This window comes from Nicotiana tomentosiformis, chromosome 2, assembly GCF_000390325.3.
Source record: "Nicotiana tomentosiformis chromosome 2, ASM39032v3, whole genome shotgun sequence".
Classification (NCBI taxonomy): Eukaryota; Viridiplantae; Streptophyta; class Magnoliopsida; order Solanales; family Solanaceae; genus Nicotiana; species Nicotiana tomentosiformis.
The window spans coordinates 115,440,509-115,512,597 of NC_090813.1; the positions used below are offsets into that span (position 1 = coordinate 115,440,509).

A 72,089-nucleotide genomic window follows, 5' to 3' on the forward strand; every position below is an offset into this window, starting at 1 on the left:
GATCAGACTCCATGATCGGACTCCATGATCGAGGTCATCCTGGACATATCTGTAAGTTATAAAAACATGGAGGCTTCGTCCATTTTGCCATTTTTAACAACTTGGAGCTTGAGCATAAGCGATATTTGATATATTTTCAAGGAAAAACATTGGGGTAAGTGATTCTAACTCGGATTTGGTCAATATACACAAATATATCATTGTTTTCACCATTTAATTAGTGTTTTGAGATTGAAATTTGGAAAATTTTAGAAAAACTCATAGAAACGAAAATTTAAGATTTGGAGGTCGAGTTGTTATCGGATTTTGGTAAAATTGGTATGGGTGGACTCGTAATTGAATGGGTTGTCGGATTTTGTAAGTTTCGCCGGATTCCGATATGTGGGTCCCACGGGAAAATTTTGAGCTAATTTCGGATTTTATAAAAGCGTAATATTTTCTTATGAAATTGATTACTATAATTTTTGTTGACTGTATCGAATTAATTATGACTAGATACAAGTCGATCGGAGTCAGAAATTCGAGGAAAAAGCATAATACTTAGTTAAATTGGAGCAAGTCGAGGTAAGTGACTTGTCTAACCTTGTTTGGGAAAAGTTTTCCCTAGAATTAATATGAATGTGATTATTAAAATATGTTGAAAGTCGTGTACACGAGGTGACGAGTGTGTACACGGGATAAATGTGAAAGATTATATTTTTAAATTGTGTAGATCGTTGTTGCGCATTTATTAAATTATTTTATCTTGTTATATTCTTCATCAATGATATGAGATATATACTTCAAATTTGTTCGACCTTTTCCTACTAATTGTTTTACATGTTTAGTAGAAACTTGGTTTCTTTTATTTTGTACATTATTTGAAGATTGATTTTTTTAAAATTAAATATTATTAATATGAAGTATTTGACATTTTTAAACTTGATATTGAAGCAACGTAGTAAAGATTTTGAAATATTATTTTCCTAAATTATTTACTCCTGAATATTTTTTATACTAATTTTGAGGGAGCCGTGGGCTCTTTATTGTGGAAAAATATTATTGTTGAATTATTTTTGGTAAGTTAAATTATTTGAGAACTTGTGGTGCAAATTGTGATATATTGTCATATTGATACGCATGCGGTGGTATAAGGTCTGGGTGTTGAAACGCATGCGGTGAGATAAGGGTGGCTAGATATGCGTGGCTAGTAGGGAAACTACTAGAAGTCATGCGGTGTGATAAGGGTGGCTAAAACACGGGATGCTATTTCGGGAAAAAATATTTTCTTTAAATAAATTGTGAAGGCTCCCGCGATGATATAAGAAAATGAGATATTGTGAATTTATTTATGATTTGGGACTACGAGGCGGTACCTCGGGAGTGCCCTTGTTGATATTAATTTATGGCCATAGTTGCTTTCGATTAATTGTTGTGATTTTCATAAAGTTGAAGGAAATTCTGTTTTGATTCCACGAGATATTATTTGAAATTATTTGATGTCATTAGATGTGATACACTATTTGATTCATTTCCAATGTCATTTTATTTTACTACATTGATAAACATTTTACCATGCCATTATTATATTCCAGTAGGGCCTCACCTGACCTCGTCACTACTCTACCGAGGTTAGGCTTGGCACTTACTGGGTACCGCTGTGGTGTACTCATACTACGCTTCTGCACATCTTTTTGTGCAGATCCAGGTACATTTTACCAGCCTAGACGTCAGTGAGTTACTTGCGCACGGAGACTTCGAGGTATATCTGCCAGCGTCCGCAGACTTCGGAGTCCCCTTCTATCATTTTATGTTGCTTCCTTATATTTTATTTAGACCTTGACATATAGAGACATTGAGAATAAATTCTTAGAAGCTTGTGACTTATTTTTACCGGGTTTTGGGAGTTGAAATTGTTTGAATTGTAGTTTATTTATTTCAAATATTTATTATTATTCCGCATTGATAGGCTTACCTAGTCTTAGAGACTAGGTGCCATCACGACATCCTACGGAGGGAATTTGGGGTCGTGACAAGTTGGTATCAAAGAACTAGGTTCATAGGTGTCATGAGTCACAAGCAGGTTTAGTAGAGTCTTGCAGATCGGTACGGAGACGTCTGTACTTATCTTCGAGAGGCTATGGAACTGTTAGGAAATATTCACTTCTTTGACTCCTTATCGTGCGGCATTGATTTAGCTTGAAAGATATATCTTATATTCCTTTGTATCCACTCGTGTATGATATTGCGCACTCAATATCAGTTGTGCGTCGACGGTTCTTGATGCCGCAGATGGACTACTAGGGAGCCAGAGATGCTCAAACATTGCCTTAACGTGTGGTTCCGACTGAAGATGTGGGTGTATTGAGAGATCACCTAGTGAATCATGTGCGGGGTGCAACGGACATTGGCGTCTGGTTGATTTATACGAGCTATGAAGGTTATTATTATAGATCATCGGACATTGTGACCTATGACTTCACGCCGTCCACTACCAATGGGTGGATTGCGGGGTCATGTATTATATCAGTTTTGGCCTAAAATGTATATATGTGGTACTGAAAGGTTCCCTAAAATTTACACATGTTTAAAACCTAAGATTTTGTAGAGGATAAGGTTGGGACTTGAGGTATGTCCGCCTCCATAATAATCATGTACTTCAGTACCAAAGGAGTTATAGAAACAACTCTAAATTTCCAGAAGGTCTACTCAGCGTGGACGTCACGGTTGCGGATTTTTGGGTGCTTCAGAGGAAGTACACTTGTTGACGAGAGTCTGGATTATGTGGTTCGTGACAAGATTTGTCTGTATGGAGCTCTACTTTTGTGATCGTTGTATATAAATAGGGGTAAGGGTTACCCCAAAGAAGAATCAAAGAGTATGTTAAGAAATGGGTCAGCTCAACAGTGTTGAGTCAACATAACAAAAGAAGAAATTTGCTTGGGAGAGATAATTCTCCACCAGTGTTCGTGGTAAGCCTATAAAGAGGGCAGACCAGCCAATGTAACACCGCCCACTTGGCTCAGGCAGTCGTCCAGCCCAGTCCACACATCGGATTACTCGGGGTACTCTAGTAAGTTCTTTTAATGCACCACCGACATGAGTTCATATAATGGTTATTCCAGTTATCTGGCACAAACTCAATATGAGCAGCCTAACCCGCAAAAAGGTTATTATGAATACGGTAATACTGGAACATCAGGAGAAAAATTTCCTAAACTTGGGAGAGACTAATTTCATCAAAGCACTCAGGCTACGTGTCTCATTGCAGTTACTACACTACCCACACGACCAGTTAGGGGTGAAGGACAGACGGGTAAAAAGCGTCCTAGAGGTGGAGACCCAGCCGTTGTTATATTTGTTTTATGGTATGGCGAAGGTCGCTACATCAGATGGTGTCATTACAGGTACGACCTCGATTTAATATAAATGAATAATTTCCTTAAGTTGATTCGGTTCTCAATATTGAAACGAGTCTTCCTATTGTGCTCCACTTATGAGTGAGCTTCATAATTCTATAATCTACTTATGTGTTTACCCTTGTTGGGAGATTTTATGGAGATAACTACGCCTATCATTTCGTGTTGGTCACTAATAAGAGCTGCGAGGCTAAATGTGGCTTTCTGTTACTCATTTTGGCAAATTTTGATGTAAATTCCAAATAATTAATTGCAAATTATGAATTATATGCCCTACCGGTGTGGGGTTCATTATGTGTTGTGATTTGGTGTAACCGAAATTATTTAAAAGGAGAAAATAGAAATTTTCAATTGGTACGATGTGCATATTACTTGTGATTCAGAACTGAGGACGAGATCATCATATTTTTTTATATAAATTGATATGTTTAAACCGGGCTACGAGCTGCGGTGAAAGTTATATAAGGACGAGATCCTTGTGAGAAAAAAATTCTTGTGTTTAAGTTCTCCCTTGTGAAATTAAATTTGTACTATAGTACTAATAGGGAGTCATGCCTGTTAGGCTTATTTGAAAATTCTTAAATGAAATTCTCTGTGCATAGTTGTCAAATTCGTGTTGTAATTATTAATTTTTAACCTACGAGGTAGGTGCCCGCCTAGGTGGCGTTAAATGTGACTCGTTAATTCAGGTAAATAATTATGAAGTCTTCATGCCTCGCATCTAGTTATCTGTATTGTGAAGGTTTGTAACAAGATTTTTGTTAACATGAGGTTAAATGACGATTCTGTAATTGATTATGAATAACTATTAAGACCAGATTGACCCAGAAGGGTGCTCCGTTCAGATGGACCGAGGAATGTGAGGAGAGCTTCCAAAAGCTCAAGACAACTCTGACTACAACCCCAATGTTGGTATTACCTATAGGTTCAGGGTTTTCTACTGTGTATTGTGATGTGTCGCGTATTGGTCTCGGCACAATGTTGATGTAAGACAGTAGGGTGATTGCTTACGCGTCCCGACAGTTAAAGGTACATGAGAAGAATTATCCGGTCCATGACCTTGAGTTAGCAGTTATTGTTCATGCCTTGAAGATTTGGCGGCATTATTAGTACGGTGTCCATTGTGAGGTCTACACCGATCATCGAAGTCTATAGCATCTATATAAACATAATGATCTTAATTTGCGGCAGTAGAGGTGGTTGGAGTTGCTTAAGGATTATGACATCACCATTCTCTATCATCCTGGGAAGGCCAATGTAGTGGTCGATGCCTTGAGTCGTAAGGCAGAAAGTTTGGGCAGCTTAGAATATTTACCGGTAGCAGAGAGGCCTTTAGCCTTGGATGTTCAGGCCTTGGCCAACCAGTTTGTCAGATTGGATGTTTCCGAGCCGAGTCGAGTTTTGTCTTGTGTGGTTTCTCAGTCTTCTCTTTATGATCGTATTAGGGAATGTCAGTATGATGACCCCCATCTACTTGTCCTTAAGGACATAGTTCAGCACGGCGATACCAAGGAAGTCACTATTGGAGATGAAGATGTATTACGGATGTAGGGCAGGCTATGTGTGCCAAATATAAATGGTTTTCGTGAATTGATTCTCCAGGAGGCTCACAGTTTGCGGTACTCTATACATTCAGGTGTTGCGAAGATGTAGCAAGACTTGAGACAACACTATTGGTGGAGGCGGATGAAGAAAGACATAATGAAATATGTAGCTCGGTGCCTATATTGTCAACAGGTTAAATATGAGCATCAACGACCGGATGGATTGCTTCAGAAGTTGGAAATTCCAGAATGGAAATGGGAGCAAATCACTATAGATTTCGTTGTTGGGCTTCCACGGACTCGGAGGAAGTTCGATGTAGTTGGGTGATTGTGGATAGATTGACCAAGTCAGCTCATTTCATTTATGTGATTACTACTTACTCTTCAGAGCAACTAGCTCAGGTATATATTTACGAGATTGTCACACTTCACGGTGAACCGGTATCTATCATCTCTAATTGGGGTACACAGTTTACCTCACGGTTTTGGAGGGCTGTACATCAAGAGTTGGGTACTCGTGTGGATAAGAGTATAACATTTCACCCTCAGACGGATGGGCAATCCGAACACACTATTCAGATATAAGAGGATATGTTTCGTGCGTGTGTGATAGATTTTGGGGGTGCTTGGGATCAGTTCTTCTACTTGCGGAGTTTGCTTATAACAACAGTTGCCAGTCAAGCATTCAGATGGCTCTATATGAGGCCTTGTATGGTAGGCGGTGCCGGTCTCCAGTGGGTTGGTTCGAACCAGGCGAGGCTAGACTTTAGGGTACAGACTTAGTTCAGGATGCCTTGGAAAGGTTAAGTTGATTCAGGATCGACTTCGTACAGCCCAATCTAGACAGAAGAGTTATGCGGATTGGAAGGTTCGTGATGTTGCATTCATGGTTGGTGAGCGGGTATTTCTCCAGGTTTCGCCTATGAAGGGTGTGATGAGGTTCGGGAAGAAGGGCAAGTTGTGCCCTAGGTACATTGGGCCTTTTGAGATTCTTGAGAGAGTTGGAGAGGTAGCTTACAAACTTACACTACCACCTAGTCTTTTTGTCGGCCATTCGGTATTCCATGTTTCCATGCTTTGAAAATATCACGGCGATCCGTCTCATGTGTTAGACTTCAATTTGGTTCAGCTGGACAAGAATCTATCTTATGTTGAGGAACCAATGGCTATTTTGGATAGGCATGTTCGAAAGATGAGGTCAAAGAACATTGCTTCTGTGAAGGTTCAGTAGAGGGGTCATCCGGTCGAGGAGGAGACTTGGGAGAACGAGCATGATATGCGCAGCTGTTATCCACACTTATTCACCAGCTTAGGTACTTTTTCTAACTCCGTTTGAGGACGAACGTTTGTTTTAGAGGTGGAGAATGTGATGACCCAAAATGTCATCTTTAAATTTAATGATTAATTATGTGATCTAAGCACTATTTACCATTACTCGACTTGAGCGTGCAGTCCATAAAAATATTTCGGAAAGTTTTCAAGTGAAAAATGAATTAAAATGTGAATTAGAGCTTTAAAACTCAACTGAGTTGACTTTGGTCAACAATTTGAGCAAACAGACTTGGATCAGTATTTTGACAATTTTGGTAGGTATGTATCGTGATTTGGGACTTAGGCATATGCCCGGAATCAAATTCGGAGGTCCCTAGCTAGAGATATGGAATTTTGATGAAAAAATTAAAAGTTTAAGTTCAAATAGTGACCGGATGTCGAATTATGTGCAAATGACCCCGAAATAGAGTTTTGATGATTCCAACAGCTCTGTATGGTGATTTTGGACTTAGGAGCGTGATCGGAATTTTATTTGGAAGTCCGTAATAAAATTAGGCTTGAAGTGACTAAAATAGGAATTTAAAGTTTGGAAGTTTGACCGGGGAGTTGACTTTTTGATATAGGGCTCGAAATTCAGTTCTGAAAATTTTCACAGCTCCGTTATGTCATTTATGACTTGTGAGCAAAATTTGAAGTCAATCGGACTTGATTTGAGAGGTTTCGACATCGAATGTAGAAGTTGGAAATTTTAAGTTTCATTAAGATTGAATTGGAGCATGATTCGTGATTTTAGCATTGTTTGATGTGATTTGAGGTTTCAAATAGGGTCGTATGATGTTTTAGGATTTGTTGGTGTTTTGGGTTGAGGGCCCGAGGGCCTCGGGTGAGTTTCAGATGGTTAACGAATCAAAAGTGGGACTTAGCTACTGCAAAAGCTGCTGCAATTTTTCTGCTGGAAATGCTATCAAAATTGGACTGCTGTCAAAATCGAGCTCCCTGTCAAAATCGAGCTCCCTGACAAAGTTGAGCTCCCTAACAAATTGAGGTCCCTTAAAAATCGAGGTCCATAACAAATCGAGGTCCCTAACAAATCGAGGTCCATGACAAATCGAGGTCCCTTACAAATCGAGGCAGCCCATGATCGAGGCAGCCCATGATCGGACTCCATGATCAGACTCCCTATGATCGGACTCCATGATCGGACCCCATGATCGAGGTCACCCTGGACAGATCTGTAAATTATAAAAACAGGGAGGCTTCGTCCATTTCGCCATTTTTAACAACTTGGAGCTTGAGCAGAAGCGATATTTGATATATTTTCAAGGAAAAATATTGGGGTAAGTGATTCTAACTCGGATTTGGTCAATATACACGAATATATCATTGTTTTCACCATTTAATTAGTGTTTTGAGATTGAAATTTGGAAAATTTTAGAAAAACTCATAGAAACGAAAATTTAAGATTTGGAGGTCGAGTTGTTATCGGATTTTGGTAAAATTGGTATGGGTGGACTCGTAATTGAATGGGTTGTCGGATTTTGTAAGTTTCGCCGGATTCCGATATGTGGGTCCCACGGGAAAATTTTGAGCTAATTTCGGATTTTATAAAAACGTAATATTTTCTTATGAAATTGATTACTATAATTTTTGTTGACTGTATCGAATTAATCATGACTAGATACAAGTCGATCGGAGTCAGAAATTCGAGGAAAAAGCATAATACTTAGTTAAATTGGAGCAAGTCGAGGTAAGTGACTTGTCTAACCTTGTGTGGGGGAAATTTTCCCTAGAATTAATATGAATGTGATTATTGAAATATGTTGAAAGTCGTGTACACGAGGTGACAAGTGTGTACACGGGCTAAATGTGAAAAATTATATTTTTAAATTGTGTAGATTGTTGTTGTGAATTATTTTATCTTGTTATATTCTTCATCAATGATATGAGATATATACTTCAAATTTGTTCGACCTTTTTCTACTAATTGTTTTACCTGTTTAGTTGAAACTTGGTTTCTTTTATTATGTGCATTATTTGAAGGTTGATTTTCTTTAAATTAAATATTATTAATATGAAGTATTTGACATTTTTAAACTTGATATTGACGCAACGTAGTAAAGATTTTGAAATATTATTTTCCTAAATTATTTACTCCTGAATATTTTGTATACTCATTGTGGGGGAGCCGTGGGCTCTTTATTGTGGAAAAATATTATTGTTGAATTATTTTTGGCAAGTTAAATTATTTGAGCACTTGTGGTGCAAATTGTGATATATTGTGATATTGATACGCATGCGGTGGTATAAGGTCTGGGTGTTGAAACGCATGCGGTGAGATAAGGGTGGTTTGATACGCGTGGCTAGTAGGGGAACTACTAGAAGTCATGCAGTGTGATAAGCGTGGCTAAAACGCGGGATGCTATTTCGGGAAAAAATATTTTCTTTAAATAAATTGTGAAGGCTCCCGCGGTGATATAAGGAAATGAGATATTGTGAATTTATTTATGATTTGGGACTACGAGGCGGTACCTCGGGAGTGCCCTTGTTGATATTGATTTATGGCCATAGTTGCTTTCGATTAATTGTTGTGATTTTCATAAAGTTGAAGGAAATTCTGTTTTGATTCCACGAGATATTATTTGTAATTATTTGATGTCATTAGATGTGACACACTATTTGATTCATTTCCAATGTCATTTTATTTTACTACATTAATAAACATTTTACCATGCCATTGTTATATTCCAGTAGGGCCTCACCTGACCTCGTCACTACTCTACCGAGGTTAGGCTTGGCACTTACTGGGTACCACTGTGGTGTACTCATACTAAGCTTCTGCACATCTTTTTGTGCAGATTCAGGTACATTTTACCAGCCTAGATGTCAGTGAGTTACTTGCGCACGGAGACTTCGAGGTATATCTGCCAGCGTCCGCAGACTTCGGAGTCCCCTTCTATCATTTAATGTTGCTTTCTTATATTTTATTTAGACCTTGACATATAGAGACATTGAGAATAAATTCTTAGAAGCTTGTGACTTATTTCTACCGGGTTTTGGGAGTTGAAATTGTTTGAATTGTAGTTTATTTATTTCAGATATTTATTATTATTCCGCATTGATAGGCTTACCTAGTCTTAGAGACTAGGTGCCATCACGACATCCTACGGAGGGAATTTGGGGTCATGACAAAAAATAAAGAAACTTTCAATTAAATGATAAATACAAAATATAAAGATACTATTAGAATATTATACATAAGATAAGCATATATATATTATGTATAATATCCTAATAGTATCTTTATAAATGCTTATCTCTTTATACTTTTGATGAATTCAAAATTATAATTTAGTAAAAAAATATTACATTATTTAAATTTTTAATAAACTACAAAATTTGAAAACTAATCAAATAAGTATTACAGTAGAAAGGAATGTACGAAAAAAGGGGGATAGAGATAATTTTATGATATTTATATTTTAAATTAGTTAAAATATAAAAGTTATATAAATAACACTCAAAAAAATTATCAATAGTACTAAGTACTTGCTAATTTAACAATAAAAATAAAAAGGATCAAACAATTTATTTGATTACTATATGATGTGTATCCTTTAATTTTGTATAGATTGTGTTATATTTTTGCACACTATATTAAATAATAAAATACAAATAATATTTATTAAGTTATTATGATATACTAGAACATAATTTTATAAGATTAATATTTTGTCAAGTTATCCGCACATCGCGCGGGTTCTTATACTAGTTTGGAAGAGAAAAATATAAACTCGCTGACTTGAATTGCCGAATTATTAGCGAGGTTGAAAGGAAATTATGTGGATCTCAAATTTTAACCGATTGTTGGGGATGTACACAAATAGCCATTTTTAACGTTGCTATTTAGGGATTAACCAGTTTTTTTTTTATCCCGAAAATTTGAACTAAAAATCTTAACTTCAGGATACACTAGTTAATTTCTAAACAACAAGCCTCTACCATGGCTACCTGGTGTCATTGAGGCTTTGGTACGGCAGCAATGAAATAGTAAAAGTAAATTTTCTTTCTTCTTTTGCCGAATCTAAGATAGCGTTTGGATACAGATTTGATTGACACCTGAAAAGAGAGTTTTTGAAGTTGTGTTGAAAATTAATTTTTGAAAATTAAAGTTGTGTTTGGACATGCATTTTATTTGAAGAAAAGTTTAAGTTTTATTAGTGGAAGAAAAACTTTCACCCAAAAATTGCCTTATTTTGAAAACATTTTCCCCCAAAAATGATCATATTTATAAACAAACAATGTTTTCAATTTTGTTTTTGAAAAAATAAAGCCAAAATATATGGTCAAACATGAGATAAGGGACTTATGGACATGGTTCAACGAGCACAAATATGTTAGTTATTGGATCTTTATAAATGCCCAACTCACTTAGGGGGATTTGCATCTATACCCAATTTTTGGGTCACATTTTAACCTATACCCGCTTTACAAAACAAATTACAAGCGTACCCACTTTTCGTGTAATTTCAGACATACGGGCCTGAAGTAGCAAAAATTTATGTATGAAGTTTGAACTTCAGACTTTTTTGCCTGAAGTGTAGCCTTATCAAAGCAAAATTTCAGATATTTTTGCGTGAAGTTTGGCCTGACTTGCAAAGGCAATCACGCAAACTTCAGTTCATAGTGCAAGGGCAAACTTCAGTTTCCCCTCACTTCATAGTGCAAACTTCAGACAAAATTAGTCTGAAGTTCTTCAATTTGTAGTGCAAACTTTAGGAACTTCAGTTCATAATACAAGAGCAAACTTCAGTTTTCCCTTAGTTCATAGTGCAAACTTCAGACAAATTAGTTTGAAGTTCTTCAATTTGTAGTGCAAACTTCAGGACAAATTAACTTTTCAGTGTAACTAAGAGTTGGTTTGGCATCACATCGGGATTTACCTCATGGGGAATTCTTCATGTTCTTCATACTGGATTTGGAACTTCTGTATATTCAGTATGAGATAAACGCATAACAAGATGAACTAGAGAGTATCTGTTGCGCTCTCGATGCATTTGGATTTGTATATCGAGCTTGCAAAATAAAAGATTGTAAAATTTACAGAAGTCCACGTTTTACCTTCTGTTGACAGGGCTTCTGAATTCAAATAGAGAACAATAACAATACTCTGTTTTGTTATTTTATGACATTATTTGTAATGACCCAACCTGTCATTTTTAACTTTTAGAATCCCGTTCCCTAAATAAAAACTTCTCGTAGGTGCTTGTAATGATTTATGACTTGCGGGGATAGTTGGTTCGGGATTTGGAAGTGTTTGAAGTGAAACCGGAACACTTGGTTTCTTAAGTTGGCCTTAAAGTGCTAAGTTTGACTTCGGTCAACTTTTTGTGAAAATGACTCCAGAATAGAATTTTGATGATTCCAACAGCTCTGTATGGTGATTTTAGACTTAGGAGCGTGTTCGAAATTTTATTTGGAAGTCCGTAGTTAAATTAGGCTTGAAATGGCTAAAAATAAGAATTTAAGTTTGGAAGTTTGACCGATGAGTTGACTTTTTGATACCGGACTCGGAATCCAGTTCCGAAAATTTTCATAGCTCCGTTATGTCATTTATGACTTGTGTGTAAAATTTGAGATCAATCGGAGTTGATTTGATAGGTTCCGACATCGAATGTAGAAGTTGAAAACTCTTAGTTTCATTAAGCTTGAATTGGGGTATGATTCATGGTTTTAGCGTTGTATGATGTGATTTATAGGTTCGACTAAGTTCGTATGATGTTTTAGGACTTGTTGGTATATTTGGTTGAGGTCCCGAGGGCCTCGGGTGAGTTTCGGATGGTTAACGGATCAAAATTTTGAGTTAAAAAGCTGCTGCAATTTTTCCTCTTTTGTTGGACATTCTGGGTTGTGATCAAGCCCAGATATCGAGCCCACAATCGAGCCCTGAGTCGAAGCCAGGGACGAGGCTTAGTATCGAAGCCTCGATCGAAGGCAAGGCTCGAGAGCATGATCGAAGGTAAGGCTCGAGGGCTAGGATCGAGACCCAAGCTCGATGCCCTGATCGAAGGCACATGTTCGATGCCCTGATCGAGGTCCAGGCTCGAGCCTGTAATCGAAGCCGCGATCGAGGCCCAGTTCAAGGACCAGTTCCGAAGGCTGCTGGGCAGTTTTATAAAAAGAGGGCATTCGTTCCATTTGCCATTTTTGGTGAACTTGAGCTTGAGGAGAGGCGACTTTTGACAGATTTTTAAGGGAAAAACATTGGGGTAAGTGATTCTAACTCGGATTTGGTCTACATATACAAGTGTATCATTGTTTTTCACAATTTAATTAGTGTTTCGAGATTTGAGATTTGGAAAAGTTTAGAAATCTCATAGAAACGAAATTTTGAGATTTCGGTATCGATTCGGAGTCGGAATTGAGTGAAACTGGTATGGTTGGACTCGTAATTGAATGGGTTGTCGGATTTCATAACTTTTGCCGGATTCCGAGATGTGGGCCCCGCAGGCGAAATTTTAATTAATTTCGGGATTTTTATTAAAAATGTAGTATTTCTTTATAGAATTTATTTTCTATAATATTTAGTGATTGTATCGAATTATTTTGGCTAGATTCGAGCCAGACAGAGTTGGATAATCGTGGAAAAGGCAAAATTGTGGATTAAATTGGAGCAAGACGAGGTAAGTCTCTTATCTAATCTTGTGAGGGGGAAATTACCTCATAGGTGATTAAAAATTAAATAATTATTGTTAATTATGGGGGGGGCTACGTACGCACGAGGTGACGAGAGTCCGTGCGTAGCTACTATTAAATGCTAAAGTTCGGGTAGTTTAGGACTCAAAGCATGCCTTACTTGTATAAATTGTATTCTTTGATTTATTTATATTAATTAATATCTATATGAATATATTGTGAATTGTTAGATAAAGATATTAAAGGATGAAAATCTCATATGCTTAATTTTTGTTTAAATCAATTAATTATTAAAATAAATTGTTCTCCTCCCAAATTTACCTTATAATAAACATACTCTCCTTGTGAAGGCACATAAAAAATGTCCTACTTTCTTGTGGAGCGGGCCAAACGCCTCGGCAGGATAGATACATCTATGGATCGCGCCGCACGTCCCTCAGCAGTGTACACGACACTCTGGATCGGGTCGTACGTCCTCGGCAGAAATCGTGCTTAATAATAATAATTACACGATACTTTAATAATTTATTTCAGCTTATGAAGCTAATTAATAAATTGGAAAATCTTTAAAATTTAATAAATTATTATTCTTGCTTGTTAAGGAATTAATTGTTACTCCCGTGAATGAGGTTTACTTGATAAATTGGAAATTATTTGAATTGAGGGAATTTAATTAATATATTGAGAATTGTTACATTCGAAGGAAATTTGATTATTTCTGCTGATTAAATAGATTATTGTAAATTATGTTGATTTAAATATCCTAGTTTTATTTCAATTATTATTATTGACCCTTAGTTAGTGTCAAAGTCGGTCATCTTGTCTCTACCACTTCAAGATTAGGCTTGATACTTACTGGGTACACGTTGTTTATGTACTCATACTACACTTGCTGCACTTTTTTTGTGCAGGACCTGAGACAGGTACTAGTGGAGGACCTATCATCACATACCCACGTCATCCCGAGGCGTAGTGGTGAGCTGCATTTCTCAGCCGTTCTGTAGCTACCAGTGTCTCTTCTTATATTTACATTCTGTCTATTTCATTTCAGACAGTATTTGGAGTTTTGTATAATCTACTAGATGCTCACTCACTTGTGACACCAGGTCTTGGCACACACATTGGTAGAGTTTGTGTTTATATTTTCTTGGTTTTAAATTTTATCAATGTATGTTTAATTTATTAGTTGGCTTGCCTACCTGTAGTGTTAGGCGCCATCACGACCTAAAGGTGAAATTGGGTCGTGACATTATTTGATCAAATGTAGGTTAAATTGTTAATTTGACTTCACATTTTATTAGTGAATATATTAAAGTAGTGGTTGAAAAGTTAATTGATAGACAAGAATAGGAGGAAGAAAGGAGCGCATAGGTCAGGAGGAAGAGGAGGAGGCGTCTAAAATTGTTAAAATTAGGGTATGGATTATATAGTTTTAAAAAATGGGTATATCTGTGCAATTTTTACCTTAACCTTGCAGTATAAGGCCTGCATTAATCATCTTTACCGAAACTAGTATAGCACCCACACGATGCGCGGAGAATATAAATCATGTTGTGTGATCTAATTTATTTTACCATATTATATCATATTGCTTAAATTATATTTTAATTTTCCTTTTCTTTTCCAATGAAACATGACCAATAAGAAAATCAAATGAAATTAGAAAAATATTCATATAGTCATCGAATAAATTTTTAGTTCCTCACTTTTTTTATTACATAATCTACTATATTTAGTAATTTTTTATTTGTTATTATGACATTTTATTAGCTTGTTACTTGTCTTAATATTTATGTTAATTTATATATATATATATATATATATATATATATATATATATATATATATATATTCCTAAAACTTTTTCTTGAAACGTTTTTTCTATTGTACATTTTCATTTGAAGTCATCAAAAATATAAATTAATTTTTTCTTTATTAGTTATAAATCTACCAAATTTTTAAATAATTGGTATTTTTGTATTATATGCCTAGAAATTAAGTTTTACTTCACATTTGACGTCTTATTACAATTTTAATTTTTAAGATTTAATTATTAAAATTAATTATCTTTTAACACTATGCTTTATTTCTTGATATTCTTTCATTACCTAATATTTTTGAATTTTGACTTTATTTATTAAGATTTAAGTTATGTGATATTTTAGATATGTATGATTTTTGTCATTATAACTCAAAAGCGCTTTCTGATTTGAAATTCTAATACATATTATCATTTTATATTTTATACCATTTTTTCTTCTTTTGTTTCTTTATCGTTATTTATTTATTTATTTGTTGCTCACTATGATTGCACTATCATGTAAATATTTTATTAGTTTGGTTTTAGATTTATGTCCTTGCTTATTACCTCATTTAATATAACATAGATAATATATATTTTCTATTCCTAACAAAGTTGATTATTAATTTAATACTCCTTTACTTGAAATTCATTCATTGTTCTATATCTTTTTTATTTTTGACTTCATCTATATACAAAATCTCGAAATAATATAATCTAATAAGAATATTAAAGATTGTTGTCACGATCCCAAATTTCCTCCGTAGAATGTCGTGATGGCACCTAGTCTCTAAGACTAGGTAAGCCTATCAATGCGAAATAATAATAAATATCTGAAATAAATAAACTACAATTCAAATAATTTTAACTCCCAAAACCCGGTAGAAATAAGTCACAAGCTTCTAAGAATTTATCTTCAATGTCTCTATATAATAGAGTCTAAAGAAAATAAGGACGCAACATAACAAGAATAGAAGGAGACTTTGGAGTCTGCGGGCTCTGACAGATATACCTCGAAGTCTCCTCGTACAGTTAGTTTACTGATGCCTGGTCTGATAAGATGTACCTGAATCTGCACAAAAAGATGTGCAGAAGCGTAGTATGAGTACACCACAGCGGTACCCAGTAAGTGCCAAGCCTAACCTCGGTAGAGTAGTGACGAGGTCAGGTCAGGCCCTACTGGAGAATAAATAATGGCATAATAAAAATGTTTAAACAATATAATAAGATAAAAATGACAATGAAAATGAATCAAGTAGTATGTCACATTTAATTACACCCAATAATGGTAAATATATACCTCGTGGAAATAAAACATAATTTCTTTTCAATTTTAAGAAAGATCACAACAAAAATCAAAGGCAACTACGACCATAAATCAATATCAACAAGGGCACTCCCAAGGTACCGCCTCGTAGTCCCAAATCATAAATAAATTCACAATATCTTATTTTCTTATCTCACCGCGGGAGCCTTCACAATTTATTTGAAAGAAAATATTTTTTCCGAAATAGCATCCCGCGTTTTAGCCATCCTTATCACACCGCATGACTTCTAGTAGTTCCCCCTACTAGCCACGCGTATCAAGCCACCCTTATATCACCGCATGCGTTTCAATACCGAGACATTATACCACCGCATGCGTATCAATATCACAATATATCACAATTTGCACCTCAAGTGCTCAAATAATTTAACTTGCCAAAGTAATTCAACAACAATATTTTTTCACAATAAAGAGCTCACGGCTCATGCCAAAATAAATCATCAATAATATTTTTCCACAATAAAGAGCTCACGACTCCATCACAATGAGTACGAAAATCTTACAAAAATATTCAGGAATAAATAATTCAGGAAAATAATATTTCAAAATCTTTAATACGTTGCTTCAATATCAAGTTTAAAAATGTCAAATACTTCATATTAATAATATTTAACTTAAAGAAAATCAATCTTCAAATAATGCACAGAATAAAAAAAAAAGTTTCAACTAAACAGGTAAAACAATTAGCAGGAAAAGGTCAAACAAAATTAAAGTATATATCTCAGATCAATGATGAAGAATATAACAAGATAAAATAATTTAATAAATGCGCAATAGTGATCTACACAATTTAAAACATAACCTTTCACATTTAGCCCGTGTATACACTCGTCACCTCGTGTATACGACTTTCAATATATTTCAATAATCACATCAATATCAATCCTAGGGAAAATTTCCCCCACATAAGGTTAGACAAGTCACTTACCTCGACTTGCTCCAATTTAACCAAGTATTATTTTTTTTCTCGATTTTCCAACTCCGATCGACTCGTATCTAGTCATAATTAATTCGATACAGTCAAAAAAATTTATAGTAATCAATTTCATAAGAAAATATTGTATTTTTCAATAAAATCCGAAATTAACTCAAAATTTACCTGTGGGGACCACAACTCGGAATCCGCGAAACTTACAAAATCCGACAACACATTCAATTACGAGTTCACCTATACCAATTTTACCAAATTTCGATAACAACTCGGCCTCCAAATCTTAAATTTTCGTTTTTGGAAGATTTTGCAAAACTCTTGATTTTTCTTCCATAAATTCACGGATTCATGATGTAAATGAGTATGAGATCATGAAATATAATCAATATAGAATAAGGAACACTTACCCCAATGTTTTTCATTGAAAATCACCCAAGAACCGTGCTCCAAAAATCCAAAACGAAATGAAGGAAATGACCATTTTTGGTCCTTAAGTTTCTGCCCCTCCGTCACTAAAAGTCCATTTTTCGTCACTAAAAGTCCACCAGAACTTGCTTGTACCAGCCTTCCTTCAATCAATCATAACTTTATGTATAGATGTCCAAATGATGAATGGTTTAACTTTCTGAAAACTAGAATCAAACAACTACAACTTTCATGTTTTGAAAATGTTCCGATTCCTTATGAATTGTAAGATATAAGCTTCCAAAGCCGGCTTCACGTAGCAGAAATTTCTGACGAAACGACTTTACTAGCCTTCATTCAATCCATCATAAATTTCTGTGCAAATGTCCAAATAATGAACGGTTTAACTTTCTGGAAACTAGAATCAAACGACTACAACTTTAATGTTTTGAAAAGTTTCCTATTCCTTATGAATTGCGAGATATAAGCTTCCAAAATTAGCTTTATGCACCATAAAATTCTGGCGAAATTTCTGCAATAGAAATTTCCAGCAACCTTCTTTGTCCGAAATCCATTCTGTTTACCTTCCAAAATCCACCCGAGACCCTCGGGACCTTAACCAATTATACTAACATGTCCCAAAATACAATACAAACTTAGTCGAGGCTTCAAACCACATCAAACAACATCAAAACGACGAATCGCACCTTAAATCAAAATGTATGAACTTTGAGCTTTCAAATTCTATATCTTGTGCCGAAACACATCAAATCAATTCAGAATGATTTCAAATTTTGCACCCAAGTCATAAATGACATAACAAACCTATTCCAATATTCAGAATCGGATTCCAACCTCGATATCAAAAAGTCAACCCCCCGGTCAAACTTCCCAAAAATTTAACTTTTGGCATTTCAAGTCTGATTCCACTACGGACTTTCAAATAAAATTCGGATCACGCTCCTAAGTCCAAAATCACCATACGGAGCTGTTGGAATCATCAAAATTCTATTCCAGGGTCATTTTCACATAATTTGACATCTGGTTACTATTTGAACTAAAACTTTTAATTTTTCATCAAAATTCCATATCTCGGGTTAGGGACCTCGAAATTTGATTTTTGGCATAAGCCCAAATCCCAAATCACGATACGGACCTACCGTAACTGTCAAAATACTAATCCGAGTCTGTTTGCTTAAAATGTCGACTAAAGTCAACTTAGTTGAGTTTTAAAGCTCTAATTCACATTTTAATCCATTTTTCATATAAAAACTTTCTGAAAAATTTTACGGACTACGCACGCAAGTCGAGAAATAATAAATAGTATTTTTCAAGGTCTTAGAATACATAATTAATTATTGAATTTAAAGATGACATTTTGGGTCATCACAATTGTGTATTTTAACTTTAATTTTTAGCATTCCAAATTATCTATACAAATCTATAATATAGATATAGATTAAATTTTGTCATAAAATCTAGCTAAATTTAGCCTTTAAAGTGCGAAATAGCTTTTTCTCTATATGACACTTGACTTGACCACATGCTTCACTATCACTCTTTTAATATAATATATGAAGTTATATTATGTGTGGGTAACTTTCAAATAAAAAATATAAAGATCTCAAAATAAATAATTTTAATATATAAAAATTGTTATTTCCGTAAAAAATATAATTAAGTATATTTAAAATTTAATAATTAAATTATATAAAAAAATTTATTTTCACGATATGCAGTGGGATAACTAAAAAGTGCTTTTATGATTTGAAATTCTAATACATATTATCATTTTATATTTCATACCATTTTCTTCTTCTTTTGTTTTCTCTATCGTTATTGATTTATTTGTTGCTCACTATGATTGCACTATCATGTGAATTTTTTATTAGTTTATTTTTAGATTTAATATCCTTGCTTATTACCTCCTTTAATATAACATAGATAATATTGATTTTCTACTACTAACAAAGTTGATTATTAATTTAATACTCCTTTACTTGGAATTCATTCATTGTTCTATATCTTTTTTTTATTTTTGACTTTATTTATATACAAAATCTCGAAATGATATAATATAATAAGAATATTAAAGATTGTGTATTTTAGCATTTAATTTTTTTAGCATTCCAAATTATATATACAAATTTATAATATAGATATAGATTAAATTTTGTCATAAAATCTAGTTAAATTTTAGCCTTTAAAGTGCCGAGTAGCATTTTCTCTCTATGACACTTGACTTGACATCATGCTTCACTATCACTGTTTTAATATAATATATGAAGTTATATTATGTGTGAGTAACTTCCAAATAAAAAATATAAAGGTTTCAAAATAAATATTTTTCAATATATAAAAACTATTATTTCCGTAAAAAAATAATTAATATATTTAAAATACAATAATTAATTATATAAAATTTATTATTTTCACGATATGCAATGGGATAAATTGACTTTTTTTTAGTTTTTATTTTATTTTAAAATAATTTAAAGGTTGGAGCTTAATTTTTTTTATTGTTCACAATACTTCAAATTTCTAAATTTATCAATAATATCCTTGTGTATTATTTATTTGATTTATTTTATTTTTATAAATTAATTCAAAGTTAAAATATCCTAATATTATCTCTGTTTTCGTATAATATAAATACTATCATATTAAAATTATAATTTAGAATTTTTAAAAATATAAGCAAATAAGTAATTTTACTATTTTGTCATAATTTACTGATATTTTTATTATTTTTGCATTATTTGCCATAAGCAAATGAACTTTTGTTTTATCTCAACTCAAATATTTCTGTCTATAAATCTGAAATAATATTTTTATCTTTAAATTCGAAATCAAACTGTTTCCTGTATCAAAAAATATATTTGTAATATTTTATAGATATAGACTACCATATTAGGAAGAAACTACTCCTCAATTTGGATTGGCGGTTTTTTTCTTTTTCTTATTTTCGTTTTTATTTTAGAATAATTTTAAAACTTCAAATCTATTAAAAAGAGAGTAGCTAATTATTAACCACACATAATGCATAATTTAAATTTTTAAAATTTTAAATTAAAAAAAAACTAATTATTACCTAACCTAGTTAACTTTGTCCTAAATTGTCAAGTGGCCTATTGTGAGGTTGTCACTTGACTTAATGTGAAGGTCTTTTTCTCTCTTTTTAATAATTAAACGAAATAGATAGATAGATTTTTTTTTATTGGTAGAACTTTAGAAGGAAACAATGAGACAGATTAAATGTTGACCAGATATTTTGTTGATTCATTTCACTACTTATGTCGGCTACAATTTATCATCATTGCAACTACGTTGTTTTTAAAATTTCAATGACTTTTTATTTTATTTTTTATTGAAGAAGAGTACAAGACTCTTTTTATTTATTTTTTGCTTGAACTGGCTTTAAAATTTCATTGTCATGAGACAAGAAGGAAATTCTAATATAGGTCTAGCTACAATTGCCTAAGTAACACTCCTATGAGTTAAGGATAAAAACTTTAAGAGATGAATGTTGCGTGGTTACAACACTTCAATTCATAGGGGAGGGAGGGTGAGTATAAAGAAGAAGATACAACAAACAATGAATGATAGTGGCTAGTTTTGCAAAGTTATCCGTCTAAGAAGAAAATATTACTAGTAATTTATTAAGGAAGTGATGTTGTCTACCAACATAATATAAAAGTACAACTTTCCATTTTTTCCTTCTTTCCTACTACTAGTAGTAGTATATATAAGCTAAGAGTGTTTGTTACATTCATAATGTTTCTTATTGGCACCTTATTACTACTAAGTGGCGAAATCTTTTTAAAAAACTCCTCTCTATTAAGCTATTATGATTCTATAAATTAATAACAGAGTTTAGATAATTAAGTAATTTAACCTTCACAGTCAGATATAATTTCATCTTATAATATAATTTCATTAGCAACAGAAGATTTTCGGAAAATAAATGTAATTTATTAGGAATCTCATTTTTTTTCCAAAGAAAGAAACTGGGAAACAAACATCAACTAATATGCCTTACCTCAAAACGTGGGTCACGCCAAAATGCACCATATCCATTTGGTGGATAATTCTGTTACATAAAACCAAAAAGCATAGTCCCATCACAAAATTGACCAACAAAAAAAGAAAATTAAATAACTAAAAAATAAAAAACAAAGAAAATGACAAAAATAAAGACAAAGGTGGATAAATACAAGGAACATCTAATCAGTTGCTGTCGCAACTTGCAAAAGACGCAGTCGTTTTTAACGTCCAGCTTATCAAAACGATGTCGTTTATATCTTGTAGTACCAACTTATCGTCTCTTCCTTCTTCCTCAATCCATTTCAACTGTTGCAGAGAGAGAAAGATAAGAAAGAGACTTTTAATTAAAAAATAAAGATATTTTCATTACCTTGCCGACTATACATAAAAATATCTACTCCAATAACTTCATGACCGGAAAAAGGTCAAAAGTACGAAAAAGCCACCGCCTTTCTCCTCTATTTTCCTCCGTTTCTTTACAGACAGCTTCTTATCTGAGGGTAAAAGCGACTTACCACTTCGATCACCAGCTCTGGTAACTTGTGCCATTGGAAAGGTAGCTCTGGGATGTAAATCGGAGCTTCGGTTTTCTTTAAGAGTGCAGCTGAATCTGAGTTAACAAACGAAATGGATCGAGGTCTGATTCCGGGTCCGGGTATGGATATGCCGATCATGCACGACAGTGACCGGTACGATCTTGTTAAAGATATCGGGTCGGGTAATTTTGGGGTTGCGAGGTTGATGAGAGATAAGCAGACTAAAGAGCTAGTAGCTGTCAAGTATATCGAAAGAGGCGACAAGGTTAGTTTCTTATGTAAATGTAAATTTGGATTCTTGGAATTAGTAATTTTGCTCATTTTTACCTGCTTTAAATTCCGGTTATTTCTTTCTTCGCCTTCCATTGCCTGAATAATCAGCTGAATGCAAGTTTTTCCGGTTCGTTTATACCCACTGATTTTGGCTTAACCTATAAGAGTTTTTTTTCTTTTTTCGAATATGTTATTTCTACTGATGTACTCTGCACATACTTATAATCTTAGATCTGCCTTTGTTAAATTGCGAATGTTAAATGAGGTCATTTTCTTTGGTGTGAGTTCCGTGAACTACTTTTTCAGCAGATTTATCTATAGCAGGATAATTGTGATAAGTTCGTTGAATGCTATAACGGGTTAAATGCAATGATTTTATTTATTACTTCTTTGGAAAACTATCAAATTGGCTATCTAAAAGGGGCTGATTTTGCTTCAACTTTGTTTTCTGGTAGGTTGAGTAACATGCACCACTTGGTAATTTTTGTACTTGGTACTAATCAATTTTGATACTCAAACTGGCTGGGAAAGGTTCTGTTTTGAGTAATCTTCTGGCTGGTTTCTCAAGAAAAGTGAACCTGCACTTAGCTCGATCCCAGAAGCTAGCTTGAGAGGTCAAAATTGTGCAAGACAATATAAAGAGACTACAACTCATACCCTCAAACAAATATGGGACTTTATAACACATTGTCACGTTTAGGACTAGATATTTGAAGTGCAGATAATGTAAAATCTCAGTCCAACATTGAATAATCCAACATCATGGATGAGTCTGGCTCTAGCACCCTGATAAAAATAAGGACTTAACTCAACCTCAAAAAGTTAGTTTAAGAGATGGGATAGAACAAAACTATATAAAGAGACTACAACCCTTACCCTCAATGGTTTGAGCATATTTTGACAATAAGTGGGTAAGAAACCCTCATACTCATTTCTGTTACCATTCCCATATATAATAAAATTAGGAACGAAGATTATTTTCTTTTTAGCAGGCTGAGGAACGGAGAGTATTAGAGTAAGATAAGTTATTTAGGGGATTTTAGTTGCAAAATCCATTAACTGTACTCTTCGCTATGGGTTTTCAGGTTGTATGCAAGCATGTGTGTATTTAGGTATTACTAGTTCATCTTTTTAAAACACTTGCTGCAGAATTTATCATGTGCTTTACAGCTATGTTTTGCGGTAAGTTATTTGTGCTTTAACATGTTATCCTTTTCTTGACCTGCAGTTTGCTAACAATATGTGTCTCACTAGAACTAAAAGATCCATCTGATATTTCTGATCATAAGCTGTGCTCTTTATCCAAAAATAATAGTACTAATAATAACAATAATGAAATAAATAAATAAAATCATAAGCTGTGGTCAATCTTGATGAAGCTTTGTATTGGATTGTACTCCAATGCCTAATGCGGCCTAGCCTAAGCTCTAGTGCTTGTAATTATAGACCTTTTAATTGAGCCACCCTAGTCTCTCTCTTCCACACATTAGATGAAACTTGAAAGGACCAATTCAATATTATGATGAAAAGTTTGTAGTGTGAATTATATCGGCTGCATATGACACTGCTCATTTCTTTTCCCATCTTCTGGCCTTGCAGATAGATGAAAACGTTCAGCGGGAGATAATCAATCACAGGTCCCTGAGGCATCCTAACATAATTAGATTCCGAGAGGTTTTCCACTGACTGCCCGTTTAGATCCTAGATAGGATGTTATATATTTATGACTGGTCTGCTTAAAATTGTACTCTAGGTGATTTTGACGCCAACTCATCTCGCTATTGTGATGGAATATGCATCGGGTGGGGAGCTTTTTGAGAGAATTTCTAATGCAGGGCGTTTCAATGAGGATGAGGTATTTAACCTGTTAATTGTAGAACACTTTGCTTATAGCTGTGTGAGATTTATAAGGATACGTAATCTCTTCTTGCACAGGCTCGCTTCTTTTTCCAGCATCTTATATCTGGAGTCAGCTACTGTCACTCCATGGTAATGACTTTCCCTGAATATTTACTCAATTTCTTTCAGTTTATTAAATATGGAGATCATATTGGAACTTTATTCAGCCTGTTTCTGTTGTATTTCTTATTGAAGCAAGTATGTCATCGGGACTTGAAGCTGGAAAATACATTGCTTGATGGAAGCCCTGCTCCTCGGCTAAAAATTTGTGATTTTGGGTATTCCAAGGTACTAGGGCTTCCCATCATTAGCCACTCACAGAGCCGTCTAGGTCTTCTTAATTTCATGCAAAATACATATACAGCTTGTATGCATATGTGCTCCCCGATTTCTTAATCTTGCAGTGCACTTTTTGCAGTCTTCTCTGCTGCATTCACAACCAAAATCAACAGTGGGAACTCCTGCTTATATTGCTCCAGAAGTTCTGTTGAGGCAAGAATATGATGGCAAGGTAAATTGGTTTAATGTGTTATTAATAGCAGTACTGATACTTTATGTAAAAAAGTAATAACAAGTGAGCTTTTCTTTGACTGACATTTACTTATTGTCATCTGGAATGTCCAGCTGAGCATCCTTCTTATCCCCACTCCCCATAAGAGGGGAAAGAGAGCAGATGGTGTTCTTGATGAGCAGAGGCATAAATGGATTCATTATATTACTTGACTTGCTTCCCCACCACAAAAAAAAATAGATTATAAACATTAAGCCATTTTAAAGGTGTCTAAGTGACCTTATAGAACTCCATATCTGGGCGACTGAAATATAAAGAAATTTGAAACTTATTAAAGGAGCATTTCTGGGCCATTTCGCTTGAGACCATGATATGTTGGGTAAGCAATCTTGTAATAGAGTGAGACCATGTAAAGGAGCATTTCTGGGCCAACTGTCTAGGTTCATATCCTTTTTGGGATTTCGACTTCTTTGTCTCTACATAATAGCTAGTCTAGTCCTGTTATTTCTAGTTATGTTGTATGCTTCAATAGTGAGGTGCTAGTAATAACAACAACAAACCCAGTGTAATAGAAGCTTGGGAAATTTTGTTCAGAATGAAGTATCACAGTTATAGAATTTCTAAACTTTAGTTCCTAAGGACTGTATTCTGTTAGTGCTGCCCATTGATCAACCTCTAATGTTAATATACTGTTAAGTGTTAACCAACCTAGTCAAAATATAGCGTGAGAATTACACATTGTGTGTGTTTATATAGTGAAGGGATGCGGGGTTGTTGATGAAGGAGAAATGGAACGGAAGAATACTTTTATTATGCAGAAGTCAAAAAACAAAAATTTGTTACTAGAATATACCTCAACTTTCTCTGTAACTTGCCTATGTAGGTTTCTGGTGGGTTTTATATAGGAAAGTATATTTCTATTGCTGGGTTTAAGGTTTCCGGGGGGGTTTTACTTTAATCAAGTTAGACCAGAAGTTGAGGTATATTTTAGTGACAAAATTTTGTTTTGTGACTATTGCACTAAAAAAGATTAGCTCGGTTAGCATCCATGAAATTTCACTCAACCTTGGCCTTGTAACATCTGTTGCAGTCTTTTTTCGTACGAGGATGAATAGCTTCTCAGGTGTTCAGTATAATTATATGTTGGCAAAATGGCCTCCTGACCACTTAAACTTGCATCGATTTTCCATCCCGGTAAACAAACTTAGAACTTTTCCATTTGAACACTTCAACTTGATTATTTACACATCAATAAGCCACTTTGACCGTTGACTATTGCTACGTGGTAACAACACAGCTGACTTGGACAAACAGCGTGCACATCACGCTTATAATGCGCGTGACTATGCTGAGTTCCTTTAAAAATAGACAAAAACATAAACTTAAAAAACAAGAAAGAAAAGAAAAACCGTAATTCCTCTTTCGTTTAACCACTCCCCCTTCCCCCTTCGTTTAACCCCTCCCCCTTCCCCCTTTCTGGTATTCCCACCCCCATTATTCCCGATCCCTTCACCTCCCCCAATTCCTCCTTAATTTCTCTTCTTTTTCTTTCCTTTTCTCGATTGATTTTTCTTATAGGGTTCTTGCGAGGTGTTTTCACAGGTGGTCTTTTTTTAATGAAGATCGATTGGTGTTCTCTTTTTTTAATGGAGGAGATTTGGTGGAAGTAGGTAACTCACTGGTAGTACAAAGGTGATGTTGGATTGGTGGCCGACTGCGGCTTTCTAATTTTTGTTGCTCGTTGGTGCCTTCGGTCTCTGAAGATATGCAGGGTTTCTGGTGCTCTAGCAGGGCATGATGACGGCAGCAGTGCCGCTGGCATATCGGAAAATTTTCTGGAAATGAGGCCAAGCATTTTATGAACAAAATGGCAATTTTATTGAACATAAGACTAAAAAGATAAGGTTTGGATTAAAAATAGAAGGAAAATAAGGTAGATAATTTAAGAGATGAAGCTTGTGGTGGTGGTAGGGCAACGATGGAATAGTTTTGGTGGGGTTGAGAAGGAGAGAATTTTTTTTTATAGAAAAATTTCATGAATTGATTTTTAAAATGTGGGACCCACAAATTACACGTGTCAAACCATAAAAAGCCTTACATATGACGTGTTATCCTTGTCAGCGCAATTGAGTGTTTAAAACATGCGTTTTGATAAGTTGAAGTGTTCAAATGGAAAAGTTGAAAGTTTGTTTACTGGGATGGAAAAATCGATGCAAGTTTAAGTAGCTACGAGGCCATTTTGCCTTATATGTTTAATTTGTACTTCAATATGTTGAGTACTTACTATGTACTCTATCATGATGGCTTACTTTTGTACTGTGTTATTTTGACATGAACTTCAATCAACAGGAGAATGTCACAGATTGTTTTTATTTCAGGTTGCAGATGTTTGGTCGTGTGGGGTGACATTGTATGTCATGTTAGTGGGTGCTTACCCTTTTGAGGATCCTGATGAACCAAAAGATTTCCGGAAGACGATAAATGTACATCTTAATCATTATCATGACTTCATTCGAATTACTTTTGGATTTCTTATTACAAAATTTTAACCCAATTGGCTTTGCGGCACAGAGAATCCTGAGCGTGCAGTATTCTATTCCAGATAACATTCAGATATCTGAGGAATGTCGCCACTTAATCTCAAGGATCTTTGTTGGAGATCCGGCACAGGTTAGTGTGGTTTTAAAAGTAATCAGTATGCGAACGTGGGTAGATAGAGTTTTGGCATGTCCCTGTTGTGATTGCATTAGAACTTTGACTACAATCTGATCCAAGCTTGCCTATAGTAGTAATTGCTGACCACCATCCAATTACAATGTAGTTAAGGCACCTCTTTGAAAATGTTGTCTAGCCCCATCCTACACAGTCCTGATTGACTGGCATGAAGTTAAAAAATATAATTTGACTTTTATATATTATACCAGTAATAGTAGGAAACAAATACACTAATACATTCTCCAAAAAAAAAAAAAAAAACTACACTACTTATAGGAATGTATAGCTGGGATGAAGAGAACAATAATCAGATTTTTGTAAATTCGTTAAGTGACAAACATTTTGAGATATTGTCAAAAGGGTGTCACATGGTAGTCTTGAAGAAAATACAGATTGTAGTTATCACTAATGCTGAAGTCATCTTCCTTTGCACATGGCACAGAGGATCACAATGCCTGAAATCAAAAATCATGTATGGTTTTTGAAGAATCTTCCGGCAGATTTAATGGACGATAAGATGATAAGCGACCAGTTTGAAGAGCCCGATCAGCCAATGCAGAGCATAGATACGATCATGCAAATAATCTCAGAGGCAACAGTACCACCAGTTGGCTTGTATAACTTGGAAATGATGGACGATGACATGGATGACTTGGATTCAGATCCTGATCTTGATATTGATAGCAGCGGGGAGATCATATATGCAATGTGAGTGTACCTCATTGCCATGCTTGTGAAAGAAGTCGTACTGCAATCTTACGAGAACATTTCTGGACTTGTTGGTGTTCAAGGCGTAGAGATTATTGACTACTCAGCTGCAAGAACATGGACTAACAATGCTTGTAATTAATCAAGTTCTTATCCTGGAAAGGGGCTTTTAGTGTACCCATGAATTATTTCTTCTATCACCATAGGAGGAATTGGCTGAAAAAGTAATGGAGTTTTCATACTTGAGTTCAAAATCTCTTCGCTTATAGTGTTATACAGTGAAGTTCGTTTGTAACTCTTGTACTTGCTTATTTGCTTTTGTGTCAAACCATGCGTCTTTGTGGTTTTTGTAAGTTGAGATGCTTATAGTCTTAGGGCTTGTGTATTACAATATTATTAGCAAAGGTTTTCCTTTCTGTATAGTTTAACTAGCCCTTCTAGTCGATGTTAAATTTTCCTTAATAGCAGAGTGCATTTTTCCTATAATGGTCAAGTGACAATTTTTTTGGTAAGTTGTACCATGAGATGCGTCTCTAAATCTGTTGGAAGAAATTATCAGGAAAATGATCCTCTGAGGAACCCAAAAGCAAAATGCCTCAATTCCAAGCTAAGTTTGGGTCAGTTATATGAATCCTCTTTGCAGACATTTTATATAAAATTACCAATTTCTCTTGGCAAACAATCAACAGCCACGCAAATCAAATATAGCAAGAAATCAGAGTTGCCGGAGGTTAAGAATTAGCCCTGGCAAGCTGGAAATTCTGAATAAGAGCACAGCCTCGGCACATGGTCTCCAAAAAGTGCAACAAATTGGGTTAAAATCTCCCGCAAATAAACCTCCAGTCATAATTGCTGGTAGCACTCACGAGGAAATGGGTCTTCGTAGTCATTTACAATAAATTAAGAAGGTTTCCTTTTTAAATCTCTTATAGATAAAACATAGATATATTATATGTAAAAGTAAATCTCTTATGTGAAAAAAAGAAGAAGATATGATCGTAAAATTAAAAACAACTTTGTAAAGACCCACAAAACTATTTGACCACAACACTCGCAGGGAATGATTGGGAAGTGACTGGCTATTAATCCCAACTTGTTTTTTTTGCAACTCTACTGCTTAAATCCCACGTTTTGTCGAATCATCTAGCTCTTGCTGTTTTAAGTTGAAATTTTTGTACATAGCCTGCCTATTGAAGATTGATGTCAAACTTGTATTAACATGTTTACCCTCAAAATCGGATAACAATTGAATTTGTAAGTGATTTTAAGGATAAGTGGATCAACTTGACACAAAATGATAAATCGGATTGCAATTGAAATAAATAATGATAAAGTAAATGCAAACCACACGAATTGAATAGTTCCAGCCTTGGAAGATTAGCCACCCTCGAGCCGAACGTATTTCAATCGATATCAAGAAGAATAAGAACATAAAGAGAATAGTAATATATTGCTTTGGAATGCGTGTTACAATGTCTTAAATGAATTATCACACCCCCCTTAAATGAATTATAAAGTAAATGCAAACCACACGAATTGAATAGTTCCAGCCTTGGAAGATTAGCCACCCTCGAGCCGAACGTATTTCAATCGATATCAAGAAGAATAAGAACATAAAGAGAATAGTAATATATTGCTTTGGAATGCGTGTTACAATGTCTTAAATGAATTATCACACCCCCCTTAAATGAATTATAAAGTAAATGCAAACCACACGAATTGAATAGTTCCAGCCTTGGAAGATTAGCCACCCTCGAGCCGAACGTATTTCAATCGATATCAAGAAGAATAAGAACATAAAGAGAATAGTAATATATTGCTTTGGAATGCGTGTTACAATGTCTTAAATGAATTATCACACCCCCCTTAAATGAATTATAAAGTAAATTTAGGTACAATTCTATAAAAAGTAAAAATTCCTTGATTAGCTGATTGTCGGTTCCTTACTGATACGCGCCGAGATACGGATATTTCGGTCTTCTGTTGGTTATGCTAATAATGTTTCTACGAGTTCGATCGGGGCTAAGATCGACTCCGGGATTACGGACTCAATGTTCCCGAAGGCAGACGTTCTGACCCCGGGTTCTAGCTCGGTGGGGCTCAGGGTCGATCTTTAGTCTTTTGTTGTCATGTTCCGAGCCTAATCTTCCATGTCATAAGTGAGCTCGATTTCGACCGTATAGTCCTCTCGTTTTTCGGAGAGTAGACAACGAGAAACGATATGAGCTTTGGGTCCTGACTTCGATACCCTGTGACAAAAACAACAAAACAGACGAAACGTCTCGTCAGTCAAGTCTTAATGGTATTAAATGCTTGTCAGTTGCTGGTCGACTACTCCAGGATGCGGACCGTAGCTGGAAAACTATAAATACCCCATCTTTTGCTCATTCAAACCTTTTGCCCTCGTACCTTATCAATCTTAATTATTTTCAGGCACTTATATTTCGGTTATTTGAGACCTTTTTATAAGAACTTATGTTCCGTCTTCGTCCCAAACCATCAAGTGTACTCTTTTAACTTCCTTTTTTCCTCCCTTTTCCTTCATTTTCAAAGAAATGACGAAGACTTCAAAAAACTTTCCCCAAAAATATACTCCTTCTACTTCGTGGCCGGGCACCGAAGAGATCATTTCGCGTACTGTTGTCGAGGTACCAGTACCGGAACCGCCTCTGAAAATGTTCATCCTAGGGGGATGTCCGGTCAACGCTGATTTTAAGATCGAAAATCCATCCTCCGTACCAGGCCGGTGCGAGGATGCCTCGAGGTGCATCTGCTCGATCATCGAGGATATTCTCTCCGAAGTCAAAAAGGATTGTAACTAGGTCGACAAATATGTGGTGGTTCTGGAACCTGACGAAGCCATCATCACCCACGTCGAGGGATTTTTAAGTGTTTACACTTATCCCTTCACGCTGGGCCCCTTAGACCCGGTTATCATCGACTTTTGCAAAAGATACGAGGTAACCCTCGGTCAAATTCACCCTTCTTTCTGGAGGATCGTAATCCTCCTTCGTTTCTTTGTAAGCAAGATCGAAGGGTGTCCTTTCACTATCGACCACCTCATGCGTTTATACAGTCCCCGACTCTACCGAGGGGACTGATCAAGCTCGCCCGTCGGGCCAGTAAGGCCCCATTCTCGAGTATCGATGAAGATAGGGATCGAGGTTGGCTAGGCCGTTTTGTCCGAGTGAGGACCTCAGACTTGATACCGATAGAGCACATGTCGTTCCCTAGGAAGTGGAACATGTCACGTAAGTATATAACTTTACTTCCAAGATTTTATTTATCGCCCTTTTCCTTCTTTCTTATCGATGTTCTGTGATGGTGTAGCTGTTGCTCGGATCCCGAACGCGGTCCCTCAACTCAAGGAGTGGGTCGAGGACATCGTATCACAAAGGCCTTATTCCGAGCGCTCATGGCGCGAGCTTTCAAAGGGCTGATAGGAGGCCCGTTCGCACGGTGAGATCTATTTCGTGAGTAATATTTGATTTCCCTTTTGCATGATTAAGTCCTTACTTGTTTTATTTCGTTTTGCAGGTTTACCCAAGGACGTCCAAATGAGGCCGCCCATCCGGTAGTAACGATTTCCCCACTGAGTCCCCTGCTCCGAAACAGGGTGAAGAGAAGAAGAGAAAAAGGGCTCCGAGCTCGGAGAAAAAGAAACCAAGGAGGAGGCTGATCCGCAAGCCAAAAGAAACCTCCAACTCCCGAATACTTGATTCAGACTCCCTCTACCGGCTCAGGGACGATTCTGAAGAGGATGAAATTTTAGTGCCCGGGAGCCATCGTTCCATGAAGAACGGGCATCAACCGAAGGGGGGACGATAAAGGCTAATCCCTCCCAAACTCAAGAGGTCGATGCATCAGTGAGGGTCGAGAACCCTCAAGACGCCAGTTCTGCTCCACCCGGTGTCATTGATATAACGAGATCACCGTCGTTCATGGACTCAATGTTCGGTGAAGCTCAAGCGGCGAAAGAGCGTTCAAATGAGGGGGTCCAAGGAGCGAACGATCCCCTCCAAAGCGTTTTTGATGGCGTGGATTCTATTGCCACGTAGGATGTCACCGGATTTGGTGATTTAGAAGTACCAAGAAGAAGTCCGCCCTCGGGGACAAGTGGGTCTAGCTCGAGCCTGAGATTGGTCAACCGATTCCTTGCCCCGAGTGTCGATCCTAGTCAGAAGCGGTCGATCATGATCTCTGTTCTAGAGGACGCCCAGGTCCTTTCCGCGCATGTTGGGGTAGCTAGTTACCTCTGGTGCCTGGTGACTGAAGAAGACCAGGCAAAGATGAACGAGGTGTAATCTCCATGCTTGTTCAACGAAGCACAACATGCATTGAATCGGGTAAGGTGTTACCAAACCTTTTCATTTTCCAGCTTTGATTACTTAATGATCTTAATATTTTTCCTTATATTTGCAAGCTTTGGTGCTTCACCACGAAACCTTCCTCCGATATCGAGAAGAGTTGAGTCTCCTCGAGGCCAACGCCAAAGAGCTTATCGAGAAGAGAGATATGTACAAACTTCTTAGTGAGCAACACGAAGAACAAGAGTCTTCAAGTCGAGTTGGACGCGGCTCAGAAAGAACGTGTTGTTCTGGTGGAAGAGGTAAAAGTCTTTGAGGTAAGTGATGATGTACTAGACTTGATGACTAACGATCGGAATCCGCAGGTCCAACAAAAAATTGATCGGGTCGATCAACTGCGAGCTGAGATGGATGATGTCAAGGCCGAGACCGACGAATGGAGGGCAGGATGGATCGCCTGGCCTCGAAAAAAGAGACTTCTCAGGTGCAACTGGCTTCGGCTGAGGCCCAGCTTCGAGCGGAAAAATAAAAGGTCGAGGTGCAGGCCAAAAAGGTTGAAGAGCTCCAGTATTAGCTAAGCTCGGCCGCCTCTGAGCGAGAAATTATGGCCAAGGATCTTGAAATGGCCAAGTCGGCGGCCGTGGTGGTTAAAGCCTATGCCGACGAAATGGTGGCCCAATATAAGGCCGATGCCGAGGCGGCCAAGGACCGCTTGAAGGACATTGTTGATTATGAGAAGCGGCAGTCGTGAAGAGAGGCCCTCAAGGAGATTTATGCTCGTGGTTTCGATCTATCGGCAGAGATCAAAACCGCTAAGGGGCTCGAGGCCGAGGCCAAGAAGTTGGCCTCCCCCGAAGAAGAAGAAGAAGAAGAAGACTTTGAGGGTTTTCGATGGACCCGAGGGTGGAGAAAACCAGGCTATTTAGACGCATTTGTAGAAATTTTTTGCGTTTTGATTTTTGTACTTGTGTACTTTTGTATTTTTTGTTAAGGCCATTTGGCCTTTGTAAAGACTATATTTAATATACAAGGCTTGCTTTTTCCTTCGACAGTTTAAGAATTTTGTTTTCCTTTGCTTTATTCTTTATGTTTGCAAAGATCGAAATGCCTTAGCATAAAATAGTTAGGTCATGTTCGGAGGTTCGAACAGGCCTTGCCTTCGACATTATTTTGTTTAAGGCATCATGGGGGTTCGGTATGACCAGAAACGTTTTCCCCAAAGTACTTATGATTTTTTATAGTTTGCCGAAGGTATCGTTTCGAACTGGTTATGAAATTCTGAAGGCCTTATTTTTTGTTACGGGTCTCGGACGTCTCCGAGCTTTAATATGGTCGTAGCCTTTAGTTCGGGTGTTCCCCAGTGGGCTTGTTACCCCCAGTTATCCGGGCTTGCCTAAGATAACAGTCCCCGAATGGGGATGGTCGTAACCTTTAAGGTTCGGGCGCTGCCTAAAAGGTCTCGTGCCCCCGGGCTCCGATAGCCCGAGCCGTCTGAGTTTATTTTTGGACGGCAACCCCCGATTGGGAGTGATCATTTGAACCCGGATAAAGGAGACCCTTGGGCTCGATACCTTTAGGGGATCGAATGTAAGAAATTCCTTAAGAGGAAAAGAAAAAAAAATTTCTTAAGGGACAAGATATTTATCTGCAACGTAGAAACTTCTTTTTATTCTTGTGCGTAATGGTTACACATGTGTATAAGTTTTGTGCCAGAGCTCGAGTAGTCTATGCGGGCACGGTTCATTTGACCATTTGGCCCTTACAGTAAATCCTATCGATTGAGCCGAGACCATTCAATCATAAAGTTTCCTTCTTGCTAAAGTCGTTATCCGAGGGTAATGCCCCCTAGTGTTCGGGGCCGAGCGTAGAGAGGCCTCGAATACTGCTGTCATGATCTTCGATACCGGTTCGTAATCGACTTCAATTCTAAGTTAGCACGATTTACCGTAGCCTCGTTAAAAACCTTGCCGGAAAACCCATTTGGGACAAAATCGATTCGAGGAAAAAAGAGTGTAACGCGTGCCTTCAGGCCTAAAGATTGTATTGTACTTTGATGATTTCCTGCAAAAGTTAGTTCGGAATGAAAAATATATAAAAGAAAATGAACGAGGTCATACCTTAACAGTAGTATCGCTTTAGGTGAGCTATGTTCTAGTTGTTCGGTAGTTGCTCACCGTTCTTTGTTCCGAGTTTGTACGATCCTTTACCGGTGATCTCGATAATTTGATAAGGGGCTTTCCAATTTGGACCCAACTTCCTTTCGTTCTGGTTCTGGGTATTTAGCGCGACCTTCCTTAACACCAAGTCCCCGATATTGAAATATCGAAGGTTGGCCCTTCGATTGTAATATCTCTCGATCCGTTATTTTTGGGCGGCCAACTGGACAAGGGCTGCTTCGATACTTTCGTCTAATAGATCTAGGCTCGTATCCATAGCCTCGTCGTTTGATTACCTGGTTGCATATCGGAACCTGAGGCTTGGTTCTCCGACTTCTACCGGTATCAGAGCTTCGGCACCGTAAACCAGTGAGAATGAGGTGGGCCCCGTACTGGACATCGATGTCGTATAGTATGCCTATAAGATTTCTGGCAGGATTTCCTTCCATCTTTCTTTGGCGTCGGTCAACCTCTTTTTGAGGTTTTGGAGTATGGTTTTGTTGGTCAATTAGGCTTGTCCATTCCCACTAGGTTGGTAGGATGTCGATAGGATCCTTTTGATCTTATGATCTTCGAGAAACTTGCTTACTTTGCTGCCGATGAATTGCTTCCCGTTGTCGCATACGATCTCGGCTGGCATTCCGAACCGGCATATGATGTGGTCCCAAATGAAATCGATGACTTCTTTCTCCCTGACCTTCTCATATGCTTGGGCTTCCACCCACTTAGAAAAATAGTCAGTCATATACAATAAAAATTGAGCCTTACCGGGTGCCCATGGAAGGGGGACAACGATATCCATTCCCCACTTCATGAACGACCATGGTGACAAAATTGAATGCAGCAGCTCCCCGGGCTGATGAATCATTGGAACATATCTTTGACATTCATTACATTTTCGTACGAACTCCTTCACATCCTTTTCCATATCGATCACCTCTGCCTCCAAGCTTTTGGCTAGTTCAAGGCCTACAATCATGGCCTCATATTCGGTCCGCTGTTAGTCAATTTCACAGTCCTAATAGATTGTCTAATTACATTGCTTGTTGGTGGCTTCAATACGATTCCATGTCCGGACCCTTTTGCGTTTGAAGCGCCGTCCGTAAAGATGGTCCAGATTCCCGAGGAGGTCCTTGAGTTGATTAATAACTCTCTTTCGAACTTGGGTATTAGGGCCGGCGTAAAGTCGGCCACAAAGTCTGCCAAAATTTGAGATATAATGGCGGTCCGGGGTCGATATTCAATATCGTACCCACTGATTTTCACGTCCCATTTGGCCAACCGGCCCGAGAGCTCGGGTTTATGTATAACATTCCTCAACGGGTAAGTAGTCATGACACATATGAGGTGACACTGGAAGTATGGTTTTAGCTTTCTAGAGGCGCTTAGCAAAGCGAGTGCCAGCTTTTCTAGGTGAGGGTACCTAGTTTCGGCCTCACCTAGGGTCCTGCTAACATAGTAAATTGGAAATTGTGTACCTTGCTCTTCCCGGGCCAAGATTCCACTTACCGCTATCTCTGATACTGCCAAGTACAAGTATAGTTGTTCGTCTGTCTTTGGCGTGTGAAGCTGCGGTGGGATCGATAGATACCGCTTGAGCTCCTCCAAGGCCTGTTGGCACTCCGGGTTCCATGAGAAATTATTCTTTTTCTTCAATAGTGTGAAGAACCGGTGGCTCTTGTCGGAGGACCTCGAGATGAATCGCCACAGGAGTCTGTGTGCCCAGTTAATCTTTGCACAACCTTCACGTTGTCCACAACCGTGATATCTTTCATGGCTTTGATCTTGTTGGGGTTGATCTAGATTCCCCGGTTGGATACCATGAATCTGAGGAATTTACCTGACCCAACTCCAAACACACATTTCTCCGGGTTCAGCTTTATTTGTATTTCTTCAATATGCTGAAGGTTTCCTGCAAATGTTTTAAATAGTCCTCTACTCGCAGGGACTTAACCAACATATCATCAATGTAAACCTCCACTGATTTCCCTATTTGTTCCTCGAATATCCGGTTTACTAGGCGTTAGTAAGTGGCATCAGTGTTTTTTAACCCGAATGACATCACGTTATAGTAGTATGTACCGTATTTAGTGATGAATGAGGTTTTTTCCTGATCACTCAGGTTCATCCGTATTTGGTTGTACCCGGAGTAGGCATCGAGAAAACTGAGGATTTGTGGCGTCGATCATGAGATCGATGTTGGGCAAAGGGAAAGAGTCCTTGGGACATGCTTTATTCAAATCCTTATAGTCTACACACATTCTTAATTTGTTCTATTTTTTAGGGACTACTACTACATTTGCTAACCAATCCGGGTATTTTACCTCCCGAATAGACCCTATTTTAAGGAGTTTAGATACCTCGTCCTTGATGAGAGCATGTTTGACCTAGGACTGGGGTTTCCTCTTCTGCTTGACCCCGTAGTCATCGTCCTCGTCTACCCCTAGTTTCTCTGATTCCATCGAGGTTGGTACCAGTGATTGCTATTTGGCCCCGTCTTTGACCATCTGGTTCGGATCCTCCGATGTTGAGATTGTGGATGTTGGGATCACTTCATCAACCGCGAACATTTCCTTGGCGGCCGGTTGTTCCCCATAAACTGTTTTGACTCCGCTAGGTGTTGGAAATTTTGGCACCTGGTGCAGTGTATAGGGCACTGCTCTCATGTTGTGGATCCAAGGGCTCCCGAACAAAGCGTTGTACCTCATGTCTCTTTCGATCACATAAAACTTAGCTTCATGGATGGTCCCGTCGGTGTTCACCGGCAATGTTATCTCACCCTTAGTGGTTTCACATGCCATATTGAATCCGTTTAGAACTCGGACTGCAGGCACGATTTGATCTTGTAGACCGAGCTGCACCACGACCCTCGATCGAATGATGTTGGCCAAGCTACCTGGATCAATTAACACACGTTTAACTCGAATTTTTTTTAGGAGTACATATGTTACCTTTGCATTATTGTGGGGCTGGATGATCCCTTCCGCGTCCTTATCGTTGAAAGACAAGGTTCCTTTCGGTATGTAATCTCGAGTTCATTTTTCCCTCGTGATGGACACTTTGGTGCGCTTCAACATCGGCCTTTGAGGGACATCGACCCCACCAATGATCATGTTAATGACGTGTTGAGGTTCTTCTTGTTCGGTCTGTTTGTTAGAATCCCTATTCCTGAAATGATTCTTGGCTCGGTCACTCAGGAATTCTCGAAGATGCCCGTTGTTGAATAGTCAGGCTATTTCCTCTCTATACTATCGGCAATCCTCCGTTCTGTGGCCGTGAGTGCCGTGATATTTACACATCTGGTTAGGATCCCTTTGGGTTGGATCGGATTATAGAGGTCGAGGCCATTTGTATATTTGATGTGTCCAATAGCTGATACAATGGTGGCAACATCGATGTTAAAGTTGTATTCCGATTACCTCGGCGCTTCTTTAGGCCTGATGGGTCTATCGAAGCTATTTTTGCTCATGAGTCCCAGATTGTTCTAACCTTGATCACTTCTCCTTTCATTTTTCATAGGGTTCCGCCTGGACCCACTGCTTCTTCGGTCTCTATTATACGGGTGATACCGATCTCTGTTTGATCTCGGTTCACGATCGATGTCTCTCTTAGCTCTGTCGATGGTTTTGATAGGATAAACGGACCCCGAAGGGGCCCCGAGTTGATCATCTTCGACTGTGATTTTCGATTGATACCAGTTATGCACGTTGGCCCAAGTAACAGCTAAATATTCTATCAGGTTTTGTTTCAACTGTTGTGAAGCCAACGAGCTTCGAACATTGAGCCATTGGGTGAAAGCCTAAACAGCCCAATCATTAGCGACCGGCGGCAGGTCCATTCGTTCCATTTGAAACCAGGACACGAACTCTCTGAGCGTCTCGTTATCCTTCTGTTATACTTTGAAAATGTCTGATTTCCTGGTCTCGACCTTGATGGCCCCGGCGTGCGCTTTCACGAAAGAATTTGCAAGCATAGCAAATGAGTCAATAGAATTAAGAGGTAAGTTGTGATACCATATTATAGCTCCTTTTGATAGGGTTTCTCCGAACTTCTTCAACAGGACTGACTCGATCTCATCATCCTCCAAGTCGTTCCCTTTGATGGCACATGTGTAAGAGGTTACATGTTCATTTGGGTCGGTCGTTCCGTTATACTTAGCAATCTCGGGCATGCAGAATTTCTTAGGGATCTGCTTCAAAGCCGCGCTTGGAGGAAAAGGTTTTTGCACGAACTTCTTGGAATCCAGGCCTTTCAATATCGGCGGTGCTCCTGGGATTTGGTCTACCCTGGAATTGTAGGTTTCCACCTTTTTGTCATTAGCTTCGATTTTCTTTCCCCTGATTCTACCCGTTTTATCAGTTCTTCGAGCATTTTTATGATCTCGGGGTTAGCCCCCGATTCGTTTTTATTTGACCTTTCTACGACCGGTTCATCCCTGTGGGTGACTTTCCGGGGTGGGTCGGGTTCAACTCTGCTCGGTGCACGACTTTGGTTCTGTAACTGAGCTATCGCCGCCTGTTGAACCTGCAACATTTCGAAGATCACCCGTAAACTGATCTCGTCTCCTCCAATGTTTTGTATATTTTGAGCTGTCGATCGAGTTCCACCACGGACGCTATTCTCGGGGTCGGTAAGCAGGTTTGTGTCGATAGCCACATGTGAATTAGCGTCAATTGGGTCTGCAACCGAAATTCCGATTGGATCAACGGGCGCTATGTTGTTATTTTCACCGTGATGACCAGACTCGTTGTCAACGCATAGGGGTGTTGATTGAGAGTTCGACATTTTGAGTTTTAACCTGAAATTAGAGACGCTTCAAAGAACAAGTGTAAAGTAGTGTGTATTATGGAGATTTGTATCAAATAACCACTATTATCCTTAGCCCCACAGTAGGTGCCAACTATTTACCCTCAAAATCGGATAACAATTGAATTTGTAAGTGATTTTAAGGATAAGTGGATCAACTTGACACAAAATGATAAATCAGATTGTAATTGAAATAAATAATGATAAAGTAAATGCAAACCACACGAATTGAACAGTTTCAACCTTGGAAGGTTAGCCACCCTCGAGCGGAACGTATTTAGATCGATATCAAGAAGAATAAGAATTTAAAAAGAATAATAATGTATTGCTTTGGAATGTGTGTTACAATGTCTTAAATGAATTATCAGGCCCTCGTTATATAGTAGAAAAGTTTTAATTTAGGTACAATTCTATAAAAGGTAAAAATCTCTTGATTAGCTGATTGCTGGCGAGATTCCCACCGTAATATCCGACCGATCACGGATATTTCGGCCTTCTGTTGGTTATGCTAACAATGTTTCTACGAGCTCGATTGGGGCTAAGGTCGACTCCGGGATTACGGACTCAATGTTCACGAAGGCAGGCGTTCTGATCCCGGGTTCTAGCTCGGTGAGGCTCAGGGTCGATCTTCAGTCTTTGGTTGTCATGTCCCGAGCCTAACCTGCCATGTCGTAGGCGAGCTCGATTTCGACCGTATATATAACATTTCAGCATCTAAGCAATAGATGGCAGAATCAATTAAACCTTTTCTGCAAGAATTGCCAATTTATCTCGTGCATTGATCAACGCTCTTCGTCAACAGCAAAGAAAAGGTTCCTTGCTAATGAAATCTATCTTCCTTTTTAACAAACTTATTATCTATACTACTATGAATTGCAGACAGTAGCCTTTACATGCATCAATAGGAATATATCAGGGTCCAAATCCCTATCCAAATTTAAGGATACAAAGAAATGGCCCTTCCATAAAATCAATATACTAAGTTTCTCTTGAGCTTCTCGAAGTTCAAACTTACATCAGCTTGCTGTGTTACTAGCTTTTCTGCATTCCAACTTTAATGACAGCTCCTAATAAGATGTCAATTCTTGACAGTGGCATGAATCTCGTGAAGTAATATGATCAATCTTGAGCTGTATCTTTCAAAATTCACTGAAAATAAAGTTGGAGAAAGTTCAAATTTTGTGTTGGGATATTTAGAACAGATGCAACTAATACTGCCTTCACCCCTAGCTACCAGTTCTGCACTTCTGCTCAAATTGTTCTAGTCCCAAAGTCGCCTCAAGAAACTTCTCTTAAAATCAGACAAATAATGATTTGTGCAGCAAATTCAAATTGATATCCTCTTTTATCACAGTGATTCTCAGATTCCTCATATGTTCCTTATAATACTCCCACAAGGAGGCTGTTTCTTCATCACATGCAACATCTTCCAATTTCACAAGTCTTAGCACAGAATTGGGAAGCTCAGTAAACCCCAAGCGACTACCCATGCAGATAGTCCGTAAAGAACAGAGTTGATCCATTTCTGTTGGCAAGAAATCCAGTTCCACACAATCATATACATCAAGAAACCCCAATCTATTAAGTTTTACTACTGACTTTGGCAACTTGGACAAATTTGTACAAGAATGAAGCCTCAGGACCTCCAAATTTGTCAATTTTCCAAGCTCTTTCGGAAGGGCAACTAGTTCGTGACAATAACAAATGCTGAGCTTTTTAAGATCAACAAGATCACATATTTCAGCCGGTACTTCCACTAAATCATTGCAGTACTCGATATTCATCTCTACGAGTTTTGGCCACATGTAAGACATATTGGCAGCAGGGTTTTCAAATGCCTCACCAATTTCACACATGATGAAGGAGATTTTCCGCAAATTTGGCAGCTGCAAGTTGGCTGTAAAAATGGACGTAACAGAGATGCGCTCCAGGCTGATTCTCTTAAGATTGAGCAGAGAACAAAGCTGAAAGTTATTTAATTTGGCTGGGAAGAAACAATTGTTTGTCACAATCAGAGTTTTCAATTGGCTCATTTGCTCTACAAAAGGTGGTAAGTTGTAGGTCTTTGTTTCAAAGTTCAACACAAGTACTTCAACTTTAGGAAATTGCACGTCATACCAGTCAGTCGCGAAGTCTTCATCTGCAATTCAGATTCATGAAGTTGTAACTAACTAGCTGAGGCAAGATGAAGCAAGTTTGCAAAAGACATTTCTATTCTTGCCCTAAAAAGGAGCACAAGGGATGGATAACAAACCTGTGAATATAGACAAAACCTCCGCCTGAAGTGGTTGAAGTCTTTGTTGAAACCACCACTTAGGAAAGTCATTCCCCTTGATGTTGATATATAGTCTCCTTCTCTCTTCTACTGGTTTCTCATCACACTGGTGGATTACCAATTCTCTCAGCAGATCATGCTGCTGTATGTAATGCAAATTATGTAATCCAAGAACTGCTGGTGCATCCTTTCTGGTAATCAGCACGAAATAAACAATTAGATATTGGATAAAGAATTCATTCAAGGATATCTGCTAACATAAGTTCAATCATTGCATACACAGAAGAAGTTATGTACACACCAAAAAGGTGGAACCAGGACAAAAAGTAGCCTGCCGCTGCACTATTCCACAAGCTGAACTGTATGAGTTCAACTCAGTTCCAATTCTTCTTTATCTTGTGAAATTTAATAATTTTGTCCAAAACAATTTAGAAAGTGGAAAAGAATATTTCATGACTACAGCACATTAAAAATTGGGGCACACAAACAGATAGTCAGCAAGTGTGTACATGTGACCAGCTAACACTATTGCTTTGTAGTTTCTCTTGACCTTTTCCCCTCTAACTAACAATCTTCTAGTTCAGTTCCATGCAGTAATTACACGTAGAAGTAGCAAATACAGTAGAGTTTCAAGACAAAAGTGATACCTTGCAAGGGCGAGATTAACCAGATTTTGTGAAGAGAGTTGAAAGAAGATTGTCATTGCCTTCATGCCATCTTCATCTAAATTGTATCGTTCCACCCACATATCCAAAAGTGCAGCAGCATGAATTCTGTGGTCTTCAGGAAATGATCCTAGATCCAGGTAGCAGTCTCTTAATGTAGTTGCGTCGCTGCTATATAGATCTATTTCATCCAATGCATCAATGCTAGCTCGCAGAGTGCGAAGCAGATCATTCTCGGTAGGAAAGAGAATTTGTCTTTTAGACTGCAGCATCACTCTGTTAAACCATATCAACTCAGGCTGGCCACACAATGATCGGCCAACAACTTTAAGAGCAAGTGGAAAACCACAACAGCTTCTCACCACCTGCCATTTTTTACCACCAGTTAGCACCATGTAAAAGTACTTTGATATTACTACACAAAATAGAGAACTTTATAAGTTACTATGAATTTGGCAGATCCTGTGGAGAACATCACACTTCTAGTATTTAGCTAAAACGCATTTTTTACTCTTTAATATTTCAAGCACATGCACAATAGCATTTTACATATACATTTTACATGTTTTGATAACCAGATAATTATTTTAAAAGACCCTTTTAAACATAGATATGTTTTACCTTATGAACAAGATCAAGTCGAACATTAGGGATGCTATCTTTAAAAGCTGAACTATAGAAAAGAGCCTTCGCGTCCTTCTCACTCAAAAGATTTAATTTATATGTATCAAATTTCGGGAATACAGATCTTGAGGTGACCAAAATCTTAAATCCAGGTATCTGAAATATAAAACTTTCGATGACAAAATCGGATTCAGACCAAACATCGTCCAGCACCAGAAGTACAGGTTGAGATGTGCTTCTCCTTAGGAGGTTATTGAGTTGGCAGATTGCAGCATGTTCAGAAGCAAAGTTTGGCCCCTTGTAACCTTTCATCTCAAAAATTTCCCCAACAATGCGCTTGATGTTTGCTGTTTTGGAAACAGTGACAAAAAAGATGTCCCTGTATTTGGCTGTTAAGAGACAATTAGATTAAATATGCTCAAAGATCATCAAGAAGCTCCCACTTGTGGGATTTCACTGGGTTGTTGTTGTTGTTTTTGTATGCTCAAAGATCATCAAGAAGCTTATTATAACATAAGAACATGATGCAACATTATATATGTCAACTATTCTTGCGTTAAGTTGAATAATCCGTATGGCCAATAACTGTATTTAACAAAAAGAAGCTGCTTTTTTTTTCAGGAGATAAAAAAACAAAATATAGTCTTTAGGTAGAAGGGACTTTCAGCTTTCTTCCATACCATCAAAAGGATTTTATGACACCAGAGAATGAGGAAAACAACTTCGCAGATAGATACAATAAATCGAAACCCAGAACAAAACTTCTTATTTTTCCTTCGCTTAACAAGAAAACATAACATTCTGCTCGTGTCAATATTCAAGCGGTTGCTTTCAATCATAAAAATAAGATGTATGTCGGAATTCAACTCATTAACGGACAGACGAACTATTGCTTATCAAATTGATCCAGGTAGCATATAAATTCACAATTCGGATACCAAGGGGACTAGGGGAGAATTAGCTAAGTGAACTTGCAAAGGAATGGAAGAAGTTTCTTCTAAGAACATCATGGAATTATTGTAAAAAGAAGATTCAAAATTCTTGAAATTGATGACACATATCTTCCGAATTGGGAAGGACTAATTTAACAATGGTAACAACAACGACGACAACAACAACAACAACAAAAACAAAAACAAAAACAACAGCTATTCTTAGTCCCAAACAAGTTGGAAGTTGGAATAGTCAAATAAAACGAACAATCAAAGCTCCAAGGCAAGTGATCGACATTAAACATAATATAATACCTTTGATATCATCCTCTAGACAAACCATTGCTGCCAAAGTAGTCTTTCCACAGCCAGCAGGAGCAGAAAGAACCACCACCTGCTCTTTCTCCTCAAGCAGCTTTACTTTCAATTCTTGAAGTGGCAAATCAAATCCAACCACACAATCTGAAACTTGTGGCACATCAGACCATCCTGAAAATCCATTCCCATTTGAGCTACCAAAACTCTTACCATTCATCCACCCTGAAGATCCATTAGAGTTTGTAAATCCAATACTACTCCCATTCTTCAACGAAAAGTCTCTCAACATGGAGCTAATCTGATCCAATTTCTTACCATGTTCAATCACATTGACAAGAATAATTTTACTATCTCTACACACCTGAATAAAACCATGAACTTGGAAAAACCTAACCAGTGAATTTTCTAACTTGGTTAGTTTCCTCGAGTAATTCCATTTTTTCAACGCGTCGTAGCATTTAGTCTTGGAACATTTCCGGACTAGTTCTTCACCTGCTAATAGCTGCTTCTTGAACATTTCTATTTCGTATTCTCGGCCGTCTAGTGCTTTGTTTAGCTTCTCGATGTCATCGAAAACTGGTTTGATATCATTAAGTGTGTTGGTTAAGCTTTTGAATTTGGAACGGAAAGTGGCAATTTTTATGCCAACATCAAGAACGGCTTTGAGTAGTATGTCGAAGACTGGACCCAGAGCAGCTCCTCCCAACAGACTTGCGGCCATTGCTACACCCCCAAACTGGCCTAATTTAGAAAATTTGGTGTGAGCCTTAAGAGTTAAAGCACTGTGATGCTGAGAAGATACTATGCCCAGTGCTCGTAATTGGATGGAAATTTCGTCCTCAAGTTGTTGACTTTTGCCAAGTTACCGAGTCAAGCATCTTGTCGCTATCCTACTCACATAGTCAAGTTACAGAGTAAGCTGTGAGTTTGATTTAACGCAAATTTCAGGACTCTTTTTTCTTTCGGGCAAGTGTACATAATAATAGCACCTGTAATTAGAGTACAATAATTTTCATCCAGACTAATACCCCTGTTTCATTTTTTATGACGTGATACTCTTTTTTTAATTTACTTCCAAAAATATTACTCCATCCCTTTCAAATTAGATGATGTATTTTTCCTTTTAGTTTGTTCCAAAATAAATGATATATTTTTAAATTTGAAAAATAATTCAATTTTAAACTCTTCATTTTACCCATTTTACTCTTAATGAGAATCTTTTATAACCATACAAATATCATTACCCCACAAAGCTTTTACTCATTAAACTTTTAACATCACAAGTTTTAAAAGTATTATTTTTTTCTTTAAACTCCGTATCGAGTCAAACTAACTCGTCTAAATTGAAAGAGTATATTTTTTTATACTTCAATTTTTTCACTTTAAACTAAAATAACATCCAACATGTTTAACATTTGTGTTAGAGTTGAGAACGAGTGTTAATTTTTTACGTCGTCTTTGTCGATACGGAGCACTTAGTTTACACTTTACATTAATCCGGGAAAAAGAATAATTGAATAAAAGATGGATTTAGAGATCTTCAGTGTTAAATCGGTGCAAAAATGCGGGGATTGAACCCGACGTGAATCGAACACGCAACCTTCTGATCTGGAGTCAGACGCGCTACCATTGCGCCACGGATCCGCAATGTATGCTTCTCCAATTAAATTAATGATAATTACTTAGTGCATCCCCATTAATTATATCATCTGTATATACATCTGTTTTAAAAGGCAGAATTGGGACTTGCCCCAAAGCGGAGCACTCGTAAAACGCCCCTGGACTTATGTGTGGGGCTTAGTTCCGTGAGACTTATGCCTCGTCCGTCGGGGCTTACGCCCCAAACACGCCCAGTGTACTGGGCTCGGCTAATAGAACTTTATGCAATTGTGTGTAACTAACCTTGTAAATCCTCAAATTTTCTTAATAAATCGTTTACTATTCAAAATTACTTTTGTTAGTCATAAATCATTAAGTTTAGAGTATTTTATGTCATAATTTAAATAAAAATTATTGCACGTTATCTACTAAGACTGCTATGATATTAAATTTTAAATAAATCTTTCATTTGAAAAGTATTTATTTATTAACTTTCGTTATTTCTTTATTATATAATAGTCCATAATTTTTTTATAATTATTTTCCTAAATATTATTCTTTTCACGTTTACGGGATACAATACTTATTAATTTAATAGCTTAATATTAGCTAGTAACTATTTACTAATAATTAATTATCATGGTATTTAATGGTGAATTATGTGTCACTTTATTAACTTGTTGAAACGTAAAAATAAATGATGCTAGAGAATCATATTTAAATTGTTAATTATGTTTTTATATAAATTCTCTTTCAAATAGAAAACATATTAAATAAAAGGAGTATTTTTTTAAAAAATATATCAAATTATAATATCGAAATTCTTTCAAGATTCATTACTCCTTAAGAGATACATATAAGATTTCATATCGAATACATTACTTTTGATATTTGAGTTGTAACGACGTTGCAACTAATTTGTATATTATGATATATGTCATACTTTTCGTATTATTAATAGTTGAATTATAATTTATAAATATTTTAAATAGATTATTTATTATAATTTTATGATTTTAATGTAGGTTTTATAATTATTTTTTATTTTATACTATCTTAAAATTAATAAAATTTATAGATTCGTGGGATTTACACCCCATGTCTCAGGGCTTACGCCTCGCTTCGTCAGAGGTAAAACGCCTCGCCTCACGCCCCCTCCTTTTAAAACATTGGTATATACATATTCCTAAGTACAACATATGTAAACTGAAAGATTCCAATTCATAGAAAAATCACACTCACTTTATTACTACTGAACCAAGTAAAAAAAAAAATAGAACCAATGACAGACTACATTTTCTTCCTTTTGTGATGCTTAGAAGATCCTATGGCAACTTGCCAAAAAAAAAAAGATCTTATGGCAAGAGCTCGCAATTGGCCGGAAATTTCATCCTAACTTGTTGACTTTTGTATTGATTATGTGACTTTTTTTCCCTTGTGTGATTGGAGTGCAATAACTTTTGCATCAAACCAAATTAGAGGGAAATATAAGGGACCCCTTTATTTAGTTCCCCTTTTACTGTATGGGGTCCTAAATACCCTCATTCACTTGATTTTTTATCTTTAAATATCCCATTTATACCGACCTCGCATAGGAAGTAGATGCAAACTTAGTTGGGCGCGTGGAACAGAAATTTTAACCCAAATATGACTGTTCCAACGGCTCTTTCTCTCTCTTTTCCTATATATTCCTATACACCACTTCCTCCATTAAAAAACATATATTGTGCCTTTCCTTCGTCATGCCATCAACTTTCTACATTTTCGTCCAATTTCAATTCATGAATTCGAAGCGGAAGTTATTTTGTGTGTGTGGGTGTCCTCAAGTATTAAAAATTTCATGGTCGAATGACAACCCACGTCGTAGATTCTTCGGTTGTCAGTATTATGGGGTAGGTTAAGTTCTGAAATTTTTGAATGGGTTATATTTTGTTTGATTTTTCTTAAGTTCTAATTTTATTTATTTTGATTCCACACAGTTGAAATGGCGAAGTCCATGTGAACATTTCGAGTGGTATGACCCTCAATTCCCTCGGCAAGCAAATATTGTGATATTGGGTTTGCTAAAGAATAGCAACAATTAACAAAAATAATTGAAGTGGAAGAAAGTCTTGAAGCTAATATTGTGTTTTAGCTTGTTATGCAATGTAATAATGTATTTGGGTTGTTTGTCTATTCTTTTATTAACGGAATGCCATAAGATGTATTTGTGTTTTAGTTCGATCAATGTAATCTCCAGTTATGTTTTAGTTCGATGAGTGTACTCACCGGAAACTCTATTTGTGTTATTCAATGCATTGTCTATATGAAACAATATATATGTTGGCAGATATGTTCCAAATTCTTACTATTTCAGTTGCTCTCTTTTTATGGGTTCAATTAGTTCATACAACATAGACTATCCTGCCATTTCATAGTGTACAAAGATGAAAATAACTTGAGGCATTCACAATGAATCATTACTCAAAATAACTGGAATTTATTCACTGTTAAATGTTGTTCATCAGCATTCAAAAAGCAGTAATATAGTGAGTACCAGTTTCAACTGCTGCTTTAAATACATTCCAAAACACAATAGCAGTTTCAAAAGATACGACTGCCAACAACAGAACTTCCTTGTTTCAAAGATACCACAATAATAGTTAAGACTGCCAACAAAAATATATTTAAGATGGGATCTTGGAGGGAGATTTTCTCTTGACTTATGCCCTTATTTGAATTCCAGCTGCTCTTGATCTAATAGTGATGCGATATGGTGCACTTTGGACTTGGAGTTGTCCTTGAGTTATAGATGTCGTGCCTTTCCATTTAAGCACTTTGGTTGGTTGGTAACCGATCTCTCCAGTCGATGAATTAATCACAGTAAGCAGATGGAGTTATAATTGTTTAGCTGCTAGAAAGCCCTTGTTGTAACATGCATAAACACTTACGTTAGCACAAGCTGTTGTTCTGCCTACCAAAAATAGTGAACTTAAAATTTAAGACACATACATTAACACTAGTATATCTACTTTGCGAAACAAATACACCATGTCCCACAACTCTTGGTTTCTTGTAACCACTTCTGGCCCATTTATCTTTATTATTTGTACCAGAATCACCTCTATTTATCTTCTTTGGATTAACAGTTGAGGATTGTTATTATTCATCAAACTAGTACATATAACAGCTACTAGGAGCTGACCCTTGCAAATTCCCTTAAGAAAGCACCCATCCAGATCTATACATTTTCTACAACCCTGCAAGAATTCCCTTTTCATAGCATCAAAGCAAATGTAGAAAGAGTTGAAATATTTTTTCCCATCTACTGTATCTATCAACTTAACCACACATGTGCTACCATGATTACTTTGGAGCAAGACATCTCTGTAGTCAAGAATCCTATTAAACTCTGCCACATGATCTCCCATAGCTTTCTGCAACACTAACTTCCTTGTCTTTAAACACACAACCTTGCCTACATACACACCTAGATCTTTTCTTACCAAATCTTGAATTCCCCACCCTTTGATTGTAGGTTGTGAGATAATTCTATCTTTGAGGTACACTGCAAGATATTTTGAGTTACAAAGGAAGTTAGTTTTTATCCTATGACATTTGTGTCTTGGATTGTAAGTCTTCACAGTGAAATTTTTACTTCTTCCTTCCTTGCTAGCAAAGATTAACCATGGGCAGCCACCTTTACATTTAACCCTTACTCTAGTAGGCTCATTCACATACTTGTCTAACTCAACTCCCTTCTTTAAAGCATACTTTGTTACTGTTGTCCTAAACTCACTCACATTTTCAAATACCAAACCCAACTTTCAAATCATAATCTTTCATGTTGGATCATAAATCACCCTATTACTCTTTCTTCTACCACTTAATTATCCTCCTTCACCTTCATCATCAGATACAGGTTTAGATTCTTCATCACAATCAAATGAATCACAATCAGAACTATCATAGTATGGCTCATCTGCTAATAATTTACCATTCAGACTTCTCCTCTCTTTATCTATATCTTCAAAACCTTCATCCAGCCACACTTCGCCTAGATAACCACCACATTTTCCCTTCTCACCTTTTCTGTCCCTCCTATTTTGTTTGTTGAATTGCTTCACATCTCACAATCCTTAACTCCTCATGCACACCACTTCAATAGTCTATAGACTAGTCAGATTCAGCACCATCACCATCATTTCCTGCAATATCATCTTCAGAGTCTTCTTCTCTACCTGCAGATTGTTGTACAATAGCTAGGTCTTATGCAGTGTTCTCTACAATAATTAGGTTTTATGCAGCTTTTTCTTCATCTGTATATGTCCAGTCTATTAAAGAATACACATCTTCATTCACATCTGCATCTTGTTCACCCACCCCAATATTTAAAGCAACAGTAGATGGAGAAAGAAGACAATCAAACTCCCTGCTGCCTCTTTCAATACTGACAGGTGCATTAAAAGGCCCACTCACTATACTTAAATTAGCATTTATACTTGTTATTTGACTACCAGACAAACCAGTAGGATCCCCTTCCTCTATAATTGTATCTTCACCCACATAAATATCTATTATGTCCCCATAAGACAACAATAGTGAAAGGTCATATAAGTCCCTATCATTTTTCAATTCAATCAAATTACCCCCTTCGATGGAACCACAAAGGTCTTTCCTAACTTAGTAATTCCAAAACTCCTAGCATAATCTGTCAGTTCAGGAATTGACAAATGATCCTCATCAACATTGAAAATATGTTCTGTCCTACAACAGGCCCCACCTCACTCACCACCATCTCTCCAATTTTTCACCTTAGGTTAAAATATTTTGAAGCTATAGATTACCCTACATCCACAAACAATAACACAAGAGGATTTTACAAAAAAGTCCCAACTTAAAAAAAATATAACCCGACAATATGAAACAAAGATAAAGTTGTGTGTAAGAAAAGAACCAACTTTTAACAATAAAAAAGCAAAAGCCAATAATTAGAAACACAAAAATAAAGTATTTATCAAAGAAGTTTAATTTTTAACAGTAAAAAATCACAAGACGATAATTTTAGATACATATAAAGTATTTAACAGAAAAAGCCCTTTTTTTAGGTTGTTACGAAAAGACCTAGTAGCCTTGCATGCATGAGTTGTAGAAATTCATTCTAAGTACCTTCAATTAAAAGTCCTTAAGTCAGTGTTTCTACAATCAAAACCCCAATCTGTACAAACAATATCAAAATCAGGTAAAATGACCATTTTCAGTAAATAACTACTTACCTAATTGGAATCTTAGACAACAATCTTCCTTGTGACAGAGATTGTGCTCTATCGATGTTCGTCGGTTGAAGCAGACCCCAACAGACACCAACAAAAAATAGTATTGAAGTAGATTAAAACGGTAAGAAATCAACAAAACCATTACTACGATAATATCTAAGTCTTGAGAGAACCCAACACTACCAAAACCCTCTCTACCAGAGAACTATTTGAGAGAGAAGTTTAAGAGAACACTCTAGAATTATGATTTTTACCTGACTAATTTTTGAGGAAATGGGTTATATTAAACGGTGGAGTCCAAAACACGTTGATATCTACGTGGACAGCCACTTGGACATGTTTTTCTACCATGTATATCGCGTGTATACACTGCATACTCACTACCTCAACAAAGGGGTATTAAAAGATGAAAAATCAAGTGAAGGGGGATATTTAGGACCCCGTATAGTAAAAGAGGGAACTAAATAAAAGTCGTCAAGTATGTCCCTAATATTTCTGCCAACTAAATTATTTTCCATTTCATTTGATGACACTCTTCTTATGATGTATTTCAAAAAAACAATACAATATTTTTTTCATAATTTAATAAAATTCCACTTTAACCTTTTTATTTTATTTTAATAACATAATTTTACAGTCATGAAAAGCATGAAATGTTTAACATTTATGTTTCCACTTAATATTTAAAGAGAGAATTTTATAGTCACAAAAATACCCTAACATGTTTAACACATATTTTAGATTAGACTGTAAGGACCGTTGTAATTTATAGCCCTCGATAATATCAAATCTTTCTAAACTTGAATTTGTAGCCCTCGATATATTAGGCAAAAGATACATATCTTAGGTCCTTGATGCTGAAATTCATCTTGATGCGTGGGTCTGTCAGACACCATCAAGGACAAAAATCAGGCATCAAATCAAGACTGTGCCAAAGTAATGATATTCATACGCCATCACCTTGATGATTGCTTGAAAATGGAATATCTTACTGTTAAAGATCCAGTCATACTGTGGAATAATTTAAAATATAGATATGACCACCTGAAGATGGTCGTTCTTCCACAGGCACGATATGATTGGACTCATTTAAGGCTGCAAGATTTTAAATTTATCAGTGAGTATAATTTTGCTATGTTCAGAATTATTTTCCAATTGAAATTATGTGGTGATAATATTACTGATCATGATATGTAAGAGAAAACTTTCACCACTTTTCATGCCTCGAATATGCTGTTGCAGCAGCAATATCGAGAGATGGGATTCAAAAGGTATTCTAAACTTATCTCACATCTTCTTGTTGTCGAGCAACATAATGGGGTATTAATGAAAAATTATGAAAGTCGACCTACTGGTTCTTATCCATTCCCTGACGTGAATGACACGAACTTTCACCAAGCTAAGCGTGGAAGAGGTCGTGGCCCCAGTCATGATAATGGCCGTGGTCGGGAAAAAAACTCTAATCATGGTAATAATAATGCACCAAAGAACCCTCCTCACCACCAGCAGTGAAAAAGGAAGGAACAAAAGCATGAAGCAGTGCAAGCAAAAAATGCAAAAAATATATGCTATAGTTGTGGAGGAAAAAGGTATTGGTCACGTACATGTCGTACGCCAAAGCACCTAGTTGAGATTTATCAAGCCTCCCTGAAGAAGACAGAGAAAAATATTGAAGCAAATTTTATTTCTGAAGATAATTTAGACTTCATGCATTTGGATGTAGCTGATTACTTTGCACTCCCAGAAGGAGAAATAAGTCATGTGATCGGTGATGAATCTGTGGAATTGTAAATATTTTAATTTTTATTGTTTGTAGTAGATAGTATGGTTATGTAATTGTTGTACATAAATAAAAAGTTATACTTTGATAATGAGGTTTACTATACTATATTTTGTTTATGTCATTTTGAAGAATATGGATAATCCTCAAATTATGTTTGGATCAAAGACCAATTATGAAGATATTTGTGTAATTGATAATGGAACAACTCATGCCATATTCAAAGATCAAAAATACTTTCTTATTTGCATAAGGAAAAAGCAAATATTTCAACATTTTTTGGTAATATAAGTTTGATTGAAGGTTCCGGAAGAGCCACTATATTTCTATCTAAGGGAACAAAACTTATTATAGACAATGCATTGTTCTCCTTCAAGTCTCTAAGAAACTTGTTGAGTTTTATAGATATCCGCCGAAATGGTAATCATGTTGAGACGATAGATGAAATGAATATGGAATATCTTTATATTACAAAGAATGTTTCTGGCCAAAAGTGCATTGTAGAAAAGTTACCAACTTTATCTTCTGGCTTATACTATTCAAAGATTAGTACAGTTGAAGCACATTATATCATAAACCAGACGTTTACTGCTTCAAATACTTTTGTGCTTTGGCATGGCCGTTTGGGCCATCCTGGATCAATACTGATGAGATGAATTACTGAAAATTCGAGTGGTCATCCATTAAAGAACCTGAAGATTCTTACAAATGATGAAATTTCTTGTAATGCTTGTTATCAAGGCAAAATGATCACTAGACTATCACCAATGAAGGTTGGCATTGAATTCTCTGCCTTTTTAGAGCATATACAAGGGGATATATGTGGACCTATTCACCCACCAAGTGGATTATTTAGATATTTTAGGGTCCTAATAGATACATCTTCAAGATGGTCTCATGTGCGTCTACTATCATCTTATAAACTGGCGTTTGCAAAGCTATTAGCCCAAATAATTCGATTAAGGGAACAATTCCCAAATTATCCTATAAAGGCTATTCACCTTGATAATGCTGGAGAATTTTCTTCTCAAGCTTTTGATGATTACTGTCTATCAGTTGGGATAAAAGTTGAACATCATGTAACTTATGTTCATGCTCAGAATGGCCTTGCAGAGTCATTTATTAAACGCCCGCAATTGATAACAAGACCACTACTTACAAAAACAAAATTGCCCACTACTGTTTGGGGCCATACTATCTTGCATGTAGCATCATTTATCCGTCTCAGACCGACACATTATAATACATATTCTCCGTCACAATTAGTTTTTGGTCATGAACCAAATATTGCCCATCTACAAATTTTTGGATGTGTTGTATATACCCCAGTAGCACCACCACAGCGCAGTAAGATGGGCCCACTGAGAAGGTTAGGAATATATGTTGGATTTGAATCACCCTCTATTATTCGCTATATTGAACCATTGATAGTAGATTTATTTACTGCTCAATTTACAGATTGTCAGTTTAATGAAACTAACTTCCCACAATTAGGGGGAGAGAATAAAAATTAAAATAGAAATTGTGTGAAAAGTTTCATCATTATCCCATTTTATTCCACGTATCCCCATATGTAATCAAGAGGTCCAGAAGATCATCCATTTACAGAATATAACAAATCAAATGCGAGACACATTTACTAATTTGAAAAGGATAACTAAGTCACATATCCTTGCAGAGAATGCGCCTATCCGAATTGATGTGCCATCAGGACCGTCTACTAAATTGAGAGCTAGTGAACCTAAAGCATGCTTGAAGCGTGGTAGGCCTTTGGGTTCTAAGAATAGAAATCCTCGAAAAAGAAAATCGACAAATAATCAAAATGATACTATAAAGGGATCTCCTGAAGAACCCCAAGATCTAATTAGTTCTGAGATTCCTGAAGAAATCAATGAACCCGAGACTCAAGTGAACAAGGAACTTTTAATAAGTTCTACCAGTGATGGAAATAATTTAAATCGATCTGAAATAGTGGTGGATAATATTTTTTCATATAATGTTGCACTTAACATTATGCAAGATAGTGACCGATCTGTCAAAGAATATCGACAAAGATCTTATTGGCCAAAATGGCAAGGGGCAATTCAATCAGAATTGAACACACTTGCTAAAAGAGAGGTCTTTGGACCGGTAGTCCAAACACCTGCTGGTATAAAATCAGTTGGTCATAAATGGGTTTTTGTGCGAAAAAGAAATGACAAAAATGAATGTCACGACCCCAATTCACTCTCTGTAGGATATCGTGATGATACCTAGTCTCTAAGACTAGGTAAGCCTAACAATTTGCAAAATAACTGAATAACAATATGAAGTCAAATATCAACACATGATATATAAATAGAAACTATGATTTAAATAATTACAACTCCCAAAATCCGGTAGAAATAAGTCACAAGCTTCTAAAAGAAAGCAGTAAGTGTCTTTATACATCAACGTCTAAAGAGAATAAGGGAAATAACATAATAAGGATAGAGGGGGACTTCGAGGTGTGTGGACGCTGACAATTATACCTTGAAGTCTCCACGTACAGTACAGCTCACTAATATCTGGCCTGGTAGGAAGAACCTGGATCTACACAAAAAGATGAGCAGAGTGTAGTATGAGTACACCACAACGGTACCCAGTAAGTGTCAAGCCTAACCACGGTAGAGTAGTGACCAGGTCAAGTCAGGGCCCTACTAGTTTTAAAAGAAAAAAAGGCATAAGATATAATAATTTTTGAAATGACTGAAAATTTAAACGACGAGAAACTTCAGAAAATAACAGCTCAACAATTAGAGGTAAACAACAGGTGCGCTCCCGAGGTACCGCCTCGTAGTCCCAATGTAAATACGCACGATAGGGGGGATCTCCCGAGGTACCGCCTCGTAGTCCCAAAGTAAATATGCAAGACAAGGGGGATCTCCCGAGTAAACGCCTCGTAGTCCCAAAGTAAATATGCAAGACAGGGGGATCTCCCAAGTAAACGCCTCGTAGTCCCAAAGTAAATATGCAGTACATGGGGATCTCCAAGGAACTTCCTCGTAGTCCCAAAGTAAATATGCAGTACATGGGGATCTCCCGAGGAACCTCCTCATAGTCCCAAAGTAAATATGCAATACAAGGGGATCTCCCGAGGAATAGCCTCGTAGTCCCAAAGTAAATATGCAACAGATAACCGAAAGAACAATGGATTTACCAAGAAATCTTACAATTAAACGTTTAATACAAATCAAGGGAAAACATGTAATTCAACTAAATATGTTGCACAAATTGCAAGTAAGAGTTAAGGTACGTAGACATGCGATACTAGGCTAAACATGATCACTACATATGCTAAGGAAACTCAGTTAAGGAATTTAAAAGAAGACAACTCATCAAGAACCAAAATTTGCACAATTAGTCCGTGTACGCACTCGTCACCTCGGGTACACGGTGCTCACATATCACAAATTGTTACAACAGTACCAAATCCTATGGGATTTCACCCGCACAAAGTTAGACAAGTCACTTACTTCAAATCTCGCTCAATCAATCGATACGGATGCCTTTCCCTCAATTTTTCGATTCTGAATGGCCCAAATCTAGCCAAAAGCAATTACATATCATGAATATAACTATAAGAAACTAATTTAAATAATAAATCTATGACTTTAGCAAAGAACTGAAAAATCATCCCAAAAGTCAACCCGGGCACACGTCTCGAAATCGGGTAAAAGTCACAAAATACGAACACTCATTCGACCACGAGTTTACCCATACCAATTTTACCAAAATCCGACACCAAGTCGCCACTCAAATCCCCAAATTTAACTCTCCAAATTCCTAGCCTCAATGGGGAAACAAGATTATTGATAAAAAATAAGTACAAGAGACTTACCTCAAGAAATCCCTCTAAAATTCTCTCAAGAATCGCCAAAACTCGTGCTCAAAATGTTTAAAATGAGCAAATATCGCGAACCCTTGCATTTAAGTGTATTGTCCAGCATTTACGCTTCTGCAGACACTTAGACGCATCTACGGCGTTGCAGAAGTGACAACATACCCGCATTTGCGGTTCTCACACTCCTGCGGTCAACTCTTCTGCATCTGCGGAACTTCCGCTTCTGCGGACTCGCTTCTGCGAGACAAAGGTCGCTTCTGCAGAGCTCCCCTTGCCAGGTCTCTTCCGCTTCTGCACTGCCTCCTTCGCATCTGCGATCTCGCAGATGCGGAATTTCCCTCGCATCTGCGACCTCTGCCCACACTGCTCCAACTGCTTCTGCGCCCCAAATGCCCGCTTCTGCGGGCTTGCACCTATGGTCGATCTTGCGCATGTGCGATTACACCAGAACTGGTGCCTTCAACCATTCACACAAGTCCAAATTTAATCAGTTAAACATACGAAGTTCACCCGAGGACCCCGGGACATCGACCAAACATACCAACTAGTCCTAAAATATTATACGGGCTTAGCAGATCCATTAGATCACATCAAACAACGCTAATAAATATGAATTGCACATCGATTCAAGCCTAATGAACTTTAAAACTTCAAACTTCTACATCCGACGCCGAAACCTATCAAAACAAGTCCTATTGACCTCAATTTTTGCGCACAAGTCATAATTGACATTACATACCTACTCCAACTTCCGAAATCGGAATCCAACCCTGATATCAAAAAGTCCACTCCTTGTCAAACATTCCAAAAATCATCCAATTTTTCAACTTTCGCCAATTGATGCTAAAATGACCTACGAACCTCCAATTCAACATCCGAACATGCTCCTAAGACTAAAATCACCCTACAAGGATATTGGAACCGTCAAAACTTCATTCTGGAGTCGTCTTCATACAATTCAAACTATAATCGATTCCTATGACTTAAACTTCCATTTTAGGGACTATGTATCCCATTACACTCTGAAACCAAAAACAAATCCTCACAGCAAGTCACATAACCACAAAATGAAGTATAGGGAGCAATAAATAGGGGTTCGAGACTAACACTCTCAAAACTACAGGTTGGATCGTTACATCGTCCCCCTCTTAAAACAAACACTCATCCTCAAACGAGTATAAAGACATACCTGAAGTGGTTAAAAGATAAGGGTAATTGTTGCGCATATCATGCTCGGTCTCCCAAGTCGCCTACACGACCCCTCCACTGAATCTTCATAGACGCGGTGTTCTTTGACCTCAACTTTCGAACTTGCATGTCCAAAATGGCCATTGGCTCCTCAACATAGGATAGATCCTTCTCCAATTGGACTGAGCTGAAGTCTAAAACATGAGACGGATCACTATGATACTTCCGGAGCATGGAAACATGGAACACTGGATGAACTGCAGAGAGACTATATGGTAGTGCAAGTCTGTAAGCCACATCTCCAACCTTCTCAAGAATCTCAAAAGGCCTGATATACTTAGGGCTCAACTTTCCCTTCTTTCCGAACCTCATAACACCCTTCATGGGCGAAACCCGGAGCAAGACCTGCTCCCCAACCATGAATGCAATGTCGCGAACCTTCCAATCTGTATAACTCTTCTACCTGGACTGGGTTGTACGAAGTCGATCCTGAATCAATTTAACTTTTTCTAAGGCATCCTAAACCAAGTGTGTGCCCAATAGCCTAGCCTCGCCCGGCTCGAACCAACCCACTAGGATCAGCACCGTCTACCATACAAAGCCTCATATGGGGCCATCTGAATGCTCGACTGATAACTATTGTTGTAGGCAAACTACGCAAGTGGCAAGAACTGGTCCCAAGCATCCCCAAAATCAATCACATATGCACGAAACATATCCTCTAATATCTGAATAGTGTGCTCAGACTGTCCGTCCGTCTGAAGGTAAAATGTTGTACTCAACTCCACAGGAGTACCCAACTCACATTGTATGGCTCTCTAGAATCATGATGTAAACTGCATACCCTATCAGAGATGATAGATACCGGTACGCCATAAAGTATGACAATCTTGCACATGTAAACTTGAGCCAGCTCTCTAAAGAGTAAGTAGTAACCACAAGAATGAAATGAGTTGACTTGGTCAATTTATCCAGAATCACCCAAACTACATCGAACTTCCTCTGAGTCTGTGGGAGCCCAACAACGAAATCCATAGTGATCTGCTCCCATTTCCACTCTGGAATCTCTAACTTCTGAAGCAATCCACCCGGTCGTTGATGCTCATACTTCAATTGCTGACAATTTAGGCAATAAGCTACATATTCCATTATGTCCTTCTTCTTCAGCCTCCACTAATAGTGCTGCCGCAAGTCCTAATACATCTTCGCGGCACCTGGGTGAATAGAATACCACGAACTGTGATCCTCCTAGAGAATCAACTTTCGCAAACCATCTACATTAGGCACACATAGCCTGCCTTGCATCCGTAATACACCGTCATCTCCAATAGTGACTTCCTTGGCATCACCGTGTTCTTAAGGACAAGCAGATGGGGGTCATCATACTGATGATCTCTGAAACAATCATAAAGAGAAAACTGAGAAACCATACAAGCCAAAACTCGGCTTGGATCGGAAATATCCAATCTGACAAACTGGTTGGCCAAGGCCTGAACATCCAAGGCTAAAGGCCTCTCTGCTACTGGTAGATATGCTAAACTGCCAAAACTCTCCGCCTTACGACTCAAGGCATTGAACACCACATTGATATTCCTAGGATGATAGAGAATGACGATGTCATAATCCTTAAGAAACTCCAACCATCTTCGCTGCCGCAAGTTAAGATCCTTCTGTTTAAACCGATACTGTAGACTCCGGTGATTGGTGAAAACCTCACAAGGAACACCATACAAATAGTGCTGCCAGATCTTCAAGGCATGAACAATAGCTGCTAACTCGAGGTCGTGGACAGGATAGTTCTTCTCATGCACCTTCAGCTATCTAGACGTGTAGGCAATCACCCTACTGTCCTGCATCAACTCCGCGATGAGACCAATGCGCGACGCATCACAATATACCATATATGATCCCGATTTGTTAAGGCAATACTAACACTGGGGTTGTAGTCAAAGCAATCTTGAGCTTTTGAAAGCTCTCCTCGCAATCCTCGGTCCACCTAAACGGAGCACCCTTCTGGGTTAATCTGGTCATAGGTGATGCAATAGATGAGAAACCCTTTACAATTCGATGGTAATACCCCGCCAAGCCAAGAAAACTTCAGATATCTATAACTGAGGACGGTCTAGGCCAACTCTGCATCGCTTCAATCTTCTTCGGGTCTACCTTGATCCCCTCACTCGATACTACATGACCCAAAAATGCCACTGAATCTAGCCAGAATTCACACTTAAAAATTTTTGCATATAATTTCTTCTCCCTCAAGGTTTGAAGCGCAGTCCTTAGGTGCTGCTCATGATCCTCCCGACTCTGAGAGTACACTAGAATGTCGTCAATAAATACATTGATGAAAGAGTTAAGATAGGGCTAAAATACACAGTTCATCAAGTGCATGAATGTTGTCGGGGCTTTGGTTAGCCCAAAAGACATCACAAGGAACTCGTAATGACCAAACTGAGTCCTAAAAGCAGTCTTCGGCATATCTGGCTCCCGAATATTCAACTGATGATAGCCTGAATGCAAGTCAATCTTAGAGAACACTCTGGCACCCTGGAGCTGATCAAATAGGTCATCAATACGTGGCAATGGATACATGTTCTTCACTGTAATCTTGTTCAACTGGCAATAATCAATACACATTCACATGGAACCATCCTTCTTCTTTACAAACAAGAAAGGAACACCCCAAGGCGATACACTGGGCCGAATGAAGCCGTTATCGTGCAACTCTTGCAACTGCTCATTAAATTCTTTCAACTCTGTTGGGGCCATCCGATAAGGTGGAATAGAAATGGGCTGAGTGCCCGGTAACAAATCAATGCCAAAGTCAATATATCTATCGGGCGGCATGCCCGGAAGGTCCGCTGGAAATACGTCTGCAAAACCCCTTAATACCGAAATTGACTCGACGGTGGGAGTATTAACACTAACATCTCTCACATAGGCCAGATACGCATCACACCCCTTCTAAACCATTCGCTGAGCTTTAAGAAATGAGACAACCCTACTAGGAACACGATCTAAGGTACCTCCCCACTCAAGCCGCGATAGACCTGACATTGCCAACGTCAGCGTCCTGGAATGACACTCAAGGATAGCGTGATAGGACGACAACCAGTCCATTCCCAAAATGACATCGAAATCCACCATACTGAGCAATAATAAATCGCTTATGGTCCCAAAACCACTAAGAACAATCAAACATGACTGATACATACGGTCAACAATAATAGAATCACCCACGGGTGTAGATACATAAACAGGGGAACTCAAGGAATCGTGGGATACTCTCAAATGCGGGGCAAAATAAGATGATACATAGGAGTAAGTGGAGCCTGGATCAAATAATACTGATGCATCTCTATGACAGACTGGAACAATACCTGTGATAATAGAATTTGATGCAACTGCCTCTGTCCTAGAAGGAATGGCATAATATCTGGCCTGACTTCCCCCTCTAGGATGACCTCTACCTGACCGACCTCCACCTCTAGCTAGTTGTTCAGGTGGGGTGGTAGATAGTGTTGTAACCATAGCCTGAGGACCTAGTGGAGCACGTGGTGCCTGAGAAATCTGTGGAGGTGCACCCCTCCTAAATATGGGGAAATCCCTCACCACATTACGAGTGTCACCACATTCAAAACAAGCTCTCGGAGGACGTGACTGTTGCAACTGGCTCGGGCCTGATCGACTGGACTCACCACTGAAAGCATCTCGTACAAGAGGCACACTAGACATTGGCGGTGCATAATAAGGATCCTGGGGCCTAGTAGTGGCTGGAGCACCGTTGGCGGCTAGAAGTGCTGAATGAATAAGGCGACCTATATAACCCCTGCCCTGACGAACTACTGCTGGGGCACGAGTATCACTATAAGTGCCAGACTCTCGAGACCTCTTGACCTCTCTATCCCGAGTCAGCATACCCTCTAACCTCCTAGCAATCCCTACTACCTGCTGGTACGCAATATCTATCTCCAACACTTGGGCCATGCTCAATCTGATACTAGGGTTGAACCCCTCAATAAACCAACGAACCCGCTCTCGAACAGTAGCAACCAAGGCTGGTGCATGCCTAGCCAAATCACGGAATCGGACCGCATACTCTTACACGGTTATAGCACCCTGGCGCAACTGCTCAAACTCTGCACGCCAAGCATCTCTAAGACTCTGAGGAACATACTCCCTCAAGAATATATCTAAGAACTGAGTCCAAGTGAGTGAAGCTGCCTCAGATTAGTATAGTTGAAGCACACTCTATCGTAAACTAGAAGTTTACTGCTTCAAATAATTTTGTGCTTTGGCATGGCCGTTTGGGCCATCCTGGATCAATAATGATGAGATGCATTATTGAAAATTCGAATGGGCATCCATTAAAGAACCTGAATATTCTTACAGATGATGAATTTTCTTGTGATGCTTCTTATCAAGGCAAAATGATCACTAGACCATCACCAATGAAGGTTGGCATTGAATCCCTTCCCTTTTTAGAATGTATACATAGGGATATATGTGGACCTATTCATCCACCAAGTGGGTAGTTTAGATATTTTATGGTCTTAATAGATGCATCTTCAAGATGGTCTCATGTGTGCCTACTATCATCTTACAACCTGACGTTTGCAAAGCTATTAACCCAAATAATTCGATTAAGGGCACAATTCCCAAATTACCCTATAAAGGCTATTCGCCTTGATAATGCTAGAGAATTCTCATCTCAAGCTTTTGATGATTTTTGTCTATCAGTTGGGATAAAAGTTGAACATCATGTAGCTTATGTTCATACTCAAAATGGCCTTGCAGAGTCATTTATTAAACGTCTGCAATTGATAGCAAGACCACTACTTACGAAAACAAAATTGCCCATTACTGTTTGGGGCCATACTATCTTGCATGTAGTATCACTTATTCGTCTCAGACTGACACATTATAATAAATACTCTCTGTCACAATTAGTTTTTGGTTATGAACCAAATATTTCCCATCTACAAATTTTTGGATGTGTTGTATATGTGCTAGTAGCACCACCACAGCGTAGTAAGATGGCCCCCAGAGAAGGTTAGGAATATATGTTGGGGGGTTTGAATCACCCTCTATTATTCGCTATATTGAACCATTGACAGAAGATTTAATTACTGCTCGATTTGCAGCTTGTCGGTTTGATGAAACTAACTTCCCACAATTAGGGGAAAGAAAAAGAAAATCAAAAGAGAAATTGTGTGGAAAGTTTTATCATTATCCCATTTCGATCCACGTACCCCTATATGTAATCAGGAGGTCCAGAAGATCATCCATTTATAAAATACAGCAAATCAAATACCAGACGTATTTACTGATTTGAAAAGGATAACTAAGTCACATATCCCTGCAGAGAATGTGCCTATCCGATTTGATGTGCTAGCATGACCATCTACTAGCATGAGAGCTAGTGAACCTAAAGCACGCTTGAAGCGTGGTAGGCCTTTGGGTTCCAAGGATCAAAATCCTCGATAAACAAAATTGACAAATGATCAAAATGATACTATAAAGGGATCACCTGAAGAGACCTAGGATCTGATTAGTTCTAAGATTCCTCAAGAAATCAATGAACCCGAGACTCAAGTGAGCGAGGAACTTTTAATAAGTTCTACTGGTGATGGGATTAATTTAAATCGATCTGAAATAGTCGTGGATAATATTTTTGCATATAATGTTTCACTTAACATTATGCAAGATAGTGAGGATTTTAAATCCCGATCTGTCGATAAAGATCTGATTGGCCAAAATGGCAAGGGGCAATTCAATCATAATTGAACGCACTTTCTAAAAGAGAGGTCTTTGGACCAGTAGTCCAAACACCTGCTGGTATAAAACCAGTTGGTCATAAGTAGGTTTTTATGCGAAAAAGAAATGACAAAAATGAATGTCACGACCCCAATTTACCCTCCGTGGGATGTCGTGATGGCACCTAGTCTCTAAGATTAGGTAAGACTAACAATTTGTGGAATAACTCAATAACAATATGTACTCAAATCTAAACACATGATATATAAATAGAAACTATGATTTAAATAATTACAACTCCTAAAACCCGGTAGAAATAAGTCACAAGCTTCTAAGAGAAAGTCGTAAGTGTCTCTATATATCAAAGTCTAAAGAGAATAAGGGAAACAACATAATAAGGATAGAGGGGGACTCCGAGGTCTGCGGACGATGGCAGATATACCTTGAAGTCTCCATGTACAGTCTAGCTCACTAATATCTGTCATGGTAGGAAGAACCTGGATCTGCATAAAAAGATGTGCAGAGTGTAGTATGAGTATACCACAACGGTACCCAATAAGTGTCAAGTCTAACCTTGGTAGAGTAGTGACGAGGTCAAGTCAGGGCCCTACTAGTTTTAAAAGAAAAATAAGGCAGAAGATATAATAATTTTTGAAATGACTGAAAATTTAAACAACGAGAAACTTCAAAAAATAACAGCTTAACAATTAGAGGTAAACAACAGGGGCGCTCCCGAGGTACCGCCTCGTAGTCCTAATGTAAATATGCACAACATGGGGGATCTCTGGAGGTACCACCTCGTAGTCCCAAAGTAAATATGTAAAACATGGGAGATCTCCCGAGTAAACACCTCATAGTCCCAAAGTAAATATGCAAGACAAGGGGATCTCCCGAGTAAACACCTCATAGTCCCAAAGTAAATATACAGTACAAAGGGATCTTCCGAGGAATCGCCTCGTAGTCCCAAAGTAAATATGCAGTATAGGGGATCTCCCGAGGAACTGCCTCATAGTCCCAAAGTAAATATGCAGTACAAGGGGATCTCCCAAAGTAAATATGCAGCACATAACCGAAGGAACAACTAATTTACAGCAAGAAATCTTATAGTTAAATGTTTAATTCAAATCAATGGAAAGCATGTAATTCAACTAAACATGTTGCACAAATTGCAAGTAAGAGTTAAGGTACGTAGGCATGCGATACTAGGCTAAACATGATAAATACATATGCTAAGGCAACTCAGTTAAGGAATTTAAAAGAAGACAACTCAGCAAGAACCAAAATTTCTACAATTAGCCCGTGTACGCACTCGTCACATCGCGTACATGGCGCTCACATATCACAAATTGTTATAACAGTACCAAATCCTAGGGGATCCCCCCCCCCACAAAGTTAAACAAGTCATTTACCTCAAATCTCGCTCAATCAGTCGATAAGGATGCCTTTCCCTCGATTTTCCGACTCCGAATGGACCAAATCTAGCTAAAAGAAAGTACATGTCATGAATATAACTACAAGAAACTAATTTAAATAATAAATCTACGACTTTAGAAAAAAATCGAAAAATCGCCCCAAAAGTCGACTTGGGCCTATGTCTTGGAATTGGGTAAAAGTCACAAAATACGAACACCCATTCAACCACGAGTTCGCCCATACCAGTTTTACCAAAATCCAACACCAAGTCGCCACTCAAATCCCTACATTTAACTCTCCAAATTCCTAGCCTCAAACTCCCAAATTTCACTTTAAACATACACAATCTAGGTGGAAAAATCAATGGGAAAATAATATTATTGATTAAAAATAAGTATAAGAGATTTACCTCAAGAAATCCCTCGAAACTGCTCTCAGGAATCACCAAACCCCGAGCTCAAAATGTTTAAAATGAGTGAAAATCGCGAACCCTTGCATTTGAGTGTTGTGTCCAGCATTTCCGCTTCTGCGGACACGTAGCCGTATCTGCGGCGTCGCAGAAGCGACAACATACCCGCATCTGCAGTTCCCACGCTCCTGCGGTCAACTCTTCCGCATCTACGAAACTTCCACTTCTGCGGTCCTAAATCCGCTTCTGTGGACTCGCTTCTGCGAGACAAAGACCGCTTCTGCGGAGCTCCCCTTGCCAGGTCCCTTCTGCTTCTGCACTGCCTCCTTCGCATCTGCGATCTCGTAGATGCGGAATTTCCCTCGCATCTGTGACCTTTGACCACACTGCTCTAGCCGCTTCTGCGTCCCAAATGCTCGTTTCTGCAGGCTCGCACCTGCGGTCAATCTTGCGCAGGTGCGATTACACAAGAGCTGGTGCCTTCAGCCATTCACACAAGTCCAAATTTGGTCTGTTAACCATCTGGAGTCCACCCGAGGCCCCCGAGACCTCGACCAAACATACCAACCAGTCCTAAAATATCATACTGACTTAGTCGAGCCTTTAGATCACATCAAACAAAGCTAAAAAATACGAATTTCACATCGATTCAAGCCTAATGAACTTTATAACTTCAAACTTCTACATCCGACGCCGAAACCTATCAAAACAAGTTCAATTGACCTCAAATTTTGTGCATAAGTCATAATTGACATTACGGACCTATTCCAACTTCCGGAATTGAAATCCGACCCCAATATCAAAAAGTCCACTCCCTGTCAAATTTTTCAAAAATTATCCAATTTTTCAACTTTCGCCAATTGACGCTAAAATGACCTATGGACCTCCAATTCAACATCTGAACATTCTCGTAAGACCAAAATCACCCTACGGAGCTATTGGAACCGTCGAAACTCCATTCCGGAGTCGTCTTCATACAATTCAAACTACGGTCGATTCCTACGATTTAAACTTTTATTTTAGGGACTATGTGTCCCATTACACTCCGAACCCAAAAATAAATCCTCCCGGCAAGTCACATGACCACAAAATAAAGTAGAGGGAGCAATAAATAGGGGTTCGGGGCTAACATTGTCAAAATGACCGGCCGGGTCGTTACAATGAAGTTGAAAAATACAAAGCTCGCATTGTCGCACAAGGATTCTCACAACGACCTGGAGTCGATTATGAAAAAACATATTCACCCGTTATGGATGCCATAACATTTTGATATCTCATCAGTTTAGCCTTACGTGAAAGGCTTGAAATACATCTGATGGATGTGGTTACAACTTATCTGTACGGGTCACTTGATAATGAGATTTATGTGAAAATTCCTGAAGGATTTAAAATGCTTGAAGAAAATTTAAAATCTTGAGAAATGTATTCAATCAGATTATAAAGATCTTTGTACGGTTTAAAGCAATCTGGGTGCATGTGTTATAATCGCCTTAGTGAATATTTGTTGAAAGAGGGTTACATAAATGATATTATTTGTCCATATATTTTTATAAAGAAAATGACATCAGAATTTGTTATACTTGCTATTTATGTTGATGACATAAATTTTTTGGAACTCCAGAAGAGCTCCAAAAGGCAATTGAATATCTTAAGAAAGAATTTGAGATGAAAGATCTTGGAAAGACAAAACTTTGTCTTGGTCTGCAAATTGAACATTTAGCATACGGGATCTTTATACATCAATCTTCCTATACATAAAGGGTCTTAAAACGCTTTACATGGACAAAGCGCACCCATTGAGTACATCAATGGTTGTTACCCGTTCCGACCTCCAGAAGAGGATGAGGAACTCCTTGGTCCTGAAACACCCTATCTCAGTGCAATTAGTACACTTATGTATCTTGCTAATGCTGCAAGGCCTCACATAGCATTTTCTGTTAATTTACTAGCAAGATATAGCTCTTCTCCTACATAAAGACATAGAAATGGGATTAAGCATATTTTTTTATATTTAAATGGAACACTTGATATCTGTTTGTTTTATGCTAACAAAGGTTGTGCAGATCTTGTTGGTTATGCAGATGCAAGTTATTTATCTAACCCCCATAAAGCTCGATCTCAAACCGGGTACGTGTTTACATGTGGATGTACTGTCATATCATGACGCTCCACAAATAAATCTATTGTTGCTACTTCTTCAAATCATGCTGAGATAATAGTTATTCATGAAGCAAGTAGGAAATGTGTATGGTTGAGATCAATGATTCATTTTATTCAAAAAAAATATTGTTTGAAATGTGATAAAAGATCTACAATTTTATACGAAGACAATGTTACATGCATAATCCAATTAAATGGAGGATTTATAAAAAGAGATAGAACGAAACACATTTCACCAAATTTATTTTATACATAGGATCTTCTGAAAAATGGTGTCATCTATATTCAACAAAAAATTTTAAATAACAATCCATGACTCAAATATTTGGAACAAATTTATCTATCATAAGGGAGTGAAATAGGTGGGTTTTTCTTGTACGGTCTTTACTTTACTTTACAACTCTCGAGTGCAATCCGTGCAAAAGTGCGGGGATTGAACCCGAAGTTAATCGAACACGCAACCTTTTGATCTGGAGTTAGACGCACTACCATTGCGCCACGGAACATTTTCCTATTTAGTATTTTATAGTATTTACTTGGTGCATCAACATTAATTCCTTAAAATCATCACACTCGTGCAAAAGAAAATTTATATCATTTGTATATACATATACCTAATTACAACATATGTAAACTGAAAGATTCCAATTCATAGAAAAATCACATTCACTTTATTACTACCGAACAAAGTTATTTTTAAAAAAAAAAATTGAACCAGTGACTACTCCATTTTCTTCCTTTTCTTCTCCTGCATCTTGTTCTTCATTTCCTGCAGCTTCTGCACCACCGTGGCGTAACATCTTTGATACCTCACTCTTACTTTCTGCCCCCACTCCTTAATCTTGTGCTCATATTTCACATATACAAATGGTCCAGTCAGTCCCACCACGACACCTGCTCCCAAAGCCAGGAAATTTAGTATGAACACATAATTAAATCCTTCACACCAAAAATGAATTTACTGGATATATATATATATATATATATATATATATATATATATATATATTAAGAGATTGTATTACCAAAGTAGAGAAGCGTAAGTAAATCAAAGTAGCTAGCAACCACCGAAATCAACCCCAAAGAAGCTACAGTTCCGGCAAAAACGAGCCATTCTTTCTCGGCACTCACGCTAAATACTAATCGCAGGCTTTTTTCCACATATTCCTGGATTTTGGCCCCCATTTCCCTAGCTGATTTCTCGCTTATATACATCGCTGACATGTCCACTGGCTCTCTGCAGAAATAGTGACCGCACTAATTAATAGTAATATGTAGCTACTACTCATGTTCAAAGCTAAAATAAGCAGAACATACACAAATATATATATTGATAGAACGATTACTAAAGAAAAATTAAGTTTGGCGGTTGCTTACTTCCCCAAAAGCCTATGTATGTTACCCCAGAAAAGGAGAAACGCAACTGCGAGCATGGACATCCAGGAAAAGAGTGTCACGAATTTCAATTCATAGACTTCAAGTGCTAGCCATATGGCTGTAGCTGCTAAAAGTGTTAGAACACTCAAATTCTTCCTCTTCCATAATATTACATCTCTGACTATATCTGAAAGATATACCGTAAAATACTTGTATCAGTAACTTTACACAAAGAGACCAGGTGAAGAAGGAAAAATTAATTAAGGCGAGTGGGTTATCAAGGAGAAATGAGACTAACGTAACCTGTACCGTTGCTAACATCACGAGTTGGTGAAGGGGTTGGAAACTCTGTTGAAGTAGTGTGCATGTTGGATGCTGCAAATAAAGCAAAAATTATAGACAGAAAGGGAGTTAAGAAGGGGATCTTTCACTGGACAGTACTGTGACAATTGAGTTATGGAGATACCTGAATCGTTGCCAATTTCACGAGTTGGTGGAGAATCTGTTGAAGTCTGCATATTGAAGGCTTCAAACAAAGCAAAAAATATAAACAAAAAAGGGACTTATTAAAGTTTCTGGTACACTTTGAAAGAGCAACTTGAGATAGGTATTGTGTTCAGCTGAGAAACGTGAAGGACAACAAAGAGTGCAGAACAACTGAGCAGGTCATTCCAGATAAACACATGGCGCTCAATTAGTCGAAACGTGGACCGAAACCATGCAGGGTCGCGCCACGATGTAATATAATGATCGTCATCTAAACGGGCTGCTTGTAATTAAACCCACTCTACCCATAATGTCATGCTTTGGGCTCACATTCTTATATTTTATAGTAGAATTAACTTAAATAATAGCCGCCACATGTATAATATATGTATAATTAATATATAATTTATATATACATGCTAAAAGAAGTAAATATTGAATATGACCGGCTATTTATATATCTAAAAGTTCACGCCTATAGAGTAGCACCTCGAAAAGGTCTGTACAAGGCTGAGATCTCAAAGCTGGGTGAAATTTAAAAATAGCAGATTTACAAGTGGTAATTGAAAAATAGCCACAATTTCAAAAGTAATCGAAATTTAGCCATTTTTCATGTAAAGATAAATCTGAACAAAAACACTGTTCAAAATCCAGAAAATATTCCAGTATAATATGCTGGAGTTCGAATTTTTTACATGTGAACTTCCAGCATAATATACTGAAGTTCCAATATATTATGCTGGAACTCCAATATATTATGATGGAGTTGCAGTATAAATATATTGGAACTCCATCATAATATACCGGTCCAGCATAATATGCTGAAAGTTCATACACAGGTGCTCTAATCTCCAGTATATTATGCTGGAACTTTCCGTGTGCTGGAGTTCCAGGATAATATGCTGGAAGTTCATACACAGGTGCACCAATCTCCAGTATATTATGCTGGAATTTTCCGTGTTGCAGTAAAATAGTGGCTATTTTTCAATGACTTTGCAAATATTGGCTATTTTTCAATTACCAGTCCGAAAACTGGCTAGTTGGTGTTATTTTTACCTCAAAGCTGCATCAAAATGTTGGGCCGCACCAGAATGTATGGTAAAAGAATCCTAAGCAAAATAGCCAAGGTGAGACCGACCATCAATTCTCTACTTGCACTGCAATTTCCTAACATTTCAGTGACATAAGCTTTGTTGTTAAAGGAAATAATCTCCTATTATCATTTGCAATTTGAATGGAGTAAAAATGATCTAGTTTTCATGTCGTAACTCGTATGTATCCATCTCTCCCAAAAAAAACATATATAAAACTGAAACAATATATTTTAATGAACTATACATCGATCTCATCTTTATTTATTTTTTTAGAGCAAATTCATAAAAATTCAAATTTCGCGTCTGTTAGTGTTAGGCGAAGAAGGATTTTTTTTTTAAAATTTCTATAAGAGCAGCCTATTTCTTTATTAGAAGAATATTACGAGTAACGTTATCGACTACTTTTTAATAGACTAAGTTAGGAAGCTAGTTCTTGAGGGCATTGCAAATCAAAAGAAGGTAAAGATGAGACTTTAGTGCAAGTGAATTGCGCGCACCTAAGTACAATGCAAAGTTCAACAATTTCATTATTCCGTGGAGAAAGGTTGATGGCTTTTCTCAATATTTTGTTTCCAGGGTTTTGTTTCTTCCTCGAAATGAATAGAATGCCCAGTAGCAGACGATGACCTTTCGAATTGCGACTTAAAGATATCCAGCGTGTGGTTGCCTTTGCAATGTGATAAAAAGAAAAACAAAGCGGAGAAATGAAGAAACAGACATGCCACGTGCAAGTTCATCACAAAGTTAAGAATTATGCACATACACTTCACTTTTCCCTTTTCCCTTTTCATCAGTTTGAAGAATAACGAACCACGGTGTATTTATGCCATGCATTGTTGAATAAATTAACTCAACATGCTAGCCAAGAGGATTTTGGGGTATGGTCATGCACCATTCACTATGCAAATTACGCTAATTCAAGATTTAAATCATATTGATTCAATTTTCACGATTTTTAGCATTCAACTCATTATATTTTTAAAGTTATAGGTTCATAAATATTATTTTTACGATTTTAATTAATTTTTACATATAAATTTTTACTTTGCATCGAAAGTTATAGGTTTAATTGAACGCGTTAGTTGAACGCTACCTTCGCCCTGATCTTGCAGGTACATTTTACTATATAACATCATAATGACGATTTTCGCGCATAACCCTGATTCACATGACTCCTTTCGAATGAGATTTGGTAAGAAACAACATAGAAAACTCATAATAAAACATGTGGGATCTTTGTAGAATTATTTTTTTCATAGTCAAATTATAACAAGTTATTGGAGATTATTTCTTTGATTTCATAGTTACCGATACATCCCTAAAGTTCAGTGCTAAAATGTCTCAAAATATGTCTAATCGGTTTTGATATGTGAATTTCACCCACATTTAAATTGAAAAACGTATGTTTAGAACTTTGTGATAGTATATACTCCTTCCTAAGTTCGAGCTCAAAAACATTTATCCTAGAAAACTCAAAAGGATTCTCATGTCACAATTCAAAAGTAATTATCTCCAAACCAAATCAAACCATTCATACACAAAAATAAAAATAATTATAGAAAAACCCTA

The 72,089-nt window shown here is 37.4% G+C and overlaps 3 protein-coding genes, 1 long non-coding RNA gene and 1 other non-coding gene across 7 annotated transcripts; 1 reads left to right on the plus strand and 4 right to left on the minus strand.

The window, feature by feature from the left end:
- Positions 1–15,431: 15,431 nt before the first annotated feature.
- Positions 15,432–21,676, minus strand: LOC117274801 (uncharacterized). Of its 2 annotated transcripts, XR_011414169.1 has the most exons (5): positions 21,586–21,676; positions 21,411–21,461; positions 17,135–17,746; positions 16,964–17,031; positions 15,436–15,780 (listed from the first exon to the last, which is right to left on the minus strand). It is a non-coding gene; the product is annotated as an uncharacterized lncRNA (long non-coding RNA). The 2 variants fall into 2 exon arrangements; XR_011414170.1 differs by lacking the exon at positions 17,135–17,746 and having other exon boundaries at positions 15,432–15,780.
- A 117-nt stretch (positions 21,677–21,793) lies between these two features.
- On the plus strand, positions 21,794–28,479 carry LOC104088863 (serine/threonine-protein kinase SRK2I-like). Its single transcript, XM_009593608.4, has 9 exons — positions 21,794–22,216; positions 23,824–23,898; positions 23,978–24,079; positions 24,160–24,213; positions 24,319–24,411; positions 24,542–24,634; positions 27,013–27,117; positions 27,206–27,304; positions 27,792–28,479. Exons 1-9 carry the CDS (start codon positions 22,043–22,045, stop codon positions 28,059–28,061), a joined length of 1,065 nt encoding a protein of 354 aa, XP_009591903.1. The 5' UTR covers positions 21,794–22,042; the 3' UTR covers positions 28,062–28,479.
- Positions 28,480–39,614: 11,135 nt separating this feature from the next.
- LOC104109901 (probable disease resistance protein At5g66900) lies at positions 39,615–45,039 on the minus strand. Its single transcript, XM_009619282.4, has 5 exons — positions 44,138–45,039; positions 42,888–43,279; positions 42,249–42,631; positions 41,581–41,792; positions 39,615–41,466 (listed from the first exon to the last, which is right to left on the minus strand). The coding sequence occupies exons 1-5, from the start codon at positions 44,859–44,861 to the stop codon at positions 40,625–40,627; spliced, it is 2,553 nt and encodes an 850-aa protein (XP_009617577.1). The 5' UTR covers positions 44,862–45,039; the 3' UTR covers positions 39,615–40,624.
- Positions 45,040–45,712: 673 nt separating this feature from the next.
- On the minus strand, positions 45,713–45,784 carry TRNAW-CCA (transfer RNA tryptophan (anticodon CCA)). Its single transcript has one exon. It is a non-coding gene; the product is annotated as a tRNA-Trp (tRNA).
- Positions 45,785–68,136: 22,352 nt separating this feature from the next.
- Positions 68,137–69,618, minus strand: LOC104109900 (reticulon-like protein B13). Of its 2 annotated transcripts, none has more exons than XM_009619281.4 (5): positions 69,407–69,618; positions 69,250–69,315; positions 68,941–69,127; positions 68,589–68,800; positions 68,137–68,457 (listed from the first exon to the last, which is right to left on the minus strand). In XM_009619281.4, the coding sequence occupies exons 1-5, from the start codon at positions 69,456–69,458 to the stop codon at positions 68,285–68,287; spliced, it is 690 nt and encodes a 229-aa protein (XP_009617576.1). In that variant the 5' UTR covers positions 69,459–69,618; the 3' UTR covers positions 68,137–68,284. The 2 variants fall into 2 exon arrangements, with proteins under 2 accessions (XP_009617576.1, XP_009617575.1); XM_009619280.4 differs by having other exon boundaries at positions 69,244–69,315.
- Between the last annotated feature and the right edge of the window lie 2,471 nt (positions 69,619–72,089).

Coding starts and splice junctions, on each gene's coding strand:
- LOC104088863 (XM_009593608.4), top strand. CDS start 22,043: ATGGATCGAGGTCTGATTCCGGGTCCGGGTATGGATATGCCGATCATG. Junction 24,214..24,318: donor TCAGCTACTGTCACTCCATG/GTAATGACTTTC, acceptor TTCTTATTGAAG/CAAGTATGTCATCGGGACTT. Junction 27,305..27,791: donor TTGTTGGAGATCCGGCACAG/GTTAGTGTGGTT, acceptor CACATGGCACAG/AGGATCACAATGCCTGAAAT.
- LOC104109900 (XM_009619280.4), bottom strand. CDS start 69,458: ATGCAGACTTCAACAGATTCTCCACCAACTCGTGAAATTGGCAACGAT. Junction 69,128..69,243: donor TGATGTTAGCAACGGTACAG/GTTACGTTAGTC, acceptor TATATCTTTCAG/ATATAGTCAGAGATGTAATA. Junction 68,458..68,588: donor ACTTACGCTTCTCTACTTTG/GTAATACAATCT, acceptor CTTTGGGAGCAG/GTGTCGTGGTGGGACTGACT.
- LOC104109901 (XM_009619282.4), bottom strand. CDS start 44,861: ATGGCCGCAAGTCTGTTGGGAGGAGCTGCTCTGGGTCCAGTCTTCGAC. Junction 43,280..44,137: donor TCTAGAGGATGATATCAAAG/GTATTATATTAT, acceptor GTCTCTTAACAG/CCAAATACAGGGACATCTTT. Junction 41,793..42,248: donor GTTAATCTCGCCCTTGCAAG/GTATCACTTTTG, acceptor GCTGATTACCAG/AAAGGATGCACCAGCAGTTC.